We start from the raw sequence: 71389 nt of genomic DNA, 5'->3' as shown, positions 1-71389 counted from the left end.
AAAAGCAGTAGCTTACAATTCCATTTTGCAAGCTGATAGTGGTCATCCAAGACATTATTTCTAATATTCCTGTAGATGAATATATTAGATTACGGATTTAGCCTCTTGTAAAATGGCAACACCCATTAAGAGAAAAAAAAAAAGTTTCCAAGGGGGTCTCCAGACCGCCCCCTGCAGGTTAAATACAAGCACTGCAGTCAACTATGCAAGTCAGTGGAGCCAGCTTTCTAATCACAATGGGATTGGTAGAAGGGAAAAAAAATGGTAACATTTCAAATTGTGCAGTGATGTCACCATCAGTCTAAAAATATATATATATATTTTTTTTTAATGTGCAAGTGCTAAACCTAGTGCTGCATGTTACCAAAAATCCTGGCATGTAAAGTTAAAATACTATCATTTGAAATACCCACACGGTATCTAGTTTAAAAAAAATGCATTGTTTGATGTGGTAAATTAAATTTGGCGGGTTCACAGATGTCCTAAACAGGACGCAGACAGACCAGATATCAAAATGAGGGGGGGGGGGTGGTATATGTATGGTTTGAAGCTGGCCAATTCCATTAACCCCCAAAGATGTCCCAAATATGACAGGGGGACAGGATTACCAGATTTGAAAGAATTTTTTTTTTTTTTAGCAAAACACTATTTGTACTTAAAACCATAATAAATGTGGGTATTTCTAAATTCAGGACAAATAGAATATTATAGCTTTTGTAGATGAATATATGCTCCTCTTGTTCTGAAAAACAACTTGTGTGGGTACAATAAAACGAGAGAGAAGTAAATGACAGCTAAATACGAGTCTAGATTGAAAGATGTAAATTTACAATTTTTTCCCCCATAAACTTAACATTTTGTGGGCTTACGTCTCTTGACAATTTATCTTTGGTTTAAAGAATTGTTCAACTGATAACGTGACACAGAAAGTAAAAGAAAAGTGAAGCAATGTGTAAAGTCTAGGTAAAAATAAAAATCCGCACACACAAATAAGGAAACTGAAAAATTTATTAAAAAAAAAAAAGTTGCCGCCTACTTCAATACAGTGCTGGTTTAGTGTTATTAGAACATTATTATGACACGTTGCATTATTCCAGTCTTCAAGTTCTGGCAAATTTTCTATGCATGTTATCTACATGACAAAAAGCCAGCGATAATATAACTTTACCAATAAAAAAGTGGCTGGGAGGGATTAAGGCACCCCAACCACTTAATGCACATTTAACTATCTTATTCGTGCACTGTTTGTAGAACACTTTCATTCTTGCTAAAAGACTGCCACATTAACAAGATAGTACTAGGCTGCAAGATATTGACTTCCTTGAATTCATGACCCGAGGCAAATGTTAGGTCTGAAAGCCGGACAACTTAAACCCTGCAAAGATATTAAAAAGAAAAAACGTTAACATGTTTTGCTGTATTGTGAGGCTACAGCAGAAGGCACAGAATTCTGATTCACAGTACAATACCTGGTGGGAAATAAATTTAGTCCAAGTAAGTGTTCAGGAATAACACTGCTGGTACTTCAAATTCTGTGAATAGAAAAAATAGTCACATACTGCAAACATATGTACTATAAAACCGCTAAACACTAATCTGGTAACAAACCAGGCATCTTTAGTTACTTTTTCACACCTGTACACTTACTTTTAGTTACATGAATATACTCAGAGGTGCACAACTCCAGTTCCTAAAAAGGTCAGTTTTAATTTCCCAGCTTGGGAAAAGCCAGTTTGGCTTTAAGCAAAGATACAAAATTATTCTATTGCTTGCGACAATGACCCTTAACGATGGGGGTTGTGCAGCACTGTATATACTTGTCCATAATAAGACTTATGTATATACTTTCCTGAAGCACACCAGACAACAACGGTATCTGTAAGGACAGATACGTTAAAATATTTTCATCTCCATTCACAATGCATTTTGGTAGGTTTGACCAAAAAGGTACCGTCAACTACAGTCACTGGAAGTGTTCTGCTTAATGTAACCTACAATTAGACTAATGATTTAAGCTTACTTTCCAGAAACTTAGTGCAATATTCCAAACTCTTATTAATCACAATTTACCCCCCATGACTGCATACTTTGTGCTCTTATCATGGTTACTATTCTGTGATGTAACTGCATGTGTTGGTGATCACAACAATCACATGCCACCTGCACCTGAAATGGGGGCACACTGGAGCCAGCAATGCTTCTTTAGAAATGCTCTTCCATGCCATCACAGTAGGCTTTAACCCCCACTTTTTTCATGAGTTGAAACATTATGAAAGTGTGATCAGGTTCATTACAAAATGCAACTCTTGTTGTGGAAGCAGTAAGGGCATACTTAGCTCCACACATGGCTTCTCCATTTTGGCTTTATTTTTGTTGAATAAATTATGACAGTGTAATGTGTCCATCTAAGGAACAGATGATTGTTATGTCCTTATACGTAAAGAATTCATAGAGGATGTACTTTTTACATAAGGCAATTGGATGGACATTAATATAGCCTAAATCTAAGACAAGAACTGATTAAGCAAGAAATACTCATTTCATGGCATCTTTGTTACCCAGTATTGGCGTGAATTTGGAGTGTAGAAATTTAGCAGAGCTGGGCAATGGGATGTATTGGTTTTATATTATGAAGGGAATGGAAAGTTGATTAAAGCATTCCAGTAGAAGATGGCATCTAGAGGGAAAAGCACTGTCGCTCACCTGTCAGAGAGCCTGTCAAAACATGGCACCTGTAAAACAAGAACAAAAAGTCAGCTCTGGACATAGGCTTTGGCCCCAACCCAAAACCCTGTGAAGTTTATAATAAAAAAAAAAAATGTAGGAAAAGCAACAGTTTGGCAGAGGAAGGGAAGTTTTTTTTGCTTTTTATTTTAAGTAACTGAGCAGATTTTTAGTTATTGAAATTGTACAATTAATTCTACTGACATTATATGCAGCTTGGAAAACTTTTTATTACATTAAAAAGAATATGGTTTCAATTAAATGTGTTTTAGACATAATGGCTTTTAAAGCTGATATGGAATAATCTGCTGACAGTTTATATGGGAGATTAAAATTAACATTCACAGCCTGTGCAGTTTAACCATAAAGCAAACACAGGACCACAGGCTACAGCCTGGATACAAGTGATGCTGTAAAACAGGAAGGTGGTTACACTGCTCAGGACACATTAACGTGTGGTGAGCAATATTAGGGAATGCTGTTACCTTGTTTGCGATGCATGAATTACACATCCTGAATGTCTCGCAGAAATTCTCTTTTCTTTCTAAAGGTTTAGGAACCTTGGCAATTGTACGATGTCCACATCCCACTGGGAAATCTCCGGCCTTTATCCCGTTAGACTATAAATAACAAGTTTATTTTGTCCTTGCTTTTAAAGTGTTTTGATTTTTTGTTTTCTTTTTGGGGTCATCTTCTGTTAGAAAGCTTATTCCACATATCCACTCATCACACCCCTGCACTAAGGACTGCAGAAGCTCTTCCACTAAATTTATGAATAGGGAAGCAAAACATAAAACCACCATTTAAATATAAACTAGAGAGTAGCTGTTGATTCAAAACACTGGCCAACAGTTTATAGGGCTTATTTCCCTTTGAGGGAGCCCCAGGAATATAGCTGCAATGTATAGTTTTTAGCATTGACCCAATACCTTTAGTATTTAAACTGAGGTATTGTTAAAATAGGTATGCCTTTTAATGTTAGAAAAACCACAAAGTGGACATTCTATATATTAAAGGTGTAGTAAACACTTTATTTGAAAGCACCAATGGCATGCAACAATGTACAATACACGAGATTCTCTCTTCTCCAGTATTGCACAAGTTTGGTACTTGTGGTTTCTTAAAAAAAAAAAAAAACAAACAAAACAAAGTTTACTTTTTAAAAAGGAAACAGTTTTCTTATGTTTTATTCACAACAGCTGCAAATAAGGGGAGAAAATAACCTATTTATGCAGGCAACACACTTCCTAATACATAAATGGTTTGTTTAACTTACAACCTTAGCCACATTGTTAATATTGTTTAAGCACAAATTAACTACTTTGTTTCCCAATGCACTCAGTGCAGTGTTTATATTACTGCAGACTGTTCACTGCATTCGAATGTAGAAATACTGATATGGGTCATTTATGCAGATTTAGAATTGTGTTTTACAAGAATTCAGTTAATGGGGACTCCATGACTATTAAACATTATCTGCAAGTTTAAAATGGAAGTGTCCCACAATCCCATGCTGTGCTTGGTGAAATGCTGAGATTTCCAAACACTACACTTCTGCCTCCCTATCCGTGCAATGGTGAATTAAGACAACATTAACAAAGATCCAACCATACGATTTGATAACAAAGAGGAATTTAATTACAAAGTCAGAAGCTTGTTTTAAAACAGCATACAATATTACAGCTAATTACACTAATTTGCAACTTGCTGAAAGGGATTTTGAAATGCAGCTTTGTTCAGAACAGTTACACTACAGCTAACATTAAATGTTTTGTTAGGAACTTTCAGTTTGGAGCAGTCAGTCACTTTGAAAAACTACATTTTAACAACTTTTTACATGAAAAGCATATTGGAATTTTAAAGTATGTTTTTTTTCCTCTTTTCTTTTTAAACAATTGAAAAAAAATAGTGTTAATATTGTCACCAAAATAAACTTAAAAAACGTTTGGATGATTATTTGATTTAAAAGCAGTCCTATGAGAAGGATTTCAGGAGGGAAGGTTTGAGGAGATGAAGGGGGTCACAGAGCACAGAATTTACTTGTGTGTGGGTTAAGGAACAGGAAGTCCCGGGGCACAACATGTCAGTAAATAAGGTTTGGATGAGCAGAGTCTCAAAAGCGTCGGTAGGGATGATCTCTGTAAGTGCCACCTTTCGGAGGGTGAGACGAAGGCAATTTTAAGGAGGGCCGTGATCCATTCCAATTGTCTTGGCCTAAGGAAAAGGAGGAACTCAAACCATTAGCCTAGATAAACCTTTGAATGATACTAAACGCTGCAGGTCATTAGGTATTAATAGTTACAGCAATATTTCCATGTAAGCCTGTCAAATCAAGTAGTGCTTGGCATACAGTAAATCAACTGACGCTTCTGAGCCACTCAATAACTGAACTCTGGTATCTCGTACTTTGATTAAAAAAATATTACATTTTTGTGTTGACAGCCTATCCCACTAATCTAATATAAGCAGAGTCACTGGAGCTATAATACAAACATAAAATCCACACAAGTCACTTACCATAACCTTCATACGATTCTGGTCCCTCACCATGCCCGTAGTCATAATATTCTGTATCACTGAAGAAAAAAACAAAACCATCCAGATATATTAGTGACAATTCTAGGAGCAAGGATAGCTTCATTTTTCCCACAGAATGATATTTAGTGATACAGGCCACTTTCAAAAATGAACAAAAAAACATGCGACACTCACCCTTGGTTTTGATTGTAATATCCTTCATAACTCTCATAGCTCTGGTCAGCATATGAATCATCATAGCCCTAAAAATATATTTATATATGAATCACACATCAATTTCCCCAGCATTACATGGTATTTGTAGTTGTGACTTACATAGTCATCATAGGACTCTTGAGCTGGAGGAGGCAAGGAAATCCTCTGAATGGATCCAGCCCGTGCCCTTCCTGAAGGCGTGCCCCTGCTTGCTGGGGTGGGAGCCACAGTTCTGCTGACGCTGGCACCACGGGCTATTGTGCCTCGTCCAGGTGCGCCCCTTGGAACAAGAGAACGTAGGGGTCCAGCTCTACCTCTGAGAAGAGTCACAATGATGGTTAAAGCGCCTTTAATGGGAAACCAATTTGAGTTTTTAAAAGTGTATTTACATTTTAGCTAGTACCTTGCAGGAGGAACAGCAGCAGCAGGTGGGGGCCCTCCTCTGCCTCTTGTGGGGCCACCTCTTCCTCCACCACGGGCTTGTTCTGGTGGAGCACCATTCAGGTAAGACAGTTCCAAAAATTGTTCCTGACAGATATCATCCATCATGTCCTGCAGAATAGAAAAAAAATTCAGCTTGTGGATAAAAAGACATGTTTGCATAGACTTATGAGACCAAATCAAAAATCCCCCACAGAACATATGCCTTAATATTCCCCCCACAGGAATACTGTAGCAGGCAGTGATGCATTCCATCAAAAGCAGAACTCAAAAAATTAACTTCAGCACTACTGCAAAACGGGCTGCACTTAATATAGAAATTACCTACAACAAACATTAACTGCACCAACAGAGATTTCCTCATATGAAAGACATTGAGTCAGAAGCTTGATAAAATGTTTTGTCTAGTATGCCGAAATAAGATGCATTTAATATTCATTGGCAATAATCGTACAGCACTGTTTTTCTATCGAAAGCCCCAGGAACACAGAGTAAGCAACGGTGATGTGTTTGAGATCTTCCTTGTACATACCGGAACAAGAAACTTCTTGACCTCCTCCATAGCATGTGCCATACGTGTGTATGCTTCGCAAGGTGGGCCAAAGACTTCAATGAACACATGCAGGTCCATGTTTAGGTGACTATATTTGGGGTCCCCTCCTTTGCGGAGCTCCTCTTCCTGAAAGTGTAAAAAAAAAAAATATATAAAGCCATGCAGGTTTTTTGTCAACAGTCATCCTAAGCAAACAGAACACATAGTAAAATAGCCAAGTGCTATAAGATCTAAAGGGGGCATCAATATCTTCTACTGGGGAAACATCCCTACCTCTGAACAGTGTATACATATTGCCTTTATGTAGCATCAAGCAATGTACAGAGAAAGAGCAAAATACAGGAAATCGGACATTAAGGCCTACCTTTGCCTTGTCTCTCATTGATCCCTTTCCCAGTACAGAAATTTTGGCTCCAGTTTCCTCCTGCAGCCTCTTTATTGTGTTACCTTGTGGTCCCAGGATCTTTCCAACAAAATTAAACTAGGAGAAAAAGAAAGAGGTTGTAAAAAGTTAGCAGAGAAAATGATGAAGATGTGCCAGAGTAGGCGTTTAGGAACTGCAGTGATAGGAAATCTCAAACACTTCTTATGATCCTCATTTGCAAAGATAGCCAAGCAAGTTTGTCAGATGGGTAACTCGTTTGGTCAGGCAACGCTATTATTCCTATAGACTACTAGGTTTAAGAATTAACTACAGTGCATTCTGTGGGTCCTGGGGAATCACAGGTTCAAATTTAGTCCTCATTTTCCTCCACCCAGAAAAACCAAAAGATTTTTTATGTAGTGTTAGGCTGTTTCCCAATGCAGGAGAAAAGATATTTGTTTAGTTATACTTTACTAGACTGAAAGACTTGTGTGTTTATGTCGAGTTACCAAGGTGTGAAATTCATGACACCGTCCATTTGTGTATCAAATGTCTCACCTTTGGGTACAGTTTGACAGGGATCAGAACACGCTCTTTAAGTTTCATGTTTTTATGAGAAAATAAATCGAGATATGCATCCTCTTCTTCTTTCTTGGGTTCACCTCCCTTCTTGATCCTTTCAATTTCTGCAGACAACGTGGGGACAAACATTTTAGGTTTTGGAGACCGTTTTAAAAAAAATCAGATCACACAAAAACATGTCAGCTCACCAGATTGTAAAAAAAAGACATACAGCTACAAGTAATATGGATTTGTTAGTCAGTAGCAGTAAAACACCAAATATTACTGCAATACCGCATTGATATCTGACAAAGCATGCAAAAACAAGAAGAGGGGCACCTGTAGCTAATGTTTCAAGATTATAAACTACAGCTATACACTACCACTAGAAAAGCAAACATTACTATGCACCAGTAATCTTTCACTGGAACGATCATACGATCTGCCTAACGTTAATAAAAATTCTTAATGTAAGTGTAAGAACTTTAAATCAGATATTGCAAGCACACACACACAATACGCGTCGTTATTACAAGCATTCCGAGTAATTTATAACAGACTATTCCCATTAAGTCTACCTTGTTGTCTAGGTCAATCCCAAAGCACATTCCTCAAAAACACAAGACATTACAATTTTCTTACTTTCCCTATGCAATGGATCTACCCGGTTTGGTCCACTAGTGTTCAGCACAAATCGCTGCCTAGACTGGTACCATTTACACAGTTACCGTTTTTCAGCTCCCACTAAAATTGGCCGATGGCTGGCAGTTGAATGGATTTTTTTTATTTTTTTTTTTTAAATTGCCAGCCATAGGCCGGGCCAGTAATACATCACTTTAAACTATTCCCGAGCGCTATTTTTTGTTTACGTATGGATTTTGATTTCAGTCACTGAAATGCAACAGTGCAGCTGGGTCCCTAAAGACAGAAGATGTGGGTTGTGCCTTTTGGCCGCCGCCACCACTCCTTGAAGACTTCAGTGCTCTCCCTAATTTTGGCCAGGGGAGGGAGAAAAAGCCTGCAGATACACTTATAAGGAATGCAGCCCAAAAGGTAAAAATCTGGACCTAGTATCCACTGTGGCCCTACACTTTTGATCACTGGTTCACTTTTTTCATTGACAAGTAAAGCATGAATCCATCGGGCTTTACAGAGGAGGAGAAACACATGGCAAAGGACTAATATTAAAATGTTTACAGCACTTGCCGGATGTGCCAATAAAGTAAACACCACCCCTCTGTAAAACCGTAACCCAGAAACAGCCCTTAAATGTCAGTATAGGATTCTATAGTTAATAAGCGTGGCAGATATATACAAAGTTAGATTTGGAATTTAGTATATTATGGCCAACCCGGAAAACATTTAGTATAATCTGGCATTCTAATAGATGGATATACATCCTTAAATACAAGCCTGGATATTTCATGGTTGAGATGTGGAAGGAACAAATTAGTTGAATATTCACTTTGTTGTCTGAATGCTTGGTATACAGTGGTACTTTCGCCAGCACCAATTCCCTGTTTTATATACAGTACTTAGCCATCACTTGATAGAGTTGTATTAATTTGCTGAACAGAAACCAATCGACAAAAGCTCTTAATTATATTTATGTATCAAAACCAGCCATCGTGTTGGGATGTCCTAAACAACAGCCAAAACACAGCTCCTTCAGACAAAAGAGCAGATGCAAGCAACAGAGGGGGTGGTGGAGGATCTCTGGCTTTGTTCTTTGTGAGAAGCAAACAGTCTGGAAAGCCTGCAAAAACACGCAACATAGACAGAGCAGCAGGATGCTATATAAGGTTTCATCTAGGAAATAGTAGCATGCCGATTTAAGAGAAATACACACCCTCGGGCTTTGGCGCAATATATACACATCTGTTACATTAACAGCTCCGCTACATGATGTGGTGGTAAAGATTGTGCTCTAAAGCATGAATAGAGGCTTATGGGATATATACACACAACATGAATGCCTTTGCCAATAAAAGCTGTACTGCAATCAACAGGCATAGGCCTCTCTATCAATACTATCAACAGTGGACAAAGAAAGCTTGGTGGTACAAGGGTGTTTTATTTTAACGTACAATAAAAAAAAAAAAAGCTTCTGGGGTCTGGTAATTACAAGGAGAAATAATAGATGTTTACATTAAAAGTAGGGGTGTAGCACTGCAACACATACTGTACACTGGCAAGTCTATTATGATTATGCTTTAATTTATCAAAAACGAACAAAGGAGGCCTCAGGGTTGATTCATGGCACAAAACCAGAAGGAATTTTGTTTTTCTTTGCAAAAAAACAAACAAAAAAAAAAAACAGGTAACAGAGCTAAAATATAACTTCCTTTACATTGGAGGGGGTAAAATCTTACAAACGGTGTGTAGATGGGAAGGTTACGCATTGACGGCCTGAATTGGCTGTTAAAAAAAATTCCGATGCCCCATTACATTGGGGCTGGACACGGTCACACGGAACATGGGAATACGCCATCCCCCCCTTAACACAGGCCCCAGAGCCCATTCCCAATTTCCATGCTCATTCATAACGGAGACCTCGCCACGCCACCCCACCCCCATGCAGCAGCGCACCTCCCTCAATACCGATCGCCATGTCTCTTCCATCAAATAACCACAACATTATGGCACCCCCAGATAGTAATAATACAGCCCGAGAACACGCGTAACCCTACATGCACACACGAACAATACGGGCAGAAGGCTTCATTAAATAACAAGGCCGCGCCGTGGGCTCTGTAGACCCATGCAGTGCACCTCATCCATCCCGTCCCAACCGTGCTCACCGTCGTTAAGCAGGCCCATTGCATGTGTGAAGGAAGGGTCCAGACTGTCCTTCTCCGCCAAAAGCTCCGGTAAATACTTTGACTCGGTCTCCATTTTGTCCGCGTGTTCACTTCACCCAGCACCCGTACACACAACAGCCGCTCACACACTATTTCCAACCCGGCACCGCCTCCTCACCAGATAAAGTCGAGAACAGAAACCGCCCACGGGAAATGACGTAACTAACCGCGAAATCGCCGAGAGGGGGAAAATAAACGTCCTTTCTGAGATTGGAGGAGGTGAGAGTTGCTGGACATGTGATTTCCGCTCTGGATTCCAGAGCTCTGGCGCTGCGGAGCTACTGGGTGGAAAAATGGGCTGCGTTATGGCGCATTATAAAATCATTATTAAAAAGCAAACAGCAATTACACAACCTTAACAGTGGATATTGAGTTGGACACAATCAGTTGTGTGAAAAATTGTATACATTTTCAGCGAGGGTCGGCAGCGTAATCTTTACTGCTGTGTACCACGTGGCCAGACAATGATCTATCGCGCCCTTGTGCTTTAGCTGCTAGAGTAGAGAATGGATTAAAAAATCAACTAAACGTGAGGTGGTTGGAACAACTCTTAAGCAATAGAACTTTTATTAACACAATCTTAAAAATATGAGTTAGATTAGATTCCTGGTTTATCCCCTTTAAGTACCGGGTTGCTTTTTAAATGTTTTCACCCTTTGTTACAGAGACTGTTGTAATACTTTTGAGGTGCTCTGTTTAGCGGTAATGTTCTCATCTACATCAAGAATTTATCTAAGAGCCTGGAGGAAATTTCTTGAATGGTGTCAGTCTCAGGGCCTGCAGTCTTCTCCTCCACTCATTCCGGTCATTCTGCGCGTTTTACACGTGGGATTTAAAGCGGGCCTCAAGGTTGCAACATTTAAAAGGGCAGGTGTCTGCTCTTAGTCATTTTCTGCTACTTAATCTGGCGTCGGATCGTTTCATTCGGAGGTTTTTTAAGGCCATCACGATTAAGAGACCTCCTGTTAGATCGTTTCTTCCACCGTGAGATCTTACCGTTCTGCTCAAGGCTCTGTGACTCCATTCGAGCCTCTCCAAGAGGTTTCACTTAAATTCCTCTCCCTGTAGACAGCATTTTTAGTAGCTATCACATCAGCACGATGGATTGAGGAACTCCAGGCTCTCTCAGCCTCAAAAGGTTTTTCTCATCTTTCATCAAGACGAAGTAGTTATGTATCCTAGGCCGTCATTCCTGCCTAAAGTCTTATCTCAAGCTAATGTTAGCCAACCTATAGTCCTGCCAACATTTTCTCCAAACCCAATGACAACAGAAGAAAGTGACTGGCACTGTCTAGATGTTAAGAGAGCTCTTACCATATATTTGGGGTGTACCGCTTCCTTTCGTTCATCTGACAATCTATTCCTTCAGTTCCATGGAAGATCTTCAGGTCAAGCTGTATCTAAATCTACCCTGGCCAGATGGCTCACATGCCATGCGGCTGGCATATACTCCTGTGGTGCGACTATTCCTCCTTCGATTAAGGCTCACTCCACATGATCCTTCTCTGTCTCTTGGGCCTCCAGGTCTTCAGTCTCTCCGGAGGAGATTTGTAAAGCAGCAGCGTGATCCTCATGGAACATTACAGACTGGACATTTCCTCTGCTTCGGCAGCTGAGTTTGGACGTCAAGTCCTGCACGCTGTTAAGATCTACCTCCCTCCCTTTTTTGGGGGGATCTTGATATATCCCAACGGTACTGCCACTATACGCCGGGAAAAACAGTAATTTTACTCACCGTAAATTCTCTTTTCCCAAGTATAGTGGCAGTACAGGTTTCCCTCCCTAATTTTGTTATACAGATAATGTTTTTCCATCCTTTGGTCCTCTTGTTATTAACTGAATGCTGATCGCCGGTACGTGCAGTTATAGGGTAAGGGGGGGTGGAGCTTAACCCCTTCTATCTTTTTTAGTGTTTGTCCCGGGGAAGAGAGCAAGCCCAATGGTACTGCCACTATACTTGGGAAAAGAGAATTTACGGTGAGTAAAATTAGTTTTTTTTAAACTTATTTTGCATTTTATACAACATCCATCATTGCAGTAAATGCTGGTTTCGATGTTCCCATTAGGGTGACCACGCATTCTCAGATTGTCCGGGACATTGCTATACCTGCAATGCTATGTTTCCATACATTATTATTGTATACCTGCAAATACAGGATTTGTATATCTGATTCTATTCTATGCCTTCAGTGCTGAGTTCACATGTGAATTTCAATTGATCTATACATGCAAAGCTGGGTTTGTGTGTTAATGTGTTGATCTATCCCTTCTATGCGATGTTTCCATACATTATTTATGTATGTAGTTATGTAGGTTTGTATGACTTATTCAGTTGATCTATACATGCAAGTGCTGTTTTATGTGTTTATTTGATCTATACATATTTTCCGATGTGGGAGCGGAGGGAGTGATTGCATGCTAGGGAACGTGGAGCGGGGCCCAAGGAAATGCTTGCGTAGGGTCCAATTTTATCAATATAAATTGTATTGACAGCAGGGTCTAATATTAATATATATCGGCAGCAGGGTCTAATCTATATATATATATATATAGCAGCAGCAGGTGATAATATTAAAGAAACTGCCAGTTCAGCTGTTATTTTGAAGTCATATTTCAATCAGTCTTTACTTCAAAGAGATAAGTATATATTATGCAGTATATATTATGCAGTTAAAAATGCATGTCTAACGTGTGTTTGTGTGTGTGTGTGTATATATATATATATATATATATTACACACCTGTGTATGTGATCTCATTGGCTTCATAATGTGTCCCTGAATGGCAGAAAAAAAATGTGTTTACCCTAGTTCACATTTATACATTATTTCAGTGAGAGGTTTACCTCTTAGACCCTGTTGAGATTTTAAATCCCCCCTAAAGGTTTACAAAACACAAATCTTTTATATGATTTACATTTCCAGGTCTCTATATTATACACTCGGGTTAAGGTGACTAGATTTTTAAAATGAAATCTGGGACATTTTTTTTTAAAATTGGCAAATGGTAAAAAAAACCAAAAAACTTTTATAAGCATATTTTCTTCAAACTATATATGAAATATATTTGGTATGTGTTTATGAAGTGATTGTATGGTATATACATTATTTCTCACATTTTGTCTCTATTAAAAAAAGAGCATCATGGGCCTGGCGCTGAGGCCTTTTTATGGAAATAAATAAAATATATAGAGTCTTAACTCCTCGGCATCAAAATGTACTGGATAAAGATGACATGAGTGTTAGACAGATAATATAGTATAGACTTTTATATGATGGAATTGGGAGTACATCAGTACACAAAAAAAAGTCATCATACACGGGATGCCTAAAGCCTCAATTTAGTGCCAGTAATCCTTTTTAATAAAATATGCAGAATGAAATAGAGTAAACAACACAAAACCCTTACTTTTCCTCTCACTGATTTCTGGGCCTAAAAAGTTTTGTCTGAAGTGATTACAAATTTAGTAGGGTGTTTCATCTCTGGATAAATAAAAATTACATAGTTCTATTTATTCATACGATAAGGCAGGCATGTCCAAACTTTTTTCGAAGAGTGCCAGATTTGATGAAGTGAACAAGTGCGAGGGATGACCATTTTGCCCAACATTCTTTGAACCATTAAAATTAAATGCAAAATTAACTATTTTATGTAGTTTATTGAAAACGGCATACTTTTCATTTTGTGACTTGGATGACAAATCTAAACAGGTGTTAAATCACTCTCCCTTTAATATAAAAAAAACAGATCTATATTTGGGCAACTTATCAGTGGGGCCTTATCAGTCCGGAACGCGGGCCGCAATTGGCCCTTGGGCCGGACTTTGGACCTGCCTGCGATAAGGTAAGTGCCAGGAACCGGATGACCAAATAGACACACCAGGACAGTCTCTGCCACACCAACACCCAAACACATACACCAGGAAGTGCTCTGCCACCCTGACAGCCACACACCAGGACAGGGCTCTGCCACACACACACACCAGGACAGGCTCTGCCACACCAACGCCCAAACACACACCCCTGGACAGGCTCTGCGACACCGACACCCAAACACACACCCCTAGGTACTAGCAACCCCAACCAGACCTGTAGCGTTCCAGAGTTCCAAATCACAGACAGCATGGCCCTCTTCAGAGACACAATCTACTACATCAAAGGACCATTGTGTCGACGCCACTCTGGTCAGCTTGGATCAAGAGAAAAACATTCCAATGACGGCCCCATGGATTTATGGGTTAGGTGGAGCAGAGGTTTGGGCTAAGGGAGATCGTTAACCTAATGTACCTTGAGGTTTGCAGCACGGTGTTGGGAAAACTGACCCCTTCACGGTTTTCTCTGGGGTAAGTCAGGGCAGCTCTCTTTCACCTCTTTGTAAGGGAGCATCAACTGAAGGGAGTTCTAGCTTTGTGGTCACCGCGTATGACCTCTTCTTTTCGTCTGTTGCTTCGAGGAGCCCTGAGATAAGAAGTTTTATTCAATTAACAAACATAAATTACATACAAGGCAAACATCAACGCAGCACAGAACACAAACATCAAGTTTATATTATACATTATACAATGGTGGTATTATACAATGGTGGTATTTGTGTACTGTCTATAACCAAAACAGCATACCTGAAAAAAGAGCGAAGAATCACATACAGGAGAAAAACATTTAGGATTTCCAGGGGCACAGATATAGTGGTCACATGGCTGGAAAAACACCTGATGAGGATGGGGGTGTGGATTGGAAAGGAGGGCATGACAGAGGTCCTAGGGCTGGGGGATCAAGGGAGTGAGGACTGGGTTTTAATCCTCCTGGAGACATCAGCAGAAAAAAACCAACACGCTTTGTATATGCAATGTCTAGTCTATGAATAAATTCAGTCGAGCAGTATATGGGTTAAAACAATGATAAAGACCAATAAGGTCACAGCAGTGATCATAAATTAGTTTAGTCAGTGTGAAAAGAAGTTGGAGGGGTAAGGGGAGTGAGTGTGATAATGGAATTGTTAAAAAAAAAAAATTATATATATGTTAATAAGGCCACCATGGACACCATATCTCCTTTTTATTTTCCTTGTAGGGCTGCACTCCCCGAAGAGGTATGTTACCCCTTCCCTCACTGGCCAGAAGGCTTGCAGGAGGGCTGGATCTTCTTGGTCTTCCCTGCAAGGAGGGGGACGTCCATAAGAGCTAACTAACTCCCTTCCTCACCAGAAAACCAAGACCCGTCTCCACCATGGCAGCATATACTGGTTGCATGGGCATGATAGGAGTGTGATTGCTGTTAGCAATCTCATATATATTATTTTTTTTCCAATTTTGGCTTCATTAACCCCTTCAGTCCTCTACGGACGTACCGGTACGTCCGAAAAACGCATCCCAAGAAGCCCCTATGGACGTACCGGGACGTCCTGCCCTTCTTGCAGTGGCAGTGCAGACAACCCCCTGGAGATGCCGCCAAAAGGAGCCGGAGCCAGAAAACGTAAACATAGCGGCAAGAAGGAGGAGGAGGACGAGGACAGCAAGACTGAGACGAGCCCCACCAGGATCTCTGTCCAGAAGAGGGCGCCACCACCAGCCCCCACTGTTTCCTCTCCCTCTCCTCCCGAGCCCGCTAATGACAAAGACGACATGCTCGAAAAGATGGTCCAGGACCTGACCCCGTCGGATGAGCCAGCCACCGAGACCGAGGCTCTGATCCTCAACCAGCTGGACATTGACAACCAGGTCTCCCTCCTGGAACAGCTGCTAGACGAGGCCGTCTGGACCCCCGTGAACCCCATCGACCACGGCGGGGAAGATCCTCCCCCACCAGGGGGAGGAGGCGGTAACTAGTGCCTCTGGTTGAGCTAACCTTCTTTTTACTCCCAACTAATGGCGTCAATTTCTATTTTCTCCATTAATGTGAGGAGCATGAAGGACCAGTTCCGGAGGCGCGGTTTACTAACCTTCCTTTCTTCCCAGCAGTGTGATGTATATATGTTGCAGGAATGTGCTTTACCCTTCTCTCGTTCTTATCGCCATCTATGCAGGGAATGGTCTCACGGCCCGTCCTTTTGGTCCGGCGGTAACGGCTGCAAGTTAGCGGGGGTTGCTATCCTGATCCGAGGAGCCAACTTCACGGTGGACGCTGTCCAAGAGCTGGTCTGCGGCAGACTCCTAGTCGTTGACGGATTCTGGGCAGGGGAGCCTGTCAGGCTCATCACCGTGTACGCCTCCCCGGAAAAGAAGCAACGCCTGGAGCTACTCCAGAACCTGCGGACCCAGCTGACCACCACCAGGTATAGTGATAGGCGGGGACTTCAACTGCCCGATCGAGGAAGGAGGGCGCACTTCCACCCACGCAACAAACCTGGACGTGACTTCGAAACTGCTCAGAGAGATTGTCACAGAGGCATCCTTAAAAGACGCTATGGGCTCCATCGGGACTGGCTCCGTGAACTATTCTTGGAGCCGGCCGGATAGCTCTGTGAGTTCCCGGATAGACTTTGTGTTCACCTCTCGAGCGGTAGAGCATCAGCAGTGCTCCATGGTGCCCTGCTACTTCTCCGACCACAGGGCTGTTCGGCTCCAGTGTGCCCTGGGCAAAGGATTTCCTCCCGGTCCAGGCTCCCGGAAGCTGAACCGTGCCCTGTTAGAGAAGCAGAAAATCGTGGATGAGCTGCGTAATGTATATTCTGATTGTGTCAGTACCAAGTATCTGTTCCCCACTGTAGCCCAATGGTGAGAGTTTACTAAAGTAAAGCTGCGCTCTTTCTTTCAGGCTAAAGGAAGACCCCAGGCGTGTGAAAGGAAGAGGAAATTCAGGCGGCTGCAACGCAAGCTGCAGTCCCTGTTGGACCTCCAACAGTGCGGATGGGACGTGGACAAGGAGCTGGAGGAGACCAAAGAGGGCCTGAAAAGGCACTTTGAGGAGGAATCCAAGCAAATCGTCTTCCGTGAGTTCTGCTTGGCTTTTGCAGTTGCATTTAGCTTGGACACACAAGCGAATCCTGAGCTGGGGCGAATCTCCTAAGTGACATCTCTAAGTGAGGAGTTACAAACAAAGAAGGAGTTAAAAAGCAAGAAGGAGGGTAAAGTATAAATCCTTGTGATTCCATATATTTATATATATATATATATTGCACCTTACTGTCTGTTTTTGCCAGTTATTTGAGCTATCCCCATTGCCAAGATGTCCTCCATGTTTGACAATGCGGTCAGGTGTACATCTTGCTCAATGTATGCAATCCTTGATCAGCGCTTCGAGGGTGCATATTGCTGTGCGAGATGTGTGCGGGTTGCTCATTTGAAAGCACAAATCCTGAGTCTAGAGGAGCAACTGGCAACACTGAGATCTATTGACAACTTGGAGAGGAGTCTGCTGCTCACTGAGCAAGCTCTCTCGGGGGTAGAGGTGGGGGAGGATAGCGGGATGGAGGTACAGGACAGTCAGGCAGCTAGCTGGGTTACAGTTAGAAGGCGGGGTAGGGGGAAAAGCGCCAGGGAGGCTAGTCCTGATCTAGCACACCCCAACAAGTTTGCCCGGTTGGCAGATGAGGGGGATGTTAGTTCAGAGTTAGCAGTACTGCAGCAAGTCACTGCCTCTGACCACCAGAGGGGTGTCTGCTCCAGTAAGGAGGGAAGGAGGAGCGCAGGGCAGGCCAGACAGGTGCTGGTAGTGGGGGACTCAATTATTAGGGGGACAGACAGGGCGATCTGTCACAAAGACCGGGATCGCCGAACAGTGTGTTGTCTGCCTGGCGCTCGCGTTCGGTACATCGCGGATCGGGTTGACAGATTACTGGGGGGGGCTGGAGAAGACCCAGCAGTCATGGTGCACATTGGCACCAATGACAAAGTGAGAGGTAGGCGGAGTGTCCTTAAAAATGATTTCAGGGACTTAGGTAGCAAGCTTAAGGCAAGGACCTCCAAGGTAGTATTTTCTGAAATATTACCTGTACCACGTGCCACACCAGAGAGGCAGCGGGAGATTAGGGAGCTAAACAAGTGGCTCAGAAGCTGGTGTAGGAAGGAGGGGTTTGGGTTCATGGAGAACTGGGCCGACTTCTCTGTCGGATACAGGCTCTACGGTAGGGACGGGCTGCACCTCAATGGGGAGGGTGCAGCTGTGCTTGGGGAGAAGATGGCCAGAAGGGTGGAGGAGTGTTTAAACTAGGTAAAGGGGGGGAGGGAAACTACAATATAGAAGGGGAAGATAGTGTAGATAGAAAGCTGGGGCTTATAAATGTACCTGGGGGTGGAGCGGAGGGAGGGGTTAGAATAGTCAATAGGGATAGGCTTCATAGGGAAAAAAACCATACACCTCTAAATTGTATGCTTACTAATGTCAGAAGTCTGACCAATAAAACTGACGAACTGGAGTTAATAATGTCTGAAGAAAATTATGACATAGTGGGTATAACAGAGACATGGTTGGATGATAGCTATGACTGGGCGGTTAACATACAGGGTTATAGTCTATTCAGGAAGGATCGAAAAAAACGAAAAGGGGGAGGAGTTTGCCTTTATGTAATGTCCAGCCTAAAGGCCACACTGCGGGAGAATATATGTGAGGGAAATGATAATGTGGAGTCATTATGGGTAGAAATATATGGAAAGAAAAATAATAAAATACTGATCGGGGTTTGCTATAAGCCACCAAATATAATGGAAGCAGCAGAAGATCAATTATTAAAGCAAATAAACAAGGCAGCAAATCACAATGAGGTGGTTATTATGGGGGACTTTAACTATCCCGACAAACTGGGAAACAGAGACCTGTGAATCTCATAAAGGAAACCGGTTTCTGACTATAAGTAAGGATAATTATCTGTCCCAAATGGTACAGGACCCGACCAGAGGGGGCGCCCTACTGGACTTAATATTAACCAACAGACCTGACAGAGTAACTAATGTGCAGGTCAGGGGGCATCTAGGAAATAGTGATCACAATATGATACATTATAACTTGCCCTTCAATAAGGGAACTCTTAGAGGAGCCACAAGAACTATGAACTTTAGGAAGGCAAAGTTTGATCAACTAAGAGAAGCCCTTAACACTGTAAATTGGGAAAATGTCCTCAAAACAAGAGTACAGACACTCAATGGGAGATTTTTAAGGATATCTTAAATTCTCACTGTGAAAGGTACATACCGTATGGGAATAAAAGAGTCAGGAACAAGAGAAAACCAATGTGGATAAATAAAAATGTAAAGGGGGTAATAAATGGCAAAAAAAGGCATTTAAGCTACTAAAACAGGAAGGCAGTGAGGAAGCACTAAAAAGCTATCGGGGAAAAAATAAAATATGTAAAAATCAGATAAAAGCAGCAAAAGTGGAGACAGAAAGACTCATTGCCAAAGAGAGTAAGACAAACCCAAAAATGTTCTTTAACTATATAAATAGTAAAAAGGTTAAAAATGAAAGCGTTGGCCCCTTAAAAAGTAATGAGGGAGAAGTTATAGACGGGGATCAGGAAAAAGCTAATCTATTAAATATATTCTTCTCTGCTGTATTCACAGAGGAAAATGAAATGCCAGGTAATATACAGCAGGATGAGATAACTGCCCCAGTACATGTCGCCTGTCTAACCCAGGAAGAAGTGCAGTGCCGCCTAAAAAAAATCAAAATAGACAAATCACCAGGTCCAGATGGCATTCACCCCCGCGTTCTAAGGGAGTTAAGTAATGTAATAGACAGACCCCTATTTCTAATATTCAAGGACTCTATAGTGACAGGGTCTGTTCCCCAGGACTGGCGCATAGCAAATGTTGTGCCAATATTCAAAAAGGGGACAAAAAGTGACCCGGGGAATTATAGGCCTGTTAGTTTAACTTCTGTTGTGTGTAAACTGTTTGAGGGTTTCCTAAGAGATGCTATTTTGGAGTATCTCAATGAAAATAAGTGTATGACTCCATATCAGCATGGGTTTACAAGGGATCGGTCCTGTCAAACTAACCTGATCAGCTTTTATGAGGAGGTGAGCTCAAGACTGGATCGGGGTGAATCGCTGGATGTCGTATATCTTGATTTTTCCAAAGCATTTGATACGGTGCCACATAAAAGGCTGGTACATAAAATGAGAATGCTTGGGCTGGGGGAGAATGTGTGTATGTGGGTAAGTAACTGGCTCAGTGATAGGAAACAGAGGGTGGTTATTAGTGGTACATACTCTGAGTGGGTTACTGTTGCTAGTGGGGTACCACAGGGGTCAGTTTTGGGTCCTATTCTTTTTAATATATTTATTAATGACCTTGTAGAGGGATTGTATAGTAAAGTATCAATCTTTGCAGACGATACTAAGCTCTGTAACGTGGTTAACACAATAGAGGACAGTGCACAATTACAAATGGATCTGCATAGGTTGGAGGCTTGGGCTGGGATGTGGCAGATGAGGTTCAACACAGATAAATGTAAGGTTATGCACATGGGGAAGAAAAATCCAGGCTGGGAATATGTATTAAATGGGAAAACACTGGGGACGACTGACATGGAAAAGGACTTAGGAGTTTTAGTTAACAGTAAATTTACCTGTAGCGACCAGTGTCAGGCAGCTGCTGCTAAGGCAAATAAAATCATGGGGTGCATCAAAAGGGGCATAGATGCCCACGACAAGGAAATAATTCTACCACTGTACAAGTCACTAGTCAGACCACACATGGAATACTGTGTACAGTACTGGGCACCAGTGTACAAGAAAGATATAGTGGAGCTGGAGAGGGTTCAAAGACGGGCAACCAGAGTAATAAGGGGAATGGGAGGACTACAGTACCCAGAAAGATTATCAGAATTAGGGTTATTTAGTTTGGAAAAAAGACGGTTTAGGGGGGATTTAATAACTATGTATAACTATATAAGGGGACAGTACAGAGATCACTCCCAGGACCTATTTATACCCAGGACTGTATCTATAACAAGGGGACATCCTCTACGGTTGGAGGAAAGAAGGTTTCTACTAGACTTGGGCACCAGGGGGCTCTTCGTGTTCGTCTTCGTGCTCGTCTTCGGGGAAAAAAAAATCTTCGTATTCCGCGAATATTCGCCCGTTCCTGTCTTCTCTTCGGGCGAATATTCGCGGACATTCTTCGTGCTCGTTTAATCTTCGTTTTCCTCCTGGTTGCCTAGCAGGGGTTAATACGGGGTTAATAACACATCACAGCAGCAGCAGCTGCCGTGAAGGTACGTGTGTGCAGCTCTATTGGTCGTTTCGGCAGGGGGCTGGTCTGGCATCAACGAGTGAATTGCAGAACTGCAGAATGCACTTCATTCGTTGATGGCAGGCGAGCCCCCTGCCGAAACGACCAATAGAGTTGCACACACATACCGAGGTGTACTGTCCATAGATGTTTAATAAAAGAATAGGGAATATTTTACATTTTTAAATTGATTTTGGACCACTTTACATGCCTAACATTTGCTACCTATTTACAATGGCATACTTTGCAACAACCCAACTTACTTATTGGACAGGACTGGAAAATAGCAGGACTGTCCACCAAAATCTTGGGTGTGTTGGCAGGTATGCTGATGGAAAAATGTTGGACAAGAACTAAAAAATAGCTTAGGGTTAATGTACGGTTATGTTTAAGATTAGTAGCAGTGCACTGGTTTGGTTAAAGATGGATTATGTCTAAATAATAATAATTTAATTTTAATGTTTTTTTTTAAAAAAAAATAGGGGTTTATTTAAATGTATTTTAAAGTTAGATTTATTATTTAGTACTTGATTATATTTATTAAATGTTTATAGTAGCGTTACCTACCGAGCTATAACTACCTATGTGTATTTGCATTTTGCATACCTAGTTTAGCTAAATTAGATGGGACAGGACTGGAAAAAAGCAGGACTGTCCCTGAAAAAGTTGGGTCTGTTGGCAGGTATGTGGATGGAAAAATGTTATAGGGTGAAGTGTGAGTTATAGTGTTAATGTAATGCTATTAGTGAGTGAAGGCCAGGGCAAATAACAAGGAAAAGGTCCTTGTGTTTTGTGCATTGTAAGTGTGTGTGTATGTGTGTTATGTGTGATGTCACTGTGTGTTATATGTGTTATATGTGTTATTGTGTGTGTTATGTTTGGTTGGTTGTGTATCAGAAGGAAAATAATGAAATGGAAAAGGAAATGGGAAAGGCAAATGAGTGGGCAATTGGCGACCCGCTCACCTGTTTCACCCCAGGGCAAAGCACCCAAACACTGTCAGTCTTAGACGTTTGGCAGCAGACTTCCAGAGCTCAGACACAAGGCCCTAGCGTAAGCTGGCCACTCCGGCGGAGGTAGCAGGCGTTGCCACACCGCAAACAGAGGCAGCCAGGGGGGAGAAACTGCCCTTACCATTAGGGACATTTTGGGCATGACTCTAGCCAGGAAGCGAACTGGCAGAGAAGAGATGCTGGCACCACCACCAGCAGCAGCATTGAAAAGGCGAATGAGTGGGCAATTGGCGACCCACTCACCTGTTTCACCCCAGGGCAAAGCACCCAAACACTGTCAGTCTTAGACGTTTGGCAGCAGACTTCCAGAGCTCAGACACAAGGCCCTAGCGTAAGCTGGCCACTCCGGCGGAGGTAGCAGGCGTTGCCACACCGCAGACAGAGGCAGCCAGGGGGGAGAAACTGCCCTTACAATTAGGGACATTTTGGGCATGACTCTAGCCAGGAAGCGAACTGGCAGAGAAGAGATGCTGGCACCACCACCACCACCACCACCACCACCAGCAGCATTGAAAAATTGGAAAGGCGAATGAGAGGGCAATTGGCGACCCGCTCACCTGTTTCACCCCAGGGCAAAGCACCCAAACACTGTCAGTCTTAGACGTTTGGCAGCAGACTTCCAGAGCTCAGACACAAGGCCCTAGCGTAAGCTGGCCACTCCGGCGGAGGTAGCAGGCGTTGCCACACCGCAGACAGAGGCAGCCAGGGGGGAGAAACTGCCCTTACAATTAGGGACATTTGAGGCATGACACTAGCCAGGAAGCGAACTGGCAGAGAAGAGATGCTGGCACCACCACCAGCAGCAGCATTGAAAAGGCGAATGAGTGGGCAATTGGCGACCCACTCACCTGTTTCACCCCAGGGCAAAGCACCCAAACACTGTCAGTCTTAGACGTTTGGCAGCAGACTTCCAGAGCTCAGACACAAGGCCCTAGCGTAAGCTGGCCACTCCGGCGGAGGTAGCAGGCGTTGCCACACCGCAAACAGAGGCAGCCAGGGGGGAGAAACTGCCCTTACCATTAGGGACATTTTGGGCATGACTCTAGCCAGGAAGCGAACTGGCAGAGAAGAGATGCTGGCACCACCACCAGCAGCAGCATTGAAAAGGCGAATGAGTGGGCAATTGGCGACCCACTCACCTGTTTCACCCCAGGGCAAAGCACCCAAACACTGTCAGTCTTAGACGTTTGGCAGCAGACTTCCAGAGCTCAGACACAAGGCCCTAGCGTAAGCTGGCCACTCCGGCGGAGGTAGCAGGCGTTGCCACACCGCAGACAGAGGCAGCCAGGGGGGAGAAACTGCCCTTACAATTAGGGACATTTTGGGCATGACTCTAGCCAGGAAGCGAACTGGCAGAGAAGAGATGCTGGCACCACCACCACCACCACCACCACCACCAGCAGCATTGAAAAATTGGAAAGGCGAATGAGAGGGCAATTGGCGACCCGCTCACCTGTTTCACCCCAGGGCAAAGCACCCAAACACTGTCAGTCTTAGACGTTTGGCAGCAGACTTCCAGAGCTCAGACACAAGGCCCTAGCGTAAGCTGGCCACTCCGGCGGAGGTAGCAGGCGTTGCCACACCGCAGACAGAGGCAGCCAGGGGGGAGAAACTGCCCTTACAATTAGGGACATTTGAGGCATGACACTAGCCAGGAAGCGAACTGGCAGAGAAGAGATGCTGGCACCACCACCAGCAGCAGCATTGAAAAGGCGAATGAGTGGGCAATTGGCGACCCACTCACCTGTTTCACCCCAGGGCAAAGCACCCAAACACTGTCAGTCTTAGACGTTTGGCAGCAGACTTCCAGAGCTCAGACACAAGGCCCTAGCGTAAGCTGGCCACTCCGGCGGAGGTAGCAGGCGTTGCCACACCGCAAACAGAGGCAGCCAGGGGGGAGAAACTGCCCTTACCATTAGGGACATTTTGGGCATGACTCTAGCCAGGAAGCGAACTGGCAGAGAAGAGATGCTGGCACCACCACCAGCAGCAGCATTGAAAAGGCGAATGAGTGGGCAATTGGCGACCCACTCACCTGTTTCACCCCAGGGCAAAGCACCCAAACACTGTCAGTCTTAGACGTTTGGCAGCAGACTTCCAGAGCTCAGACACAAGGCCCTAGCGTAAGCTGGCCACTCCGGCGGAGGTAGCAGGCGTTGCCACACCGCAGACAGAGGCAGCCAGGGGGGAGAAACTGCCCTTACAATTAGGGACATTTTGGGCATGACTCTAGCCAGGAAGCGAACTGGCAGAGAAGAGATGCTGGCACCACCACCACCACCACCACCACCACCAGCAGCATTGAAAAATTGGAAAGGCGAATGAGAGGGCAATTGGCGACCCGCTCACCTGTTTCACCCCAGGGCAAAGCACCCAAACACTGTCAGTCTTAGACGTTTGGCAGCAGACTTCCAGAGCTCAGACACAAGGCCCTAGCGTAAGCTGGCCACTCCGGCGGAGGTAGCAGGCGTTGCCACACCGCAGACAGAGGCAGCCAGGGAGGAGAAACTGCCCTTACAATTAGGGACATTTTGGGCATGACTCTAGCCAGGAAGCGAACTGGCAGAGAAGAGATGCTGGCACCACCACCACCACCACCACCACCAGCAGCATTGAAAAATTGGAAAGGCGAATGAGAGGGCAATTGGCGACCCGCTCACCTGTTTCACCCCAGGGCAAAGCACCCAAACACTGTCAGTCTTAGACGTTTGGCAGCAGACTTCCAGAGCTCAGACACAAGGCCCTAGCGTAAGCTGGCCACTCCGGCGGAGGTAGCAGGCGTTGCCACACCGCAAACAGACGCAGCCAGAGGGGAGAAACTGCCCTTACCACTAGGGACATTTTGGGCATGACTCTAGCCAGGAAGCGAACTGGCAGAGAAGAGATGCTGGCACCACCACCACCACCAGCAGCAGCATTGAAAAATGGGAAAGGCGAATGAGTGGGCAATTGGCGACCCACTCACCTGTTTCACCCCAGGGCAAAGCACCCAAACACTGTCAGTCTTAAACGTTTGGCAGCAGACTTCCAGAGCTCAGACACAAGGCCCTAGCGTAAGCTGGCCACTCCGGCGGAGGTAGCAGGCGTTGCCACACCGCAGACAGAGGCAGCCAGGGGGGAGAAACTGCCCTTACCATTAGGGACATTTGATTCATGACACTAGCCAGGAAGCGAACTGGCATCGAAGAGACACTGGCACCACCACCAGCAGCAGCAGCAGCAGAATTGGGAAAGGCGAATGAGTGGGCAATTGGCGACCCACTCACCTGTTTCACCCCAGAGCAAAGCATCCAAACACTGTCAGTCCTTGGCGTTTGGGAGCGGACTTCCAGAGCTCAGACACAAGGCCCTAGCGTAAGCTGGCTACATTGGCGGAGGTAGCAGGCGTTGCCACACCGCAGCAAGTGCAACCAGGGGGGAGAAACTGCCCTTACCATAAGGGACATTTGAGGCATGACACTAGCCAGGAAGCGAACTGGCAGAGAAGAGACACTGGCACCACCACCAGCAGCAGCAGCAGCAGCATTGGAAAAGGCGAATGAGTGGGCAATTGACGACCCGCTCACCTGTTTCACCCCAGGGCAAAGCATCCAAAAACTGTCAGTCCTTGGCGTTTGGGAGCGGACTTCCAGAACTCAGACACAAGGCCCTAGCGTAAGCTGGCTACACCGGCGGAGGTAGCAGGCGTTGCCACACCGCAACAAGTGCAACCAGGGGGGAGAAACTACCCTTACCATCAGGGACATTCGAGGCATGACACTAGCCAGGAAGCGAACTGGCATTGAAGAGAGACACTGGCACCACCACCAGCAGCAGCAGAATTGGGAAAGGCGAATGAGTGGGCAATTGACGACCCGCTCACCTGTTTCACCCCAGGGCAAAGCATCCAAGCACTGTCAGTCCTTGGCGTTTGGGAGCAGACCTACAGAACTCAGACACAAGGCCCTAGCATAAGCTAGCTACACCGGCGGAGGTAGCAGGCGTTGCCACACCGCAGCAAGTGCAACCAGGGGGGAGAAACTACCCTTTCCATTAGGGACATCTGAGGCATGATTTCAGCCAGGAAGCGAACTGGCAAAAGATACTGGCACCACCACCAGCAGCAGCGTTGGAAACGGAAAAAGGTGAATGAGTGGGCAATTGACGACCCACTCACCTGTTTCACCCCAGGGCAAAGCATCCAAAGACTGTCAGTCCTAGGCGTTTGGGAGCGGACTTACAGAGCTCAGACACTAGGCCTTAGCGTAAATTGGCTACACCAGCGGAGGTAGCAGGCATTGCCACACCGCAGCAAGTGCAACCAGGGGGAGAAACTACCTTAAACATTAGAGAGAAAAAATTTAACTTTCCAAGCTAAGAGCTGGGTAACCCAATTTGGGCAGATTGAATTTAAGAAAGGCAATCTGCTCCATCAGATGAGGTGCCATGCGTGAGCGCTGTGGACTCAGTATGTTTCCAGTCATAGAAAACACGCGCTCACTTTGAACAGTGGTTGGCGGACATGATAGAAGCTGCTGCGCAACCCATGAGAGTGCAGGCCACACACTCTTCTTTTCATCCCAGTAGCTAAGAGGATCAACATTAGGAGCAGAAGGAACTTCACAGAGGTAAAGTTTGACCATTTCAGCAGCACTACTCTCCTTTCTGCTGCTAGCTCTGTCAGATGGTCCAACTATACTGCCAAGTGCCTCTTCCCAAAACGCAGCTGCTCCACTCAGCTGTGTTGTGCTGCTTGTGGCACTGCTGCTGATGCTGCTGCTAGGGGTAGCAGACCACATCATCTCTTCCTCCTCCTGCACCTCACCCTCCTCGGACAGCATTCCCATTTTACGCTGCCAGTCACGCACCTTGTTGACCAATTGCTCCCGGTAGCTACTGAGAACATTGAATTTCAAAGCTAGCTTTCCCTTAATTCTTGGATCACAAAGGCACGCTAGCATCATTTCGGGACTCTCTTCCATTCGCTTGCGAAGGTGTACTTTTAGCAGATCCTTCAGCTTCCTGACTATGGCTGCTACGTCAGGATGTAGAGTGCCACCTTGAACAGCCTCACGGTTTCCAAGGAACACATCCATCTTGCTGCCTAGATGGGAGAACACTGGGATTACCTGGGCCAGACTGGCAGTGTTTGAGCTTAAATTTTCTGTGGCATCCCTGAATGGTTTAAGGACTGCCACTAGCTGGGCGATCACTGTCCAATCCTCCCTATTCAATGGAGAGGTAATCCCAATATTGTGCTCTGAGGCAAGATTATGGATTGCCCTCTGCTGCTCCAAAATCCTCTCTAGCATGTCTAACGTGGAGTTCCACCGTGTACTGACATCCTGACGTAGGCAGTGTACGGGAAGACCTGACCTCTCTTGCTCTTCCCTCAAAAGTTGGCTAGCCTTAACACTATGGTGAAAGTGCCCAGCGATCTTTCTGCAGCGGGACAGAACTACTGCTGCCACATTAGTTCCTTCTGACATTGCTGCCTTCACTACAAGATGGATGATGTGGGCTGCACAGCGCACACCAACAATATGACCATCTCGCAGCGCTTTCACCATATTGGCACCTCCGTCAGTTACCACAAAACCAACTTCAACATTGGTGCCCGCCTCTGCTCCCACCCAAAGGCTAAACATTTTCCTAATCGCATGCAGAATATTTTGGGAAGTGTGCTTTTCATCCATCACTTCTGCATGGAGAAGGAATGATCGGTAGCCTGCTGCAGCAACTTCCTTAGACACACCGGGCTGCCACCAGTGTGCTGTCAAAGAAAGAAAGGCATGCTGGGCGCTAGGTGCACTCCACAAATCTGTAGTGAAATGAACACACTGACCAGCAGCCTTGGAAAGCTCCTCTTTCACTGCTGCAACACAGGACCGATACAGCGAGGGGACAATGTTCCTGCTGAAAGTGGAACGTGACGGAACTGTGTATTGTGGAGCCACAGCCGCCATCAATTGTTTGAAAGGCTCCCCTTCAATCATGGAGAAGGATGCCCCTCCAACAGCAATGAACTGACCAATAAGTCGCGTTACTTTATTGGCCTGCTGTTTGGGCATCGTTCTCTTGGAGTGGAATGCCCCAAATTCTTCCAGGGTGGGCTGGGCATGCAGTGCTCCAACCTGCCTTGGTCTCTGGCTGCCAGCACTAGTTGCTGCTGCTGCTGCTGCTGCTATTGGCTCAGAAGAAGAAGCTGTTGGGGTTTTTCCACGGCCACCAGCTATGCTGCCTGCACTAAGTTTTACCTCTGCATCTTTCCCCAATAGCACAGCGTTGTGTTGAGTGCTGAGGTGATGCTTCATGCTAGCACTGGTAAAATGGCCAGACACTTTCCCTCTGCTTATTAGCTTCCCACAATGTTTGCACTTTCCATAGCGCCCTTCTTCAACATTTTCAAAGTGCTCCCAAATTGGGGCGCGCATAGCCTTGGAGTGTGCCTTGGGTGCTGCTCTTACTGCTCGGGGTGGATGAACAGAGGCAGAACTAGTGGTGGTGGGACTGGTGGTAACAGTACTGGCCATAGTGGGACTGCTAATTGCTTTAGATTTGCTAGGTTTTGCTGCTGCTGCTGGTGGTGGTGATGGTGATGATCGTAGCGGAGAAGGTGGAGGCTCAGGGGAAAATTGTGCACTAGTCATTTGGACACTGCTCCCTGAGGAATCTGATTCCTGACCACTCATCTCCTCTACTTCCTCTGGCTCATAGTCTAGCTCTTCATTAGCCAGATCGAATGGAATTCCTGCTAGGCTGGAGCTAAGACTGATATCGTCGTGAGACTCGTGACTAGTAGTAGTGCGAGCAGGAAGAATAGACTCTGCACTTGGCCTCTCAGTCTCAGGCTCCTCTGCTACCTCGCTAGGTGGAGTTCCACTATGTGTAGCCCTCTCTCTAACTGTCTTTACAAAAATTTTGTAAGGACTTGGTGGCTTGCTAGAGGTACTAGGAGGACATGGCGTGGCGGTACCAGTGGGAACAGTAGGCGCAGCACTAGTGGTGGTAGAGGCGGGGGTGGTGGTGGTGGTGGTTTTCCCTACAAAGGAATGAGATCGCTTTGGTTTGGGACCCCTCTGAGTCTTGCTGCTAATTTGGCTCTGCTTGGTACCTTGCATGCTGCTGGTGGATGGGGAAGATGCTGCTTGGGGCAAAAGGCACTTCTTTTTAGTCACTGGGCTGGTACTACTTGTGCTACCCTTTAACTTTGAACGTGCTTCTGGTGCTTTAGGCTTTCCGTAAAAAACCATAGAGCTTGTGGGCCTAGCCGCACTACTACTGCCTGCTTTTGGTGCCTTTCCTTTACTTGATGATCCTTCAAGCAATGCTTCCCCAAATGATAAGCGAGAGCTTGGCCTACTTGGCCGACTAGACTGACGCAAAGGCTGCATCTTAGAGCTGGTGGTGGTGCTGGTGGTGGTGCTGGTGGTGGTGGTGGTGGTGGTGGTAGATGGAGCTTGTCCCTCCTTAGTCCCAAAAGGAGGATCCATTTCAAATTTTGTGTTGTGTGTGTAGTGTAGTGTAGTGTAGTGTAGTGTAGTGTAGTGTTTAAAAAACTATAAAAAAAAAAATAAAAAAATAAAAAGGAAAAACGAATTAAAGACAAAAAAATTAGAGGAAGTTCTCTTCAGTGCTACTGCTTAAAAAGTAAAACTATGCACTACTGCACTGTGCTGTGTGCAATCTGCCAAAATCCTAAAGTTATTGAAATTATTAACTCAAGATTAACTATTTAATAACTAGCAGTATTTTATTTTTAATTTGAATTTACACGGGCCTAAGAGCTTAGCCTACCACTATGCTAGCCTAAAGCTATATTTCCTTACTATAAGTCTACCTCTAGGCAGACGCTCTCAAACCCACTAAACTAAAGTGAGGTTAAATCAGATTCAGTATATGATTTATTAATTAATATTAAGTTATATAATATTAATAGATTAGAACTAATTTACTTATATATTATGTATTATAGATAGAAGAATATAGATTATGAATTAGAATTTAGAATTAGAATTACTTATATTATAGATTATGAATTAGAATATTATTATTTATAATATATTATAGATTAAGATTAAAGAAGATTAGAATTATTTTAGTACTACAGCTAGTAGCTTGAAGCTTTGCTTAGTACAGCTCGTCACAGTCAATTTTTCTTGAAAAGAATTAGAAATAAAATAAAATGTCACAGCAAAACAGTTATCTTCACTGCTTGCTGCACTCACTAGCCCAACAAGTTCACTTCACTGATGGACTGAGGTGAGCAAAACACTAAGGGTACTTTTAATAAAATTGAAATAAAATGTAAAATAAATGAGAAAATCTTTGCAAAACAGTTAACGTCACTGCTTGCTGATCAAAAAAAAACACAGCACTTATGCGGCTGCACTCACTAGCCCAACAAGTTCACTTCACTGATGGACTGAGGTGAGCAAAACAAATGAAATAAAATGAAAGATTAATTAAGAAAAATTGACTTGGTCTCTTACTGTTGCTAAAACAAAGCACAAACTATAGAGCTGCAGCACCAGTACTAATAAGATTAGCTGAACTATACGCTAGTAGTAATTAATTAATATTATTACTTTTATTTATAGCTAATTTAATTAACTATTAAGATAAGAAAGAATTAGAGAATTATTGATATTACTGATTTTAGATTAGACACTAGTAGATGTTCTGAATGTCTACAGTACACTCTACACTAGTATACTATTACTAACTATAACTGACAAATATATATATAATTTTATAATGAATTCAATTATTAATTATATTAATTAATATTACTGATTTTAAATTAGACACTAGTAGATGAATGTCTACAGTACACTCTACACTAGTATACTATAGTATATATATATATATATGACTGACAAATATATATATATATATAATGAACTATTAAATTATAGATTCTATTAAATTGTAATTTATAAATTCTATTTAATTTATTTAAGCAGGACAGGCAATAGGCACTAGTGCCAGCCCAGGGCAAGGGCACCCCAGTGCCACTGAGGCACTGGGTGCACTGTCAACTCAACAGCACTTACACTAAAGTTGATGACAAATTAATTTTAAAAAAATTAAATTAATCAAATTATTATTATTAAATATATTAATTAAGTAGCACTGAAGTGAGGATGAAGTACACAGTGAGAAATGGCAGGCTAAGGCTTACCAGTCTCACACAGAACAGAACAATCTCTCTCTGTAACGCTCGGATGCAGCACAGCAGTGTTGCCAAAGCAGTCACAGCGAAAAATGAATGGATCTCTCAGGCAAGCTCTGGTCTTATAAAGGCGCCTTCAGAATTAAAAAAACAGCAGCACAGGCATTGGACGAGACCCTTAGCGTTACGTCACAAGAGTGAGCTGATTGGACAGACGAGGATCAGCTCACTCCTGTTTGAAATTTTGGCGGTTGCGCGGCAAAAACGAAGACGATCACGAAGAATCTTCGAATCTTCGTGATTGTGAGTCTTCGTCTTCGCCTACGGTTTGCCGGCACTGTATTCTGTTCTACGTTCCTTCGGAACGAACAAAAAAACGGCCTCTTCGTGCTCGTTTTCATGTTCGCCCGAAGACGAATGCACAAGTCTAGTTTCTACACCAGCACAGACGGGGGTTCTTTACAGTAAGAGCGGTGAGATTATGGAACTCTCTGCCAGAGGAAGTGGTTATGGCAAACTCAATAAAAGAGTTCAAAAGGAGCCTGGATGTGTTTCTTGAAAGCAATAATATTACAAGTTATGGATATTAGATTAATAGGGACATTTGGAGTCGGGAAGGAATTTTCCCCCTGGTATGGGGCAATTGGCATCTGCTTCATAAAGGTTTTTTTGCCTTCCTCTGGATCAACACAGTAGGTACACAATATGTATATAGGTTGAACTTGATGGACTTTGGTCTTTTTTCAACCTTATGAACTATGTTACTATGTTCCAAGGTGGAGAACCTGGAGAAGGGTGAGAAATGTAACTCTTTCTTTTTCAGGAAGCTCCACTCCGCCCACACGCCCCTGATGGAAATGAGAGACAGCAAAGGCGTGGTACGACAGGGGAAGGAGGAGGTCCATAAAGTGGTCGTCGACTACTACCGAGATCTCTACTCCCCCAAAGACACAGACCCGGAGGCTGCTGAACGGTTCCTGTCAGGTATCACTAACACCATTGATCCCGCAGGTCGTGCAGCCCTTGATGCTGGAGGAGCTGCACTCTGACGCCAGATCCTTCAGGAAGGGCAGGACACCGGGCAGTGAAGGTCTCCCAGCCGAGTTGTACACAACGCTGTGGGACCTCATCGGCCCGGACCTCCTCGACCAGGACGAGGAGATGGTGGTGGAGGGCAGGATGCCCCCCACGCTGAGAGAGGGAATGATCACCATCCTGTATAAGCGGAAGGGGGAGCGATATGACCTGAAAAATTGGCGTCCCATCTCTCTCCTGAACGTGGACTACAAGATCCTCGCCAAGGTACTAGCCACCAGGTTGAAGAACGTCATCAGGCAGATCATCCACCCCGACCAGAGCTGCGGCATCCCAGGACGCCGGATCGCGGACAGCCTGGCCCTCATCAGGGACACGATCTACTACATCAAGGACCGCAACGTCCGTGCCGCTCTGGTCACCCTAGACCAAGAGAAGGCATTTGATCGACTGTCTCATGGTTTTATGGGTCAGGTACTGCGGAGGTTTGGGCTGGGGGAGATGTTCTTACGCTAACCTGATGTACCTTGATATCCGCAGCTCGGTGCTGGTGAACGGCTGGAAGACTGACCCCTTCCCAGTCCTCTCTGGGGTCAGACAAGGCTGCCCTCTCTCACCTCTTCTTTTTGTCTGTTGTATAGAGCTCTTCGCCGAGTGCATCAGACGGAATCCAGAGATCAGAGGGATCAACGCGCCGGGCAGAGACAAAAAGGCGATAAAGTGCTCGCTCTACATGGACGACGTGACCATCTTCTGCGCGGATCGCCGGTCAGTGAGAGCGCTCGTCCAGACGTGCAAGGACTTCAGCCGAGCTTCAGACGCAAAGGTCAACTGCGGGAAGTCGGAGACCATGCCGTTCAGGCAGTGGGACCTGACTTCTGAGCCGATCCCGTTTCCCGTCAAAACCGACTTCCTAAAGTTCCTGGGAGTCTGGTTCGATAGAGACGGCGCAGCCTTGAAAAGCTGGGAGGAGAGACTATCAAGCACATTTCTCCAGTTAAGAACTATAGAAATGATCCCTGAAAGTATAGTCTTAATGATCTCATTAAAGAACAAAAGTGCCAGATATAAGCAACCCTCTTTAACATTACTGTGCCAAAATAAAACTGATACTAAAACGCACTATTACAATGCAGAGTAATTTTCAAAATGGTCTGCAACACAGAAATGTTTGTAATGTTAGTATTATGTTTGTTAACAAAGAATTTGCCCAGATTATTATTCTGTTAACATTTGCATGTGTGACACCCCTAACCAATCAGACACAAGGATACACCCTCACTGGAAAAAAACTTGTGGTGTCAATTTTCTTCACAGTATTGGAACAGAGTTGGTTCTAGACCAAAAGACATTGCTAGCCTGACTGGCTTAAATTGCATGTTAGTAATACATTTCACATACAAAGCATTCTGCAATGCAGCATAGAGCACAAATGTGAACAGCTTCATCATGTATATACAGACATATTTGTACAATAAAAATCTTTCACATCGTATTCTACTGTGTTGCAACATAGCACCAACAATCATTTACACACTAGTCTGTAACATATTATAAAGAAGCAACAGTCAAGAAAGCAGTAAAACTGTTGGCACTATATAAATAAAAGATTATAATAATAAACTCTGTCTGATGCATTTGGCAAAGAGCTCTATACAACAGACAAAAAGAGGCGAAAGGGAGCAGCCTTGTCTGACCCCAGAGAGAACAGGGAAGGGGTCAGTCTTCCAGCCGTTCACCAGCACTGAGCTGCAAATATCAAGGTACATCAGGTTAGCATAGGAATAGAACATCTCCCCATAAAACCATTAGACAGCTGATCGAACGCCTTCTCTTGGTCTAGGGTGACCAGAGCAGATGAGGACCAGGCTGTCTGTGACTTAGTACCCACGGATGCCACAGATCTGGTGGGGATAGACGATCTGTCTTTTGACTTTCTCAGTAAGTATCCTATAGCTGCATTCTGAACACATATGAGATGCCAAACATGTAAATAAATGAAAACCTTGATCTCTCCTTGCAAAAATGCAAACAGTATCAACATTACATCTATATATGTACTTCATTAAGAGAATAACCATTCAGCTTGAGCATTCCCCCTCCTACTCTTCATGAATAAAGAGAGGAACAATCATCAAAAGTAAAAAGCAGCTGTTACAAACAGCACTTGATACCCACTTCATGCTCAGGGGAACACACTGCAGCTCTTCCTCATGGCTACTGAGTTTGACCACATTCGAGCACATTTCTCCAGTTAACAACTATAGAAATGATCCCTGAAAGTATAGTCTTAATGATTTTGCTAAAGAACAAAAGTGCCAGTTATAAGCAACCCTCTTTAACATTACTGTGCCAAACTAAAACTTATGCTACAACACACTATTACAATGCAGAGTAATTTTCAAAATGGTCCGCAACACAAAGAAATGTTTGTAATGTTGGTATTATGTTTGTTAACAAAGAATTTCTCCAGATTATTAGTCTCTTCAAATTTGCATGGATAACGCCCCTAACCAATCAGACGCAAGGATACACCCTCACTGGAAAAAACTTGTGGTGTCGATTTTCTTTCGCAACAGGGTCGGTCCGACCTAGACCAAATGACAATACAGGAAAAAAAATACTCTTTGCCATGCTCCAATTTTACTTTTTTTCTATATAGCATGATGTGCTTACACAATTATTTCATTTGCCACAGAGCAGAACACAAACATTGACAGCTTCATCATTTATATACAGCCTTATCATTTTTACAATAAACATCCTTGACATCATAAACATACATTAGTAAGCACTCTACTGTGTTGTAACAGCACCAACAAGCATTTGTTCTGTCAGTGTCAGCAAGCAAGGGCTTTGTTTTGATCTCTAGAAAGTGAACTCAAAGACTCAGAGGAGAAAAACAGCATGCATTGTATTTGAAATGTATGTCTAGTCTTCAAGTAAGTTCAGCCGTGCAGTATATGGGTTAAGAACAATGATAAAGACAGATAAGGTATAGGTCATCTTAAATTAGTCTGTGTGAAAGAAGTTTGGAGGGGTAGGGGGAATGAGAATATGTATATACACACACATATATACACAGTATACACACAAGAATCCACAATGTATGTACCCAGCTAAACAGTCTCAATAAATTCAAATATCCCCGGGTGCTATACACGCTATCAAAAGATATGAAGCCCTTAAGAAAATGAAGGGAACACTCAGAGAACTTGTGCAAATCTCAAAGCTCAGTTTAATGGAGGGTATAAAAAAAAAAATAAGACGTTTCGAGTCACAGCGGGACCCAATATCATCTTGTTAACAGGCTGCGCTGTGACCAGACAATTTTATATTTTTTGGGGGGCCCTAGATTTATCTGAGCTTTGTGTTTGCAAAAGTCCAGGGAGTGCTGCCTTCATGTTCTCATAGACACACACGCCTCCTGGGTCAACATCCTCAGGTGACCACTCAGTAAAATCCATGAAATGCAGGGTCACTGGGGCATAAGGTTGAACATGGTTGCACAACTCTTGATATGCCTGTTCCAGTTCCCATTCTTGTGTGACCAAATAATCCAGGTCAGCCCACAGCTCGGGCACATATGGGATATCCTCCGCCCTTCGCTCCTGGAGGTCTTACCCCCAACACTCTGATGCACTACCGAAGTCGGGATCCTTCTCCATACTTTCCAATAATAATCCCAGGCCGCTGAAGCCATAGCCCTCTGTAGGACCTTTATCCTCCGCTAGGGGTCCTACCTCCGTCACGCATGCTGACATGCACGCCGCTGGAACCCCCGCCTCCATTACCTCTGTCGCGCACGCTCGTCTGCGTCGCCGTAGAGACGTCATGATGGTAAGCGGCATACGCAACGTCGCGTCTAATGACGAACGATATACGCGACGCACCGTTTGTACCGTAACTACCGTTTGTTGCACTGTTTGTCTGTCTCCGCCTCCTCTTCCTATCTAAAACCAATTTCCCTTGTTGTCATTGCCTGTTCTAAGCGCCACTTAGCTTTTGGGTGTGCTTTTCATTACGTTTGATTCCTGCATTGTGTACCGATCTCTGCCTGTTACCAACAACGATTCTTCTCTGCCTGCCTACGAAGTCGGACTGTTTATCGTTATCAAACCTTCTCTGCCAGCCCTGACCTCAGATTTGTTTGACCACGCTGCCTTCTATTGCTCTTGACCTCGGTATGTCCCTTGACCCTTCTCTCAGTGGAGTCCACCGTGTCCCAGTGATTGTTCGAATTCAGGGGCTCAACCCCTGGGTGAGGACAATTGTTTAGGTGAAGATCTAGTGCCTAATCTGCACTGTCTTCTACCTTACGCCGTGACACGGGCACAGTCGTGCTGCTTACCACTGCAGAGCCCAATATCCATCGTCCAACCTCAGCTCTGTCTGGACCAGCACCTCCAGCTCGGCCACCCATTCCGCTTTGGGCTGCTTCCCCAGGAATGGTATCAGCAACTTCTGCTGGAGCCAAAACCTTTTCTCGGAGGTTGGGAGGCTTTTCCCCATGTACTTAATTTCCAAGTGGACAACCTCCCTCCAGAGTTTCAGCCAATTCCTCTGGGTCAGCTCCGCGTAGCTAACTTCCATTCTCCTTCCTGGAGATAGATCCCAGGGGAAAGAAAGTGTCCCTCAGACTAGGCTGGTCTTAATGTCAGTGCTGGAGAAGTCGGATCCCGCCGCTGCCAACCAGTTGTGATGGACTGACCAGGGACCTCAGGTTGTCCCTCTCCGCCAAGAGCGGGAGAAGTCGTCTAGGACTACAAACCACCAAACCAAACCAATCCGTCGGCAATATCCCCAAGCAAAGTAAAGGGATATCGCTCTCCAGTACCCAAATAACCAGGCAAGACTAGTCTTTGGGTACAACAAGAGGAGAACTGATTTATTTTCGACACAGTCGACTGGATATATCCAGCAAAACACACACTAACATAAAACAAGATATTGGGATACAATAATCTTAATCTGCCTCCCAGAGACAACAGGGGCAGTAACGGGATTAACAATACAATAGGGTCCCAACATCCACTATCTATTACTGGCCCAAATCAGTTTCAGGGATGGCTGGGGTAAATGTCTGTAGTAGTGGAACTGGGGTGGAGGGGTCTGATATTAAACTAAAACAATGGTGGTCACTCCCTGCTTGCAGATCCTGGCTGTCTGCTGGAGTTAATCCCCTCAGCCAGTGATGGGGTGATATACTGGTGGGGGTAGCCACAGAAGTATTTACAAATTCAGGGCCCATAGTCAATAGGGAGGAGGCTGGCTCTCAGGCCTCTCCAGTGGCCCCAGTGATGGAGGGTTCAGTCACAAATGACAATTAAGACAGCTAGCTACTATATAAACAAAATTAAGTTAAAGTTTAAATACTTAAGTACATTCCTCTTCCTGCTCCCTTGCCACAGTTTTTTTATTTAATATTTATTGTTCAATAAACATCAATACAACCGTTCATAAAAACAGAAAGCCAATAAGCAGTACTACGACGAAGCGCAGGGCAATGCACATTACAGTACAACTTCAGTTAATGGAAAGCTCAACAACACAGTAAAAGCAGTGTACAATTACAATTCCAGACATGGCACATATGGTTAGCACATTAGTGAAAACAGCCTGGGGAGATAGGGGAATGGAAAGGCCGGGGTGGGTGAGGGGTGGATTTTAAGTTGTTGAGGGAGATGAGGCTAGTCCTCAGCCTCTAGACTGTCCATAAGAGAGTAGTCCCTCAGCAGGCTACAGATAAGCCTGCTGCAGCCATGGTCTGTGACCTGCTCCCTCCTCAACACCAGGCGGTTCCTGGCAAACCATAGAGCGTCCTTTACACAGCACATGAGACGCCAAGCATCATCAATAGTGCCCTCAGTGTGTGTGCTCCCTTGCCACACATTATACAGTAATGCCTCTCTCTTATATTATTAACCCCTTGACTGATAACGGCGGCATGGTGCTGTCGCTAGCAGTCCCAGTCAGGTGATAACAACGGCACCATGCCGTCGCTAGCACTACCTTACCTTGATGGAGGTCTGTGGACTGACAATTGTCAGTTAAAGAGGTACGGGGGCATGCTGCTTAGGTGCCTGTATCTCAGACCCCCAACATATACCGCCTCACCTTTTCAACGGTATAAGGCTTGTAAAAACAGAATAAAAAAATATTAACTTAAAAAAGTAAAAATGTAAAAGAAATGATTTGGGGGTGTCTAAAGGCAGATAAATAAAGATCAAAATTGCCTAGAGACCCCCAAATTAAATTATCTAAACATAAAACTAGTTTAACTTTAAATGAAAAAAAAGTTTTAAGTATTCTAGCTAAATGATCACTGTGGTAGCCAATGTTACCACAGTGATCCTATAGCTATGAAAAGTCACATTCCCTTTTAAAAAATGGGCGATACTAAATTTTAATCCCATGATCCCTTTGATCATTGGGTTAAATTTAGCCAATGGTAAAGGGAGGCAATTTTTTAAATCCTGATGAACTGCAAATATTATTAAAATCAGCCATTTAGCCTGTGTGGTAGGTGAGTAACCATCTCATCCCTGGAGCTCCTTGCAGTTTTACTGCAAAACTTATTTTTGCTGTAAAAGTGATTTTTTTTCTCCCTTTACCATAATTTCTTTGGGATTGTAAAGGGAAAGAATGGTGTGTGCTTCTGTGAGTGAATGTATGGAAAGTATGGTGTGTGCTTCTGCGAGTGAATGGAGATATGAAAGGCGTGTGAATGGTCAGTAATTAGGGTTGGAGCCTTGACGTGGCATTACTGCTCATGTAGGAAGTTAAATTATTGCACAAAAAGTACACATTATATATAAAAAGGTGATCATTGTTCACCAATTTAAATCACACCTACCCTAAATTTCAATAGGAACCGCCAAATGCTAGACTTGTCAGGTAGATACAAGGTGTATTGTTCAATTATAATATATAGATATTATGTGAGGAATATGAGTTGAAATAAAAATGTATCTATTATTCAGACATTTAGTTAATGAATAACCATTCAGCTTGTGCACTCCCCCTCCTACTCTTCATGAAAAAAGAGAGGAACAATCATCAAAAGTAAAAAGCAGCTGTTACAAACAGCACTTGATACCCACTTCATGCTCAGGGGAACACACTGCAGCTCTTCCTCATGGCTACTGAGTTTGACCACATTCGAGCACATTTCTCCAGTTAACAACTATAGAAATGATCCCTGAAAGTATAGTCTTAATGATTTTGCTGAAGAACAAAAGTGCCAGTTATAAGCAACCCTCTTTAACATTACTGTGCCAATCTAAAACTTATGCTAAAACACACTATTACAATGCAGAGTAATTTTCAAAATAGTCTGCAACTCAAAGAAATGTTTGTAACGTTTGTATTATGTTTGGTAACAAAGAATTTATCTGGATTATTAGTCTGTTCACATTTGCATGGGTGACGCCCCTAACCAATCAGACACAAGGATACACCCTCACTGGAGAAAACGTGTGGTGTCAATTTTCTTTTGCAACAGGGTTGGTCCCACCTAGACCAAATGACAGTACAGGAAAAAAACTCTTTGGCAGGGCCGAACTGGGAATGAAAAGCAGCCCTTGAAACATTTGGAGACCAGCCCCATATAGTTTATCTCGCGGTCGAACTCTTATACCCACACGCACCCCTAGTACATACTATTTGCCATACAAATAACTATAAAACATTATTTTTATCACATTATTTGTATTAAAATGCCAGAAAGCACAAGTGTTAAAAGGCCCTAATAAATGAAATACATTAGACATAATGGAATCAAAACATTTGCTACTGCAAACATTTTTAGATGAGAAACTTCCATTTTATTCAGTGGAACAAAACAGTGATCACATTATTCTTCACGAGATTCTTGTAGGAAACTTTTATTTCTTTATTAATTCATGTAAACTATTTTTTCATAATTAATAAAAGCTGTGATTGAGAAAAATTTTTGTTTTTATTTCCTTTTATTTGCCAACCTTACCCCCCAGTTATGCACATCTGCCCCCAGGCTTGCCACTCTGCCCCCAGAAATGCCTTATATCCCCCTATATGCCACTCTGCCTCCCTGATATGCCTTATACCCTCCTATATGCTACTCTGCCCCATGATATTCCTTTTAACCCCCTATATGTCACTCTGCCCCATGATTTGCCTTTTAACCCCCTTTATGCCACTCTGCCTCCAGAAATGCCTTTTAACCCCTATATGCCACTCTGCCTCCAGAAATGCCTATATGGGGGTTATGAAGGCATTTCTAGAGGCAGAGTGGTATAAAGGGGGTTAAAAGGCATATCATGGGGCAATCTGCCTCCAGAAAAGCCTTAAGCCCCCATATTGCAGCATTTTAAACTTCGCCCCAGGTGTCATTATGTCTTGGGCCGGCCCTGGATGCCGGCGGCAGTAGGAGGCGGCCTGGGTGCCGCTTTCAATCCTGCTCGCAGCTGGTGGGCCAGCCCTGTTCTTTGGCATGCTAAAAAAAATTTGGCATTATGTGCTTATACAATTATTGCATGATTAAACAATTTCATGTATAAATTAATTTTTGGCTTTGCTCGATTGAGTTAATACATAGACTAGACATACATTTCGTATACCGCATAACAGAACTCAAATATCGACAGCTTCATCATTTATATTCACCAGTATCATTTGTGCAATAAACATCCTTCACATCATAAACACATTTGTAAGCACTCTACTGTGTTGTAGCATAGCACCAACAAGCATCTGTTCTGGTAGTGCACTTTTGCACTGTGGAGAGGAAGTTCCTCTTCTACCATCAGGTTTTGTATAGACTTTTTCCAGGAACTAACTCAGAGGGTGCCATTGAAGAAGTTTGGCACCTAATGTGTTCTGTTAAGGACACTTTGTGGTTCACCCCAAACCTGGGAAGGGAACAGTTTACAGTCACAGGTTGATTCTCAGCTTGCTAAGGGACTACACCATCATTGATAGTCTCGAAGAGGACTAATCCCCGGCCATTGGGACTTTAGTCCCCCACCTCCCTCGTCATTTTTTTTTTTTTTGAACCGAGGTCAGTGGTTCCACTGTGAAAAAAAACAAAAAGTGCCAAATAGTGCCAAAAGGTTCTGGTGGACACCAGGTCTCCTTCTTCGGGGGTCACGCTCTATGAAGGGCTATACAAGCCCTTCCCGGCCAGAAGGGTAGGCACCACTATCAAGCTTTTACATTGGCAGTTGGGAAAACATAGTCACAGACTATTGGGTAGAGCAATAGGATGGGTTTAATGGAACAACTCTTCATGCCGCTTCCAGAGTGCACCACAGAGTAACTGTTTTCCCCAAGCCCACGTCTCTGTGTAACTTCCATTAAATAGGAAATCATTTACAGGGAACTATACAATAATAGAAGGACCTTTGCTTTATTTTCTTTAGTGATGGCTGGAGTATCTACAGGGCCACGTGTATTTTTGTCAGGTTGTTTTAAAGCAGGGAAGCTACACAACCATAGTTAGCATAAGCTGAGACTTTAAAATGAATTGTGTGATAAAATGCCTTTCTTTACCATACAGTTGCAATGCCTTCCAAATAACATTAGGGAGATATCTTACAGTATTTAGGTGTAGATACTTGCTTTAGCCATGGAGTATGTATTTAATGGTCGTAGTGCCCAGACAAGAATAGTGACGTGAAAGTGTTAATAGTGTGATGAAGACATATTGGTGTAAGGGTTAATATGATGTTTTTCAGTTATTTTCTGTATAAAAGTATAACAGGATCTTCAAAATACTGATGTCATGTAGAATGATATAATGTAGAATGTTCTAGTGTAATTAAACATTGTCCATAAACCCAGAATGTTGGGTTGTTAAAAAGGATATGGAGAACAGTAAGATGGTTTAATTTTTGGCAAACAAGAGATTTATGAGTATGTAGACAGGTAAGTATATAGACTCTTTTGTATTGCTAAAATATATAAAAGTGGGACTCTTCCAGCAACCATGAGACTCTGCCACTGATCAGTGTATTGTGCCCGGTGTTTAGCCCTGAAGCAGGCCCTACACTGAAGCAATATAGGGGCTTTGAGGGTCTCCCAGTGCAGGAAGGGACATAAACATTACCTGTTTCTCTATTTATTTATTTTTTATTATGCATGTATTTTGATTTGTTAAATATATTATATGCATGATTTATTCTGTTGAGCGAATGTCCCATCTCCATATCCTTGAACACGTTAACCCCTACTTGTCCATGCAGGTGTGTGCAGTTATGGGTTAAAACAATACTTAACAACATACACAGTGCTTTACCTTGTCACCAGCTGCAAAGTGAACCTTTGTAACCCCTTATTATTCTATTTGCTTATGGGTCCAAAACATGTTACACAAAACAATGTCAGGAATACTTTGGTAGATTAAATACTATCAAAAATCAAAGACAAGTTGCCTCTATATATATATATATACATATACATATCTATATATGAAGGGAGTTAAGAGAAAGATGCATGTGTTTTATCAATATGGTATTTTAAGAGTGATTTAACTTAATCATCTTATGTGCATATATGTATTGTGAAATGTTATGTATTTTTGCCACTTTCATATTTTATAACACTTGTAACGTTAATAGTGTTTGTTTTACTACCACCTAGTGGGTATCCATAGTCGCTGCGGATCATTCACTTGAAGGACTAAACATCTACACTAAATGAAACCAAATAAAAAAACAAACAAAAAAAACAAGAAAATTTTAAACAAAATGTATTTTTGCAAGACTTAAATTATAGCACACAAAAAATAAAGATTTGCAAGTGGTCTAGAATTCTCAGTCATTGACAGAACTTGCCACACAGATGGAGATTCCCAGAGTGGTGAGGAACAATCCAAGAACAGCTCCTGCAAAAAGAGAGAAACAGGAGATAAAATGTTCCAGCTCAGAAATATACTATAGAGTACACACAGCAGTAACATCTAATAACATCACATATTGACACAACGTACCTCCACTACTAAACTTCAGCTGCTTATGAACATACTTTGAATATTCACTCTGCACTTATAAAGCATAATCATGGTATTTAGTAGACTTGCGCATTCGCCTTTATAAGACCAGAGCTTGCCTGAGAGATCCATTCATTTTTCGCTGTGACTGCTTTGGCAACACTCCTGTGCTGCATCCGAGCGTTACAGAGAGAGATTGTTCTGTTCTGTGTGAGACTGGTAAGCCTTAGCCTGCCATTTCTCACAGTGTACTTCATCCTCACTTCAGTTCTACTTAATTAATATATTTAATAATAATAATTGTCATCAACTGTAGTGTATAGTGTTGTTGAGTTGACAGTGCACCCAGTGCCTCAGTGGTACTGGGGTGCCCTTGCCCTGGGCTGGCACTAGTGCCTACTGCCTGTCCTGCTAAAATAATTTAAATAATAGACTTTATAAATAATAATTTAATAGAATATATAATAATTTAATAGTACATTATATTATATATATATATATTTGTCAGTCATATGTATATTATATACTATAGTATACTAGTGTAGAGTGTACTGTAGACATTCAAGACATCTACTAGTGTCTAATCTAAAATCAGTAATATTAATAATTAATAATTGAATACATTATAAAATTATATATATATTTGTCAGTTATATATACTATAGTTAGTAATAGTATACTAGTGTAGAGTGTACTGTAGACATTCAAGACATCTACTAGTGTCTAATCTAAAATCATTAATTAATATCAATAATTCTATAATTCTTATCTTAATAGTTAATTAAATTAGCTATAAATAAAAGTAATAATATTAATTAATTACTACTAGCGTATAGTTCAGCTAATCTTATTAGTACTGGTGCTGCAGCCCTATAGTTTGTGCTTTGTTTTAGCAACAGCAACTGACCAAGTCAATTTTTCTTAATTAATAATCTCATTTTATTTCATTTGTTTTGCTCACCTCAGTCCATCAGTGAAGTGAACTTGTTGGGCTAGTGAGTGCAGCCGCATAAGTACTGTGTGTTTCAGCAAGCAGTGAAGCCAACTGTTTTGCTGTGACATTTTATTTTATTTCTAATTTCTTTTCAAGAAAAATTGACTGTGTGACAACAACAACTGTACTAAGCAAAGCTTCAAGCTACCAGCTGTAGTACTAAAATAATTATAATCTTTAATCTTCTTAATCTATAATATATTATATAATATAATATAAATTCTAATTCATAATCTATAATATATATAAGTAATTCTTTCTAATTCATAAACTATAGTCTATCTATAATCCCTAATATAAATAATTCTAATCTATTAATAATATAATATTATATATAACTTAACCTCACTTTAGCTTAGTGGGCTTGAGAGCGTCTGCCTAGAGTTAGACTAGAATACTAATATAGCTTTAGGTTTAGCATAGTAGTAGGATAGGCTCTTAGGCCCGTGTAAATTCAAAGTCTTTAATTTTTTTATCCCCCCCCTTTTTTTTTTATAAAGTTTTTTTAAACACTACACTACACTACACACACAACACAAAATTTGAAATGGATCCTCCTTTTGGGACTAAGGAGGGACCACTACCACCACCACCAGTTCTAAGATGCAGCCTTTGCGTCAGTCTAGTCGGCCAAGTAGGCCAAGCTCTCGCTTATCATTTGGGGAAGCATTGCTTGAAGGATCATCAAGTAAAGGAAAGGCACCAAAAGCAGGCAGTAGTAGTGCGGCTAGGCCCACAAACTCTATGGTTTTTTACGGGAAGCCTAAATCACCAGAAGCACGTTCAAAGTTAAAGGGTAGCACAACTAGTACTTCTACTAGCCCAGTGAGTAAAAAGAAGTGCCTTTTGCCCCAAGCAGCATCTTCCCCATCCACGAGCAGCATGCAAGGTACCAAGCAGAGCCAAATTAGCAGCAAGACTCAGAGGGGTCCCAAACCAAAGCGATCACATTCCTTTGTAGGGAAAACCACCACCACCATCACCACCACCACCACCCTCACCTCTACCACTACTAGTGCTGCGCCTACTGTTCCCACCGGTACCGCCACGCCATGTCCTCCTAGTACCTCTAGCAAGCCACCAAGTCCTTACAAAATTTTTGTAAAGACAGTTAGAGAGAGGGCTACACATAGTGGAACTCCACCTAGCGAGGTAGCAGAGGAGCCTGAGACTGAGAGGCCAAGTGCAGAGTCTGTTCTTCCTGCTCGCACTACTACTAGTCACGAGTCTCACTACGATATCAGTCTTAGCTCCAGCCTAGCAGGAATTCCATTCGATCTGGCTAATGAAGAACTAGACTATGAGCCAGAGGAAGTAGAGGAGATGAGTGGTCAGGAATCAGATTCCTTAGGGAGCAGTGTCCAAATGACTAGTACACAATTTTTCCCTGAGCCTCCACCTTCTCCGCTACAATCATCACCATCACCACCAGCAGCAGCAGCAAAACCTAGCAAATCTAAAGCTAAAGCAATTAGCAGTCCCACTATGGCCAGTACTGTTACCACCAGTCCCACCACCACTAGTTCTGCCTCTGTTCATCCACCCCGAGCAGTAGGAGCAGCACCCAAGGCACACTCCAAGGCTATGCGCGCCCCAATTTGGGAGCACTTTGAAAATGTTGAAGAAGGGCGCTATGGAAAGTGCAAACATAAGCTAATAAGCAGAGGGAAAGTGTCTGGCCATTTTACCAGTGCTAGCATGAAGCATCACCTCAGCACTCAACACAACGCTGTGCTATTGGGGAAAGATGCAGAAGTAAAATTTAGTGCAGGCAGCATAGCTGGTGGCCGTGGAAAAACCCCAACAGCTGCTTCTTGAGCCAATAGCAGCAGCAGCAGCAGCTAGTGCTGGCAGCCAGAGACCAAGGTATGTTGGAGCACTGCATGTCCAGCCCACCCTGGAACAATTTGTGGCATTCCAATCTAAAAGGTCAATGCCCAAACAGCAGGCCAATAAAGTAACGCGACTGATTGGTCAGTTCTATTGCTGTTGGAGGGGCATCCTTCTCTATGATCGAAGGGGAGTCTTTCAAACAATTGATGGCGGCTGTGGCTCCACAGTATACAGTTCCGTCACGTTCCACTTTCAGCAGGAACATTGTCCCCTCATTGTATCGGTCCTGTGTTGCAGCAGTGAAAGAGGAGCTTTCCAAGGCTGCTGGTCAGTGTGTTCATTTCACTACAGATTTGTGGAGTGCACCTAGCGGCCACCATGCCTTTCTTTCTTTGACAGCACACTGGTGGCAGCCCGGTGTGTCTAAGGAAGCTGCTGCAGCAGGCTACCGATCTTTCCTTCTCCATGCAGAAGTGATGGATGAAAAGCACACTTCCCAAAATATTCTGCATGCAATGATGAAAATGTTTAGCCTTTGGGTGGGAGCAGAGGCGGGCACCAATGTTGAAGTTGGTTTTGTGGTAACTGACGGAAATGCCAATATGGTGAAAGCGCTGCGAGATGGTCATATTGTTGGTGTGCGCTGTGCAGCCCACATCAGCCATCTTGTAGTGAAGGCAGCAATGTCAGAAGGAACTAATGTGGCAGCAGTAGTTCTGTCCCGCTGCAGAAAGATCGCTGGGCACTTTCACCATAGTGTTAAGGCTAGCCAACTTTTGAGGGAAGAGCAAGAGAGGTCAGGTCTTCCCGTACACTGCCTACGTCAGGATGTCAGTACACGGTGCAACTTCACGTTAGACTTGCTGGAGAGGATTTTGGAGCAGCAGAGGGCAATCCATAATCTTGCCTCAGAGCACAATATTGGGATTACATCTCCATTGAATAGGGAGGATTGGACAGTGATCGCCCAGCTAGTGGCAGTCCTTAAACCATTCAGGGACGCCACAGAAAATTTAAGCTCAAACACTGCCAGTCTGGCCCAGGTAATCCCAGTGTTCTCCCATCTAGGCAGCAAGATGGATGTGTTCCTTGAAAACTGTGAGGCTGTTCAAGGTGGCACTCTACATCCTGACGTAGCAGCCATAGTCAGGAAGCTGAAGGATCTGCTAAAAGTACACCTTCGCAAACGCATGGAAGAGAGTCCCGAAATGATGCTAGCGTGCCTTTGCGATCCAAGAATTAAGGGAAAGCTAGCTTTGAAATTTAATGTTCTCAGTAGCTACCGGGAGCAATTGGTCAACAAGGTGAGTGACTGGCAGCGTAAAATGGGAATGCTGTCCGAGGAGGGAGAGGTGCAGGAGGAGGAAGAGATGATGTGGTCTGCTACTCCTAGCAGCAGCATCAGCAGCAGTGCCACAAGCAGCACAACACAGCTGAGTGGAGCAGCTGCGTTTTGGGAAGAGGCACTTGGGAGTATAGTTGGACCATCTGACAGAGCTAGCAGCAGAAAGGAGAGTAGTGCTGCTGAAATGGTCAAACTTTACCTCTGTGAAGTTCCTTCTGCGCCTACTGTTGATCCTCTTGATCAACATGAAAAGAAGAGTGTGTGGCCTGCACTCTCATGGGTTGCGCAGCAGCTTCTATCATGTCCGCCAACCACTGTTCAAAGTGAGCGCGTGTTTTCTATGACTGGAAACATACTGAGTCCACAGCGCTCATGCATGGCACCTCATCTGATGGAGCAGATTGCCTTTCTTAAATTCAATCTGCCCAAGTTGGGTTACCCAGCTCTTAGCTTGGAAAGTTAATTTTTTTTCTCTCTAATGTTTAAGGTAGTTTCTCCCCCTGGTTGCACGTGTTTGTGGTGTGGCAACGTCTGCTACCTCCGCCGGTGTAGCCAATTTACGCTAGGCCCTAGTGTCTGAGTTCTGGAAGTCCGCTCCCAAACGCCATGGACTGACAGACTTCCATGCTTTGCCCTGGGGTGAAACAGGTGAGCGGGTCGTCAATTGCCCACTCATTCACCTTTCCCAATGCTGCTGCTGCTAGTGGTGGTGCCAGCGTCTCTTCAATGCCAGTTCGCTTCCTGGCTAGTGTCATGCCTCAAATGTACCTAATTGTAAGGGCAGTTTCTCCCCCCTGGCTGCCTCTGTCTGCGGTGTGGCAACGCCTGCTACCTCCGTCGGAGTGGCCAGCTTACGCTAGGGCCTAGTGTCTGAGCTCTGGAAGTCTGCTGCCAAACGTCTAAGACTGACAGTGTTTGGGTGCTTTGCCCTGGGGTGAAATAGGTGAGTGGGTCGCCAATTGCCCACTCATTCGCCTTTCCCAATGCTGCTGCTGCTGCTGCTGGTGCCAGCGTCTCTTCAATGCCAGTTCGCTTCCTGGCTAGTGTCATGCCTTCAATGTCCCTAATGGTAAGGGCAGTTTCTCCCCCCTGGCTGCGTCTGTTTGCGCTGTGGCAACGCCTGCTACCTCCGCCGGTGTAGCCAGCTTACGCTAGGGCCTTGTGTACTGAGTTCTGGAAGTCCGCTCCCAAAGGCCAAGGACTGACAGTGTTTGGATGCTTTGCTCTGGGGTGGAACAGGTGAGCGGTCGTCAATTGCCCACTCATTCGCCTTTCCCAATGCTGCTGCTGCTGGTGGTGCCAGCGTCTCTTCAATGCCAGTTCCCTTCCTGGCTAGTGTCATGCCTTAAATGTCCCTAATGTTAAGGGCAGTTTCTTCCCCCTGGCTGCGTCTGTTTGCGGTGTGGCAACGCCTGCTACCTATGCCGGTGTAGCCAGCTTACGCTAGGGCCTTGTGTACTGAGTTCTGGAAGTCCGCTCCCAAACGCCAAGGACTGACAGTGTTTGGATGCTTTGCTCTGGGGTGGAACAGGTGAGTGGGTCGCCAATTGCCCACTCATTCGCCTTTTCCATTTTTCAATGCTGCTGGTGGTGGTGGTGCCAGCGTCTCTTTTCTGCCAGTTCGCTTCCTGGCTAGAGTCATGCCCAAAATGTCCCTAATGGTAAGGGTAGTTTCTCCCTCCTGGCTGCGTCTGTTTGCGGTGTGGCAACGCCTGCTACCTCCGCCGGTGTAGCCAGCTTACGCTAGGGCCTTGTGTCTGAGCTCTGGAAGTCCGCTGCCAAACGTCTAGGACTGACAGTTGTTTGGATGCTTTGCCCTGGGGTGAAACAGGTGAGTGGGTCGCCAATTGCCCACTCATTCGCCTTTCCCAATGCTGCTGCTGGTGGTAGTGCCAGCGTCTCTTCAATGCCAGTTCGCTTCCTGGCTAGAGTCATGCCCAAAATGTCCCTAATGGTAAGGGTAGTTTCTCCCTCCTGGCTGCGTCTGTTTGCGGTGTGGCAACGCCTGCTACCTCCGCCGGAGTGGCCAGCTTACGCTAGGGCCTAGTGTCTGAGCTCTGAAAGTCTGCTACCAAAGGTCTAACACTGACAGTGTTTGGGTGCTTTGCCCTGGGGTGGAACAGGTGAGTGGGTCGCCAATTGCCCACTCATTCGCCTTTCCCATTTTTCAATGCTGCTGGTGGTGGTGGTGGTGCCAGCATCTCTTCTCTGCCAGTTCGCTTCCTGGCTAGAGTCATGCCCAAAATGTCCCTAATGGTAAGGGCAGTTTCTCCCCCCTGGCTGCATCTGTTTGCGGTGTGGCAACGCCTGCTACCTCCGCCGGTGTAGCCAGCTTACGCTAGGGCCTTGTGTCTGAGCTCTGGAAGTCCGCTCCCAAACGCCAAGGACTGACAGTGTTTAGATGCTTTGCTCAGGGGTGCAGCAGGTGAGCGGGTCGCCAATTGCCCACTCATTCGCCTTTCCCAATGCTGCTGCTGGTGGTGCCAGTGTCTCTTCCATGCCAGTTCGCTTCCTGGCTAGTGTCATGCCTCAAATGTCCCTAATGGTAAGGGCAGTTTCTCCCCCCTGGTTGCACTTGCTGCGGTGTGGCAACGCCTGCTACCTCCGCCAGAGTGGCCAGCTTACGCTAGGGCCTAGTGCAGGGGCGTCCAACCTGCGGCCCTCCAGCTGCTACAGGACTACATCTCCCATAATGCTCTTTCAGCGAAGGGGCTGGCTGAGGACGATGGGAGATGTAGTCCTGCAGCAGCTGGAGGGCCGCAGGTTGGACGCCCCTGGCCTAGTGTCTGAGCTCTGGAAGTCTGCTGCCAAACGTCTAAGACTGACAGTGTTTGGGTGCTTTGCCCTGGGCTGAAACAGGTGAGTGGGTCGCCAATTGCCCACTTATTCGCCTTTCCCATTTTTCAATGCTGCTGCTGCTGGTGGTGGTGGTTGTGGTGGTGCCAGCATCTCTTCTGTGCCAGTTCGCTTCCTGGCTAGAGTCATGCCCAAAATGTCCCTAATGGTAAGGGCAGTTTCTCCCCCCTGGCTGCGTCTGTTTGCGGTGTGGCAACGCCTGCTACCTCCGCCAGTGTAGCCAGCTTACGCTAGGGCCTTGTGTCTGAGCTCTGGAAGTCTGCTGCCAAAGTCTAAGACTGACAGTGTTTGGGTGCTTTGCCCTGGGGTGAAACAGGTGAGTGGGTCGCCAATTGCCCACTCTTTCGCCTTTCCCAATTCTGCTGCTGCTGTTGCTGCTGCTGGTGGTGCCAGCGTCTCTTCAATGCCAGTTCGCTTCCTGGCTAGTGGCATGCCTCAAATGTCCCTAATGGTAAGGGCAGTTTCTCCCCCCTGGCTGCATCTGTTTGCGGTGTGGCAACGCCTGCTACCTCCGCCGGTGTAGCCAGCTTACGCTAGGGCCTTGTGTCTGAGCTCTGGAAGTCCGCTCCCAAACGCCAAGGACTGACAGTGTTTAGATGCTTTGCTCAGGGGTGCAGCAGGTGAGCGGGTCGCCAATTGCCCACTCATTCGCCTTTCCCAATGCTGCTGCTGGTGGTGCCAGCGTCTCTTCCATGCCAGTTCGCTTCCTGGCTAGTGTCATGCCTCAAATGTCCCTAATGGTAAGGGCAGTTTCTCCCCCCTGGTTGCACTTGCTGCGGTGTGGCAACGCCTGCTACCTCCGCCAGAGTGGCCAGCTTACGCTAGGGCCTAGTGCAGGGGCGTCCAACCTGCGGCCCTCCAGCTGCTACAGGACTACATCTCCCATAATGCTCTTTCAGCGAAGGGGCTGGCTGAGGACGATGGGAGATGTAGTCCTGCAGCAGCTGGAGGGCCGCAGGTTGGACGCCCCTGGCCTAGTGTCTGAGCTCTGGAAGTCTGCTGCCAAACGTCTAAGACTGACAGTGTTTGGGTGCTTTGCCCTGGGCTGAAACAGGTGAGTGGGTCGCCAATTGCCCACTTATTCGCCTTTCCCATTTTTCAATGCTGCTGCTGCTGGTGGTGGTGGTTGTGGTGGTGCCAGCATCTCTTCTGTGCCAGTTCGCTTCCTGGCTAGAGTCATGCCCAAAATGTCCCTAATGGTAAGGGCAGTTTCTCCCCCCTGGCTGCATCTGTTTGCGGTGTGGTAACGCCTGCTACCTCCGCCGGAGTAGCCAGCTTACGCTAGGGCCTTGTGTCTGAGCTCTGGAAGTCTGCTGCCAAACGTCTAAGACTGACAGTGTTTGGGTGCTTTGCCCTGGGGTGAAACAGGTGAGTGGGTCGCCAATTGCCCACTCATTCGCCTTTCCCATTTTTCAATGCTGCTGGTGGTGGTGGTGGTGCCAGCATCTCTTCTCTGCCAGTTCGCTTCCTGGCTAGAGTCATGCCCAAAATGTCCCTAATGGTAAGGGCAGTTTCTCCCCCCTGGCTGCATCTGTTTGCGGTGTGGCAACGCCTGCTACCTCCGCCGGAGTAGCCAGCTTACGCTAGGGCCTTGTGTCTGAGCTCTGGAAGTCTGCTGCCAAATGTCTAAGTGTTTGGATGCTTTGCTCTGGGGTGAAACAGGTGAGTGGGTCGCCAATTGCCCATTCATTTGCCTTTTTCATTTCCATTTCATTATTTTCCTTCTGATACACAACCAACCAAACATAACACACACAATAACACAAATAACACAGTGACATAACACATAACACAGTGACATAACACATAACACAGTGACATAACACACATACGTACAATGCACAAATCACAAGGACCTTTCCTCTTGTTATTTGTCCTGGCCTTCACTTCTACACTCACTAGCATTAACGCTATAACTCACACTCACACATAACATTTTTCCATCCACATACCTGCCAACAGACCCAACTTTTTCAGGGACAGTCCTGCTTTTTTCCTGTCCTGTCCCATCTAATTTAGCTAAACTAGGTATGCAAATACACGTAGGTAGTTATAGCTCGGTAGGTAGCACTAGTATAAACATTAAATAAATATAATAAAGTACTAAATAATAAATCTAACTTTAAAATACCGTATTTGCTCGATTATAAGACGAGGTTTTTTTCAGAGCAAATGCTCTGAAAAATACCCCTCGTCTTCTAATCGGGGTCGTCTTCTAATCAGACCTCAAATAGAGTTCTGATCATGAGACTAAGATCCAGATCCCCCGCACCACTGCAGGGGACCTGGATCCTCCTGTCTCCGGTGCTTCCTGCTGTATTGCCGGGGCAGCGGGTTGACGTCTACGCGATCTGTGTAGACAACGTCCGCTACAGCCGGAAGGAGGTGTGGCTAGCAGCGGGGGTTGTCTGCGTCCGTCGCGGATACCTTCCCCGACTGTCAGAGATCAGAGTTCCCCGCACCGGTGCGGGGAACTCTGATCTCTGACAACCGGGGAAGGTATGCGCGACGGACGCAGACAAACCCCCGCTGCCAACTCCACCCCGGCAATACAGCAGGAAATTGGAAGCACCGGTAAGTGTATGTGTGTGTGTGCGCGTGTGTGCGTTAAATGGGGGCATAGGGCATTTCTGGAATGCCTTATACCCCTATATGCCACTCTGGCACTTAGGGGGTTAAAAGGCATATTATGGGGCAGAGTGGCATATAGGGAGGTATAAGGCATTTCAGGAGGCAGAGTGGCGTTAAGGGGGCATTTAATAGAGCACTCTGCCTCCTGAAATGCCTTATACCTCCCTATATGCCAATCTGCCCCATAATATGCCTTGTAACCCCCTAAATGCCAGAGTGGCATATAGGGGTATAAGGCATTTCTGGAGGCAGAGTGCTCTATACAATGCCTTTTAACTCCCTTAATGCCACTCTGCCTCCTGGAATGCCTTTTACCTCCCTATATGCCACTCTGCCCCATTATATGCATTTTAACCCCCTAAATGCCAGAATGGGATATAAGGCATTTCTGGAGGCAGAGTGGCACATAGGGGGTTAAAAGGCATATCATGGGCCACAGTGCCATATTGGTGTGGCAAGCCTGGGGGCAGATGTGCGTAACTGGGGGACAGGTTGGAAAATACAAGGAAATAAAAACAAAAAAAATATTTTTCTCAATCATAGCTTTTATTTAAAAAAATAGTTTACATGAATTAACATTTACTGGTAAAACTTTTTTCCTTTAGGGTCGTCTTTTTCTTTTTTTCCTAAGTTAATATTCAGATTTTGGGGGGTCGTCTTATAATCAGGGTCGTCTTATAATCGAGCAAATACGGTACATTTAAATAAACCCCTAATTTTTTTTAAAAAACCCATTAAAATTAAAATTGAATTATTATCTAGACATAATACATCTTTAACCAAACCAGTGCACTGCTACTAATCTTAAACATAACCGTACATTAACCCTAAGGTATTTTTTAGTTAAATTTTCCATCCGCATACCTGCCAACACACCCAAGATTTTGGTGGACAGTCCTGCTTTTTTCCAGTCCTGTCCAGTAAAAGTTGGGTTGTTGCAAAGTATGCCATTGTAAATAGGTAGCAAATGTTAGGCATGTATTACAAGTGGTCCAAAATCAATTTAAAAATGTAAAATAATCCCTATTCTTTTATTAAACATCTATGGCTGTGTGACTGTGTATGATAAAAAGGAGGCCAAGTTCCTTGGAGCATTTGTCTAGGTCATTTTGTGTACAGTACAGAATGAAGTGCGTTCTGCAATTCACTCGTTGATGCCAGACCAGCCCCCTGCCGAAACGGCCAATAGAGTTGCACACACGTACCTTCACGGCAGCTGCTCCGATCTGTTGTTAACCCCGTATTAACCCCTGCTAGGCAACCGGGAGGGAAACGAAGATCAAACGAGCACGAAGAATGTCCACGAATATTCGCCCAAAGAGAAGACAGGAACGGGCGAATATTCGTGGAATACAAAGATTTTTTTCCCCCGAAGACGAGCATGAAGACGAACACGAAGAGCCCCCTGGTGCCCAAGTCTAGTATTTAGTATGATCTATAGTTGTCTAAAAATTCCCTTCATTAGTTACACATGGAATGAATATCACATCAGATTATGCTTTGCAGGTCAAAAGACTGCATGATAACCTTCTACATCCAGCGTTTGTATGCAGGGGCAAAACTTTACATGCGCTGGCCAGCAGCATATGAAGTGTGCATTTTCCCTAGAGAATGGCTAATGCAGTCACCTTAAGTGCTACTTATGCAGAGTTGAGTTAAAACTAAAGGTTTCAGTAGATATAGGAAAAAGTAGCTTACCTCCGCCACCGATATTCTCTCCCAGAACCTTCCCAGTGACCATTGTGAAGACCAGTGCCAGTGAATTACAGATTGGTACAGCCATCGACAACTCTATAGATATTAGAATAAGTAGGAGAGTGAGTCTATATAGAAACCAGGGAATTAGGGGAGAAAACAAGTTGAAAGAAACCTACCAGCTGAAGCCAACGTGAGGTAGAATATCACCGAACCACTCTGGTTCAGCAAGAATGGGATCACATACTGCAGGACAAGAAAAAAAGAACATAAGCAGATGCAGAATGTCAATTTGATATATTTAATTCAGTGCATGTAACTTATCTGTAGAAAGAATGAGGGAATCATAAATCACTTTTTGTAGTTAACAGGTCACATGAGTCTGTGCTGTCAGACTTGCAGCCAGGGCCGGCCCAAGGCAAAATGCCCCCTGGGGCGAATTTTAAAATGCCGCCCCCTCCCCCCTTATCTACCCTTCCTCTCCCTCCGTCCCTGCCGCCCCCCTTGTACTTACCTTTCAGCAGTCCTGCGGTGAGTCTCCCTGATCGGTCTCGGTGCCGGCTTGTAATGCTGAGCGCCGGAAATCTTCCGGCACTCAGCATTACAAGCCGGCACCGAGACCGAACAGGGAGACTCGCCGCAGAGGAGAGAGAGAGGGGCGCCGAGCGGGTACTAACAGCTTGGTAAGCGAAAACCACTCGGTGCCCCTTGCTCTCTCTCTTTCGCTTGGGGCGGCAAAGTGCCGCCTGGAGCAGTTGCCCCGCTCGGCTCCATTGTCGGGCCGGCCCTGCTTGCAGCTTTAAGACACAAAGTAAGCTGATGTCCATGTGTGTGTGTAGATCAGGCACAATGCTTATGGAAAACAGTAATGCCAAAACAACTGCTTTTAAATAGTCTGTGTCTAAAACAAACCGGGTCAGCAAGCTAGCTAAAAATTGTCCCCGTTTACCATACTTGGGGTATGCTATATCATGTTATATAATACACCGCAAATGTCTTTGTTGCATTCTGTACACCAAGAGTAGCTCAGCTGCAGCTTCAATGATCCTCTCCTGATATATAGGTGTTCCCATTTCCCAAGTTCAAAAGTTATACCTGATCGTCACTTCTACTACAAACCAGTAACTAACAACAAGTAAACCCTTAAATATGTATTCCAGTCCTTTATAATGCATATTCTGAAATAAACTACTCCATTCCTCTGTATAGATCAAATAACCTCCACCCAACTATGTATTTTAAAGTGCCAACTGCCAATGTAAAAGCTGTGAAACTAGATACACACCATTTTAGACCATGTCTTAGTACTTTTTATGTACATGTTATATAGCTTACATATTATATAAAAAACCCTTTCAATTTCAGCAAATACAAATAAATGTAGAATCATACATTCAATGAATGTGTCATCTATTCTGTAGATTATATATATATATATATGCTTATTTTGCATGTATAACTAGAACCCTATATCTTTTACACAGTAAACATTCAATTCTATTCTATGAATACTAACAATCTATGATTTCCATGCATTTTCAGTGCACTCACAAAAACATGCATTCAGTGCAATGTGACTCAACCTGACCTGACAATAAGCAACTCATCATCTTTACAGTTGAGGACAACTATATCCCCATACAACAAAGTATAAAATAACCTTTACAAAAATTGTCACAGAAGGGCAGCTACGGGCAATAAATGACTTTTGATGCTAGTAACAGGGAACCGCCTCACCGATGCTTCTATGATGCCCAGACGGAGAACCTTCTAGATGATGTACATATAAAAGGGGCTGTATTATGTAAACATGCACAATTTGATCATAATGTTATATATTTTGTGCACTGAGGAGTATGTTTTTTGTCTTTCTTTAGGACAGTTGTTGCTGATAGCTGTGTTGTTTTGAACTATCCCAACGTCAACATCTATAAAGCAAGGATATAGTTGTGAGAACGGTGTGATTATTCCACTACTAAGGCATGTACAGAAACTCAAATAATTTCTATTTGGTCTCTGAGCGCCAATGTAACAGGCGTCATACACAAAAAACTTAATACTTTGACACAACCCTCTAAATCTCACCCTCCAATTCCTGATTAAGAAACTGGCTTCAGATAATAGCTGCTTGAGGCTCCTTTCCTCCTTAACACCCTCCAATCCCTCAGCACCCTTCCGCAAAAATGGGTTAGTGGCTCCCCAAAGAAAGGACACCACTATCAGCGAGAACAGATCCCCTGCAGAGAGAGGCATGAAGGGATAATGAAATATACTTTAACCAGGTGGACGATAACTCTCCCAATAAATGTGTTGCAGTGCGACCAATGGCAGAAATTAAAGATTATTAAACAAGTGACTCTCTTAGGCGCCCCAAAAAAATAAAATAAGTGTCACAGAGAGCTATATTCCCATTAAAAAAACTATGGTAACTACACTTCCGCCTCCAACAACCATAGAGTGCAGACGTCGCCACAACTCTATCATTCCAACTTCCGGGCCCTTTCAACACGCGTTTGTTCCTGCCCGGTGTATAGAGCACCATGGTGAGTAAAATTACATGAAATTTATAAATTCGTTAACTGTTTAAAAATAGCGTAATAGATGCTATCTGTATCTAAAGCCTGAAGTGTTTTTAGTTTTGTAAATTTTTTTGCTTGGAGTAACAACCTTATCTCTCCGGCTCCTATGGGCCCTGTGTTTCCTGCTTATGTTGTGAATTTCCAAAGCTCGAGCCGCTATTTTTTCCTCTAGTACCCCCAAGTCTCCCTCTATGCACCCAATCCATGTACAGTATTAGCTGTTCTCTTCACCTTGATCCACAAATCTTGGGGTGTAATTTATTTACATTATGATGGTATAACTTCAAGCAAGTATAGCCAACCAGCTGTTGTGAAACACCAATTCACGTTCACCAATTCATGTTTTACCCAGCATTCTCAAACCATAAGTTTGATAGCAGGTAGCTTCCTGCATACCATCCCTATTCGGTATGAATTGGTATATTGGCATATAACATTTCACGTCTCTTATATTTACACTTTATTCCCCCCCCCATAAAACCAGCAGATTTTCATATCTGATTTACATTACATGTGCATGAAAATATTCTATTTCAGTTGTCACTACCTCTAAATTTCATTATGTTGTTAAAAAGCCTGTGTGGTTTTAATATTTGTGCTATATACACTACCTTTATGAATTGTGTGTATGTGTATATATGTATGTAACAAAGTACATGATTATTGCACTATAGATACTTATCCTTTCTACAGATTATATAAAAATCTTTAAAGATGACAGTCTAATGTCCTTGGCTCAAAAGAAAAATGTATATTAGGGTACTCTGTGCGTACATTAATATACATTCTTCCTAAATGAAAACGCATTTACATGACTTAGGGGTTGCAGACCTGCTGCATCAGCTGACATTTGTTTCCTTGGTGTTAATATCAACCGGAACACTTGCAGCGCACGATGAGTGAGCTGGAGCTGGCTGGTGGTAAATACCCTTTTTGCTTGATTATAAGACAAGCAAATGCTCTGAAAAATACCCCTCATCTTTAAATTCTAGGTCGTCTTATAATCAGACCTCAAATAGAGGTATGGCTACAAGACTAAGATCCAGATCCCAATCACAGCTGCAGGGGACCTGGATCCTCCTCTCTGGCAGCCAGTGGACGTCTGCATGATGCCCGCAGACAACCTCCGCTGTTGCCGGGGCTTCTATGATGGAGCACCGGCATGACATGACCTTCCGGTGCTCCACCATAGAAGCCCCGGCAAATTTTGGGGGGTCGTCTTATAGTCAGGGTCCTCTTGTAATCGAGCAAATATGGTATATCGTGCTGGGAGATGTGTTCGGGCAAGCGTACCTCCTGCACTGCAAATTAATTTTAGAAATTAAGTTCATATGACAGGCAGTACATGTGAAATTCTGATCTCTTTTTCCCTCCCAGAGACCCATCTTGCTTCAAGGACATGAGCGATCCATCACTCAGATAAAGTACAACCGTGATGGGGATTTACTCTTCACAGTCGCCAAAGATCCAGTGAGTTTTGACGCCTATATATAAATTCTCTTAATGAGCAGAGGGGCTAAACTGTCTCCATACTGGTCTGTGTCTGAATGTAAACCTTACAAAGTTTTCTGCTGTTATTCATGTATTTAGATGACTGTTAACCAATATAACCTGTATATTACTGAACTTTATTAAACCACTCATTGACTTTTTTATCATTAGTTATTGTAAAGGGCTTGATACTTTATATAGGCATTAGGAGCCAGTAAATGTGTCATCATTACAGAACGGTATAAAATAGTCCAAATAAATTGTAAAATTGTAGCCTGGATCCTGTGAATTGGTCAGCCCTTATCAAAAGACAGTTCATGTGAAGTGAATCCTATTATGTCCACAGGTGGTGAACGCTTTTTACTCTGTGAATGGGGAACGCCTGGGCACGTATAACGGACACACAGGAGCGGTGTGGTGTGTGGACGTAGATTGTATCCTTCTGACTTGACAAACTATTTCTTACCTATTAATTGAGTCAATTGTATAATGAGGAGTGGGGATTACATAGATGTGCTATGAATTACACAATGCTTTATTAGTATGTGGGCACATCCATTTTTGTTTGAGGATGCCTGTAAGGTTTTCTTACTCTAAAATTAGATATATTTTGGGAGGAAAAACTAATTTCTGTGTATCATGACTTAACTGTGTATATAGGGGACACACGTCATGTACTGTCCGGATCTGCAGATAATTCATGCAGACTGTGGGATTGTGAGACAGGTAGGTAAATCATATAAATATACCTGTACATTCTTGGTGCTCCTCTCCAGGTAGTGTGTATCCTGTTATCTAGCTTGCCCTCTTATCCTTGCTTTCTCTGCTCAACAGCCCATTCTATTGAACCACCTGCTGCGTACTGTACAGGGCTACGGAATACTCTATATTAAACAATAATAATAATAAATCTTATGACCGCTTCCAGCTCTTTTTAGTTCCAGACTTCCAGCTCTTTAGTTGTCTTGTGCCTCCTGTATTTTCTTAAATGTTTGTCTTGACTCCCGTCACTTATCTAGTTTTCTTCTATGAACTGCCAGCCTTGTGTTATTTGAATGGTATTACTGACTCTTCCTTTTTGTTTTCTTGTAGGGAAACAACTGGCTTTGTTGGAGACTAACTCAGCTGTCAGGACCTGTGGCTTTGACTTTGGGGGCAACATTATCATGTTCTCCACAGACAAGCAGATGGGTTATCAGTGTTTTGTGAGCTTCATTGATCTGAGGGACCCCTCTCAAATTGGTGAGAAGTTTGGATTAGGATTCTCGCATTTATAGATGTCTGCAGTATGCAAACTGTCAGATGACACCATAACTATATGCCAAACCCGCATTGTAAAATTTTTTATACCCTTGCATGCTTAAGAGTACATTTGTTTCCAGAAGCCTAAGTGTAGATTCTCCTTTGTTTACAGAAGATAATGAGCCATACATGAAGATTCCTTGCAATGAGTCTAAAATAACCAGTGCTATCTGGGGACCACTGGGGGAGACCATTATTGCTGGACATGAAAATGGGGAACTGAACCAGTACAGTGCCAAGGTTTGTATTTATTTGTGTTATCACTTATTTGCACTTTCTGTAGTTAACAAATGAGGATCATCTCTTGCTTTCGCTTTTTCCTCAGTCTGGTGAGATTGTCAACAGTATCAAAGAGCACTCAAAGCAGATTAATGACATTCAGTCTTCCAGGGACACAACAATGTTCATCACTGCATCCAAAGACTGCACCGCTAAGGTAAAGTGCACTGAGTTTTGTTTTTGGGGCTTTATGTGCTACCTGTGTTAAGCAAGGTTGCCCACTGTCAGTAAAAAAAAACCAAAAAAAAAAAAACCCAAACATACCACAAAACAAAATTAAATATGGTAACAAATGGCTGGTCACAGTTTGTCAGCAAAAATAACAAACTTTGTGTTTATTCTTATTTGTTTTGGTTTTTTTTTCCTTCAGTGTTGGTGCTGTGTAGAACAGCTAACGTTTATTATTCTGGTTTTCCTGTAGCGCCCTTTCATATCTCTTGTGTTTTATTTGTTTTGATTCAATCTGAATATATGTTAGATTTGAGTATAGTTTAAGCTGGTTTAACACTACTTTTCCAGTGTATAAATACCTTTCCAGTGTTTTGCACGGCTGAGCATGCATGCTCATTCTCATATGTTTCCCCTGCAGTTGTTTGACTGCACATCGCTGGAACATCAGAAGACATTCCGTACTGAAAGACCAGTCAACTCTGCAGCCCTGTCACCTATCTACGATCATGTAAGGAAGCAACGTGTTTGATTGTCTACTAGTATTATAAAACCAGTTGCTTACATCTGACTTCTTTTATTGTTTGCAGGTTGTTTTGGGGGGAGGACAAGAAGCCATGGATGTGACAACAACATCAACTAGGATTGGAAAATTTGAAGCTAGGTTAGCTAGATTCTAAGTTATTTAACACTACTTCAATCATAGAGCACCTACTAATCTTCTGTATTTTGTAGGTTCTTCCATGTGGCTGTTGAAGAGGAATTTGGTAGAGTAAAGGGTCACTTTGGACCTATTAACAGCTTGGCCTTCCACCCAGATGGCAAAAGGTAAGACAGAGAAGCTGTGTATTTATGGTGGGCTTCACCATGATTATGTGATATTTACATTTGCTTCTTTGTTTTATCTACAGTTACAGCAGCGGAGGAGAAGATGGATATGTCAGAATACATTACTTTGACCAGCAATACTTTGATTTTGACTTTGAATGTTGAGTTGACTCCTGTGCTTGGGGGTATTAATTTACATACTGAAACAAGGTCACAAACTAGATGCACAAAGTCTACAGCTCCAAATTGGAATAAAAATAAAAAATAAAACATGGCTATTTATTAAAGTCGATAACATCAATCGGATTCTACGAGTCCTAACGTTATTTCTTTGTTTTTTTTGTCCCAATACAAGCCAGGAACCTTTAGGCCAGCACACACTCTCCCTTGGAAAAGTACCGTATATACAGATTTAATAGGAAGATGGAATTATATTTGATGTGGTCCACACAAAAGGGTGACCTATGAAATGTTTTATTAATATAAGAATGCTGTATCTCACCTTTCATGTGGATGCTACCTCAATGTCTTAATTGGGTATGGTAACCATAGTTGCTGTGAAGAATTACGTCATAAGACATGTTCTGCTTTGTTCACTTCTCAATCACTTTACATCATTTTACATAAGAAAATAAATGTTTCAATTCTAAAATGGGCTGTTGGTTGTGAAATCTCCCTTGAGGTATTAGTTTTTGCATGATTTTTGAGGCAAATTTAAGACTTTCATTCAGTGGGACTCTACTTCATCGATGAGCTTAACCATGCGATTCCTAGCTAGTTGTGTGTCTTCTTGGGAAAACAAGTGTCTGAGAAAGAAACCTATGGAAAAAATGTGAAAGTACTTGTATAATAATTATATATGTAGATATACATACACGCACACACAACCAATTATGTAGCCAAGATATTCTTACCTCCCCATAGCTGTAGGCTTTGTGGTGCCACAGATGGCCATATGACAAGGAGGTTTTCATCATACATTGGGTTCTGTAGTTGGCACCGCTGCTTGGGGTCGTTGAGGAAACCCCACAGAGAGATCGTCCGGTCCTGCACTTCATAAAGATTCCTGGTAGAAAATTACACTGGATGACCATTAAATATACAAACAGGCAATGCCAATAGCTAGAAAAAACATACTACAATATTAATGCCTACTGTTTTCATAATATGCTTGAATGGACACTACAGCCATCAAATTGAGATCCCTTTAAATTTCCATTGTGTTCCTTTAACAGAATACTTCAGATGTATTAGCCCCCTTGGCCTGCACCCCAGCTATTTTCTTACTGCTGGTCAGCTCCAGCAATGGGTTGGCAAACGGTGGGGGTCCTATTCTTGCATGGAGAACATTCCCATTGATTTGAAGCGAGCGTTTTCCTTTCAATGATTGGCTGCTTCAACCTTTGTTTCAAGCAGCCAATCAGAACGTATTAACCGGTGAGTAAGTGCCGTTGGCAACAATATGTTGTTAAGCCCTCGATATTTTAAGACATACTCCAGCCACCATGTCTGCTTAATGCATATGATGACCATGTGGTCCCTTTAATTTTTTGTGGTGCCCCTGCCCCCACCTCTTGCAAACACAGGGGGTGTTTCTGCAGAATCTCCCCATATGCATTTCCCCCCTTTCCCTGACTCCTACCTATTTTACGAACAAACACACCTCCGTGCACGAATATATACTTAACTCCGGTTGACTCCAGTGCTGGATTGGCCGTTCAGACCCCTGTGTGCATGCACACTCCCATTGATTTAAATAGGAGTGCTTTGAAAGAATTGTAGAACCTAGACCTTTCTTGTGCTCCTTAGGGAATTTTCATATGTGTTTGTCCCCTGCAGACTCAGCTCCACTGTGAATGTGGTGCGTGAAGGAGCCAAGAAGATCCAGCTCTCCTTTGGTTTTAGCAGGGAGGAAAAGAAGGGGCTACGTATCTCTGGGGAGGTAGCCCCAGAAGGGGAAGATTGGGACCTGTGTCCTCTGCGGACTTCCAAGGGTGGGAAAAGAGAGCCGGACATACAAACTTTCCTGCAAGCCTCCTTTGTGTGCATAGAACCCTAAAAGACAATATAAATGGCTCAGTGCAGAACGCCATGCCCCTCTTTTACCTGCTCTCCCGCACTCTTCAGAAATCTGAAATGGGGTAAGTCTGACAGCTCTGTCGCTTGGTACACTCCCTTGTTTTAGCTGGATTTTTATCAGGTTTGTAAAGAAAAACCAACTAGATTGAGTAAAACCAGACTTGGGGTCACCTAGGATGATCAATAAGCTCATCGGAGTAGATTCCAGGGCTCCCTGATGCCACAGCAAAGACTGTTTGGACTAACGTGGCATCAAGCAGGTTGACAACAGGCACAAGGACATTGCTTAGATAGCAACCCAGGGAGGCCTCCCCCTTAAGGACAATCATAAATGTAAGGGGGTTGGGCAGACACAGATAATGCCCACAGTGCATCATAGCAGTGTCCTTTTCCACAGTGGGCACCATTGAAGAAGTGTTGTGTTGAATTAAGGACATTTTGCAGTTTGTTAGGAACCATCTGATCCTGGGCAAGGAACAGATGGCTGTCCAAGACAGGTTGATGCTCAGTTTGCTTAAAGACTGCTGCAGGAGGAAGGACCTGGAGGAAGACTAACTCCCACACTACCTCTCATCTGATCCCCTGAACTGCCATAATACCACATTTTACTACGTTTTTGTGCCCGTGGAACTGTTTCATTTTGCTACTTTTTTCATGTATTGGTGTTTTATAACATGAAAGATGTTGATTGCACTCACGTTATGGCAACATATATTGTGCATGATGAAGCTATTGGTGTTTGTGTTCTGTGCTGCCTTGCAGCATGTCTTGTGCCTAAAATCTATAGTAAGATGAAGAAAGTACGATACCTTGGGCTTCCAGATTTCAACCACATAAATAAAAAGTAATAACAATAATTGAGGTTGTATTGTACTGGAATTGCCCTGCCCCTGTGTAGCAGTGCTCATATTGCATTTCTGATGTTATAAATGGTTGTACTGATGATGCGTTCGCTTCTGTGCTGCATTACAGTACATCTTTATGAACTTTATGTTATCGTTAACACGCACCAAGTCTGCGCCACCATGGTCAGCCTGAATAACATTTGATCGACTGTCTCATGTGTTTAGAAGAAAGCTGACAGATGTTCTAATCATCACACAAATAACAGAGTCTATATATGGATTGTTATCAACCTCTATATCATTTCTTTTCTTGTGATGTACATTAGGTTCACATAGTCAGTGAGAACAAAAAATCAATAATTCGATTGTAATTGTTTGAATCGATTTCTTAATCTGAATAAAAATAATTTATTATGCAAGTTGAGTCAAAGACTTATATAAATGTTTATAATCACATTAAGGCAATCAATTTAATTAAGGTATGTATAAGAATAAATTCATAAAACATGTAAATAACTAATGAATCATGATTCTGTGGTCATGTGATTTTTTGGGGGAATTAATTTAATTAGTACTACACTGTTTGTTACATTAAATTGAATTTTTAATGTATTACACATGTTAATTCAATAATTCAAAATAAGCAAATAATAAATCTCAAATCTTAAATTCCAATAATCCATGTCGATTCCAATATGTCTTGACTAAAGGCTGATTTCATCAAATTTACCAAAACAGTAACAGTAAAAATGTTAGCTTATCCCAATAAACAAATTTCAAATAATATAATCTATAAATAGTTATGCTCCGTAAGGGTTAAAAACATCATAGATATAGTCCAACGTGGGGCAAGTGATTGATTTTACCTAAAATGGAATATATACAGCATAACACGTTAGTAATGCAAAAATAAATACATTGTTGGCCTTCTTTTTATAAGTAAAGTAAGAGTATAGTCATTATATATCGTCCTGTGGAGGAGACATCTCATATTATGCCAATTCTCAACTCTATGACTTGTTTTAAATTATTTCAATTCCAGTGAAAGACAAGCATCATGTCCTGAAAACAACATCTCAATTACATTGTCTCGTAATTGGTGAATCTGGCTTTTTTCTCATGGAACTAAGTGTTCCAATATGCGTTTCCTGAGCGGCATCATATGTACTGATATGGCATACTACACTTTCTACAAGAGAAGTGTTTCTGCACCTCTCTTTCTCCACAAATCTATCTGCATTATTCTGGTCTCTCGTTGTACTTCTGCAAAAGGGCAGAGCAACGGGGACAGCTTCTCCCCTGTTTTATCAATTGGAGAAAAAGATATGCCCGGCAGTTCCGCCAATTTTGGGAATTGCATTTGGAAGTTCAGCCGGACAGAAAGCTTTGGTTGAGGTAAGTGGGTGAGTAAGGGAGGGAGTTCACATATATATACATTAGAGTGACAGTGTGTACGTGTTTGTGTGTGAGCATGTATGTTTGTATTTGTGTGTTTGTCAGCATAAATGTGTGTGTGTAAGCATGTGTATGAGTAAATATGTCGGCATGGATGTGTTGGAAACAAAGTTAGGTATTGGTGGGAGGGGGTTCACTATTAAATGTTTTGCCCAGGGCCCACCAGAGCCTTGAATGGTTCCACTGATAATGCTTGGCGCCTAATGTGCTTTTTATGGTTTGCCAGGAGTCGTATGCTGTAACTGTACTCTGCTATGATTTGTATTTTTGACATTATTGTAAAATTGGAGTTTGTACTGTAAGTGAATTGCCCTGTGCTCTGTCACAGTAAGTACTAATGCATGTAAAACACTTTCATCATGGTTTCCTGCTTCTCTTCTTTTTCTTTAAAGGATCTTCTCTTTTCACTCACATTGTATAAACTTCTCTCCATTCCTAAGACCTTCTCTGCTAGAAACTAAGGCAGCATATCCCCACAAATCTCAACATAACCTCTTATCTGTCTTCCTCCTCCTTCACTGTTCAGGTGACACTGAACCTAGCCTTGGTCGCCCTATTCATCCCTGACCTTGTCCTCATACATTTAAAAAAAACAAAGAAACTGCCAACCGTAATGCTTCCATCCTCACAAGTGTTCACTGTAATCTCACTAACCCCATTCTCTTGTGCCTTTTTTAAATGCACACCCTGTCTGCAACAAACGTGCTGTTCACGACCTCTTCATTGAAGTGTGGCTTCCATGTTAAGACACTCCCTCTACCGCTGCTCTCATTGTGGCCTACATTTCAGCTACAACCCTAAGCCTGGAGACAGATGGGGGGATCCTTCTTTCTCTCCCTTTTCCCCTGTGAAGTTTCATCTGTCTGTTTCTTTCCTTCTCTTGCAATGCATGTGGCTGTGATTTACTGACCACCTTATGTTTCTGTCAGTGTCTCTTACTGTCTGCAAGAAGGGCTGAGCTTGCCCTATAAAGTATAGTTAATTTGGGGATTTATTTGACTGAGCATTATGTGGGGTCAGCTCGGACCTACTTGATAGAGTAATCTGCATCATGATGAATAGTGAAGAAGTTGACGCCATAACTCTCCTGTACACTCTGCTGTCAACTCTCCCTTTAGTGAATAGGATCCAAAGTATAGTGGAGATGGTTAAAGGAAACAGCAACTCCCCTGCAAACCCCCACTTTAGTGAATAAAACTCTCAGCCATTGTTGCACAGGAAGGTCCCTATGCTTAACTTATCCACTGAACACCACCTACCTCTCACTCTCATTGTTGCACAGGAAAGTTCCATATTCTGAGCTGTAGGCATGATGTGCCAGTATGCACAGGAGTGCTTCATTAAATGCTAGGGACCGTGGAAATTGTCGTCCAAGCTGCCAGCAGCAGTCAAGAAATAGCAAAAAATTAGGTGACTCCTGCTGAGAACGGCCCTGGGACCATCCTGATCCTGCGCAGTGAAGCTGAAAGGGATGTCCGGCCTATTAAAAGCAGACTGAGTTAACATTGTACTAGCTGAAGAAGCCTATAAACACTAATGCTTAAAAAGGTTATCATTGATATAATTTAAAACAATCTCTTGTGCAAATAGCCTTGTTGTATTGTTACCAGCAATAATACGGACACCCTTATGTGAACTTACTTGTAGCCACTCACGCTCAATTAGGTCCTGAAATCCATCCATTGTGCGGCACTCTGGTGACAGAATGAGTTGAGCAAGTGATGTCATCAACAAGGTATTGTCAGTTCCCCTTTCTCCTTGTACAAGCACACATGCTCCCTCTCTACAAAAGGTGAAACACTGTAAGCTAACAATCTACACTGCCCTTTCATAGTAGGACAATTTCCTTAAACACCTTGAATGTAATTTAGTCAGTCAGCAACAACAAAGCAACTTAAAAAAAGGGCGGAGTTAAAATAACGGGGAGGAAAAATCATTCACTCTCTTTCACCTTGCTCATCTTAAGTCTTCTAATATTTATTTCTTTGATAAACATCACCTCTCAATACACTCAGCAATTAGTCCAGCAGTTCTTAGCGCTTCCTGGACATTGGACATCCAACGGCAAGCCTGTAACTTGCTTAGCCAGTGGCCCATCCCTGGGGATGGCTCATAGCATGCAGCCACCAACCGTGTCAGACTCTCCTGCAGATCTCGTCCCCTAAGATAGGACAAAGACTGTTTAGCTAAATATCACATACATTTCCATCAAAAGTTAACACATTTTTACCTTTCTAGAGGTCGGTGTAGAAGCTTCCAGTTGGGGTATCTGGATAGTTTTTTTGTTCCACCTACTGCACTCCGTGCCTGTTTGGCTTGCTTTGCAGAACGAGTGTCAATAATAAATCCTGATGATTGGCCTACCAGAACTTCCTTCAACAGCGCCTCATCCTCCTTACAGTAATGGTGATCAGGGCCAAAAAGAGGTTGTGCGCAGCGAAGCAAGACCTGAGAAACATCAAGGAAAATCTTTCACACAGGGCTTGTGTATTTAGGGGATTGTTTTTGTATTTAATGTATTTATGAACTCCTCGCAGGAACACACACAGATAGTTGATAGATGCCTAATCTGCTGTATAAAGGAAACTTTCTGTTTTGCCAGGAATCGCCTGGTGTTGAGGAAAGAGCAGGTGTTAATCCAAGACTGCCGTAGTCTCTTTCACAGCCTGCTTATGGACTACCATTTTATGGACTATTTGGAGAAAGATTATGCCCATTTACTGTTTCACACCTGTCATTTACCCTACCTCAGCCCACAACCCGCACATCACCATCTGATTTCCTCAGGCCTTTTCTTGATATAATCAAACCATATTTTATGAAAATCGACTTAACATCTCACTGTACATCTCCTGTTATTGTTATATTACTGTTTGATTAGAGTACGTACTATTTGTGAATGTGTTGCACTGCAGTTTTTACTACACTTGTGCATTCGTATTCGAGAGAACATGCAAACGAACACCAGTGTTGCGTTTTCATTGTTCAAACCAAATACCGAATAAACTAATATGGTGGCCGGTAAATGTACAAAAAGATGAAGAAGCACAACACGAAGAATCTCCTAGCTAATCTCCCTGGTCCCTTCCCCATACAAGTCACTGGCTCTAGCCTACCTTGTTTACGTAGCATCACAAGGGCTAACGGGAACAGGAATCAGTAGGATTGTGCCAGGAGTTAAAGGTCTATAAGAGCGACTCTATTGGGCAGTGGACTGTACATGTGCAGAGTTTTAGTTCTTGAAATATTGTTCTTCGTTTTGGACTATGGAAATAATATTCTGATTATAACTATCTGTTCTGTACATGTGTGGAGTCTGTTTTAGTTCTTAAAATACTGTTTCTGAGTTGGGTTTCCAATTTTTGACAATGGAAACAATACAATATTGGTGAAAATAATAAAATATTGGTGGCAAATTAGGCAGAGACCTGTGCATGCACACTTGTCCAGTGTTATAGATGTAATGGGGTACAATGACATGATTATAGCTTGTTAATGCAGTGAGAAATTAAATGGCCATTCTGTAGTGCCGAAGGAAGACCCTTCAACATGGGATTTTGCCATCTTGTGGATCAACATTACTATGTTACTATACACAGGCCATAAAAGGAGACTGAGCACACTCTTCATCTTACCGTTCCATTGCTTCTGTGAAAGTAGCTGAGGATTGGGAATCTGCCACCTTGCCTGAAGTTTGCTGCTTTCCTCAAAGAGTCATCGGAGCTGCATTGGGGTACTATGACCTTCGTTGGGTAACTAAGACAAACCTTAAAACCTTCATTCACTTCACTTAGTCTCCAGGAGTCTGTCTGAGATAGGAAAGATTTGTGTATTAGACATAATTATAGTAGTGATCATGACATTTAAAGACTGCAGACATACCTCAGCTTTCACCATCTGGAAGAAGTTTTCCGTGGTATCTCGTGGCCATCCTTTTCCCAGTGTGTACCCAGGAGGTCTGAAGAAAAATGGGTAGCTCAACTGAATGTGATCTTGTGATGACAAAGCCTGGGGGTACAGAATTTCATACACATAAACCAGTTAAATGTCAAGGTTTCAAGACCATACAATACACATGGAGAAGAAGACAATTGCAATAAAAGAACAAAATAAGCATAAAGCTAGTTTTTAAACTTATAGTACTGGTGACTGGGAAGATTAGTTCTTGCCTTGAATCCATTTGCTGGTACTGTTGAGACCAGGTCCAAATGGTCCAAATCTAGTTAAAGAGCAGTGCGCAGTCTACACTATGCCACTAACCTGTATAGAGCGTGCAATGTCGAGTGTCTCCCCCATGCCTGGAATGTCCAGATGTATGACACGTAAATCTTTACACCTTAGGGTGACCGTTCCCATGCCTCTTTTGCCTGACTCGTCGCCCCTATTGTTGAACATTCCCATGTTAAGGACACTGCAATAAAAATGATCAGAGTGAAGCGTTCAAACCGGCTGAAAAATAACTGGAAATAAAGCACCGTAACAACATTTTTCTCATGCCAGCTTGGATCCCACACACACTCTATAATATGGGCACTAGAGCCTTAAGGTGCTAATACGTACCTCTTTTCTACTGTATCTACAGCACAGTGTAGCAGCCAGAAGTCAGATTGTTGCTGCTTTGTATTCTCATCATTTGGTGGGCAGAGCAGCAGGTGATGGCTGCTCACACACAGGGTTCCTGTCTTCGGCGCCGATAAGGGACAATAAACACAGACATTCTCTACCTGGGAAGTTTGTATGAAATGAGACAGCTCCATGAGTATGCCAAGTGTGACTGAGTACTGATAAGGCTCAGTAACTTCAGTTCTCAAAGAGAAAATTGGGGACTGAATTAAAGAACTATAAATGGGAGAAGTAAAGAGACAGAGCTAGTAATAAAGGTAGAGATTATACTCTGACACACTGGAAAAAGAACAAAATAAGCAGCTCGCAGCTGGTAAATGGTGTGTTATGAGCCTTAGTGGCACCGATCTCTCAGCCAATTTCTAACTGGCCTCTAAACCGGTTGTGAGTGAAGCTGAGAAGTAGTACTTTGCTTGCAAAAAGGAGGAAGTGGCGGTTCTTGTGACACACATTAACAATTCAACACCATGCTAAAATTTAACCCTATTTGTGGCCAGTCCTGGTTGTTAAAATGGTACTGCCCCTTTAACCCCTTTTTCATTAATGCGTCCAATATTTAATGTCAGTCAAGTTTGAGGGCCATGGTATGATTTGCTACACCATGGTGGTTACAGCTCTCAGTTCTGCTTCATAAATGTTATTGTTACTTTGTATGATACCATGCATCAAAACATAAAAAGTCCTATGCCTATCCCATTTATGTTTAAATTACCTCTCTGTATTAGTCTCTGCTGGGAGACTGCTCCACTTATCTATCACCCTCTTAGTAAAGTAAAACTCTCTTACATCACAGCCAAGCCTCAGAGCTTTTT

General features: G+C 43.5%; 3 protein-coding genes, 2 non-coding genes and 1 pseudogene across 5 annotated transcripts; 1 reads left to right on the top strand and 5 right to left on the bottom strand.

Moving 5' to 3' along the window:
- Window positions 1-4837: 4837 nt before the first annotated feature.
- Window positions 4838-10271, bottom strand: LOC149301070 (KH domain-containing, RNA-binding, signal transduction-associated protein 1-like). Its single transcript, XM_089484642.1, has 9 exons — window positions 10178-10271; window positions 7374-7501; window positions 6816-6932; window positions 6431-6577; window positions 5861-6009; window positions 5578-5773; window positions 5437-5504; window positions 5242-5300; window positions 4838-4938 (listed from the first exon to the last, which is right to left on the bottom strand). The coding sequence occupies exons 1-9, from the start codon at window positions 10269-10271 to the stop codon at window positions 4838-4840; spliced, it is 1059 nt and encodes a 352-aa protein (XP_089340768.1).
- A 23286-nt stretch (window positions 10272-33557) lies between these two features.
- On the bottom strand, window positions 33558-33640 carry LOC149301069 (small nucleolar RNA U3; annotated as a pseudogene).
- Window positions 33641-34681: 1041 nt separating this feature from the next.
- Window positions 34682-34897, bottom strand: LOC149301068 (small nucleolar RNA U3). The gene has a single exon (XR_016272263.1). It is a non-coding gene; the product is annotated as a small nucleolar RNA U3 (small nucleolar RNA).
- A 4709-nt stretch (window positions 34898-39606) lies between these two features.
- On the bottom strand, window positions 39607-39822 carry LOC149301067 (small nucleolar RNA U3). Its single transcript, XR_016272262.1, has one exon. It is a non-coding gene; the product is annotated as a small nucleolar RNA U3 (small nucleolar RNA).
- A 17612-nt stretch (window positions 39823-57434) lies between these two features.
- Window positions 57435-61740, top strand: LOC149301066 (eukaryotic translation initiation factor 3 subunit I). The gene is made up of 11 exons (XM_089484603.1): window positions 57435-57471; window positions 58885-58977; window positions 59345-59432; window positions 59659-59724; window positions 60091-60240; window positions 60413-60540; window positions 60626-60736; window positions 61169-61258; window positions 61338-61411; window positions 61483-61575; window positions 61659-61740. Exons 1-11 carry the CDS (start codon window positions 57469-57471, stop codon window positions 61738-61740), a joined length of 978 nt encoding a protein of 325 aa, XP_089340729.1. The 5' UTR covers window positions 57435-57468.
- Window positions 61741-62466: 726 nt separating this feature from the next.
- Window positions 62467-70711, bottom strand: LOC149301065 (myotubularin-related protein 9-like). The gene is made up of 9 exons (XM_089484602.1): window positions 70511-70711; window positions 70215-70325; window positions 69837-69962; window positions 69590-69763; window positions 68185-68402; window positions 67954-68115; window positions 67596-67737; window positions 67214-67434; window positions 62467-62641 (listed from the first exon to the last, which is right to left on the bottom strand). The coding sequence occupies exons 1-9, from the start codon at window positions 70709-70711 to the stop codon at window positions 62467-62469; spliced, it is 1530 nt and encodes a 509-aa protein (XP_089340728.1).
- Between the last annotated feature and the right edge of the window lie 678 nt (window positions 70712-71389).

The sequence above is a fragment of the Sceloporus occidentalis genome, unplaced genomic scaffold (genome assembly GCF_023333645.1).
Source record: "Sceloporus occidentalis isolate IW3139 unplaced genomic scaffold, rSceOcc1.0.p SCAF_22, whole genome shotgun sequence".
NCBI classification, from domain to species: Eukaryota; Metazoa; Chordata; class Lepidosauria; order Squamata; family Phrynosomatidae; genus Sceloporus; species Sceloporus occidentalis.
This window is presented reverse-complemented; position numbering and strand designations above follow the sequence as displayed.

Bases quoted from the DNA above. Each gene is read 5' to 3' on its own strand.
- LOC149301070 (XM_089484642.1), bottom strand. From the start codon at position 10,271: ATGGAGACCGAGTCAAAGTATTTACCGGAGCTTTTGGCGGAGAAGGAC. The intron at 7,502-10,177 runs GTGAGCACGGTT...CGTTGTCTGCAG, and splicing joins AATGGGCCTGCTTAACGACG to AAATTGAAAGGATCAAGAAG. The intron at 6,933-7,373 runs GTGAGACATTTG...TTTTTCTCCTAG, and splicing joins CTGTCAAACTGTACCCAAAG to TTTAATTTTGTTGGAAAGAT.
- LOC149301066 (XM_089484603.1), top strand. The intron at 59,433-59,658 runs GTATCCTTCTGA...CTGTGTATATAG, and splicing joins GTGGTGTGTGGACGTAGATT to GGGACACACGTCATGTACTG. The intron at 60,737-61,168 runs GTAAAGTGCACT...TTTCCCCTGCAG, and splicing joins CCAAAGACTGCACCGCTAAG to TTGTTTGACTGCACATCGCT.
- LOC149301065 (XM_089484602.1), bottom strand. From the start codon at position 70,711: ATGGAGCTGTCTCATTTCATACAAACTTCCCAGGTAGAGAATGTCTGT. The intron at 69,764-69,836 runs GTATGTCTGCAG...TTCCTATCTCAG, and splicing joins TCCAGATGGTGAAAGCTGAG to ACAGACTCCTGGAGACTAAG. The intron at 62,642-67,213 runs GTAGGTGGTGTT...ATTTTCTACCAG, and splicing joins TGCAACAATGAGAGTGAGAG to GAATCTTTATGAAGTGCAGG.